The sequence below is a fragment of the Camellia sinensis genome, chromosome 6 (assembly GCF_055761805.1).
Source record: "Camellia sinensis isolate YWXY chromosome 6, ASM5576180v1, whole genome shotgun sequence".
In the NCBI taxonomy this organism is placed as follows: Eukaryota; Viridiplantae; Streptophyta; class Magnoliopsida; order Ericales; family Theaceae; genus Camellia; species Camellia sinensis.
The window spans coordinates 201,290,500-201,362,588 of NC_138966.1; the positions used below are offsets into that span (position 1 = coordinate 201,290,500).

At 34.9% G+C, this 72,089-nt stretch overlaps 3 protein-coding genes and 2 pseudogenes across 6 annotated transcripts; 3 read left to right on the forward strand and 2 right to left on the reverse strand.

Moving 5' to 3' along the window:
- The first annotated feature begins 28,133 nt into the window (after nucleotides 1–28,133).
- Nucleotides 28,134–28,970, forward strand: LOC114279686 (calcium-binding protein CP1). The gene has a single exon (XM_028221976.2). The coding sequence runs from the start codon at nucleotides 28,330–28,332 to the stop codon at nucleotides 28,810–28,812; it is 483 nt and encodes a 160-aa protein (XP_028077777.2). The 5' UTR covers nucleotides 28,134–28,329; the 3' UTR covers nucleotides 28,813–28,970.
- A 7,085-nt stretch (nucleotides 28,971–36,055) lies between these two features.
- Nucleotides 36,056–36,932, forward strand: LOC114279688 (calcium-binding protein CP1). Its single transcript, XM_028221977.2, has one exon. It carries the CDS (start codon nucleotides 36,290–36,292, stop codon nucleotides 36,764–36,766), a length of 477 nt encoding a protein of 158 aa, XP_028077778.2. The 5' UTR covers nucleotides 36,056–36,289; the 3' UTR covers nucleotides 36,767–36,932.
- Nucleotides 36,933–37,945: 1,013 nt separating this feature from the next.
- Nucleotides 37,946–46,564, reverse strand: LOC114279687 (DNA replication complex GINS protein SLD5-like; annotated as a pseudogene). The gene is made up of 6 exons (XR_014331588.1): nucleotides 46,219–46,564; nucleotides 43,275–43,397; nucleotides 42,873–42,955; nucleotides 42,649–42,757; nucleotides 38,357–38,432; nucleotides 37,946–38,271 (listed from the first exon to the last, which is right to left on the reverse strand). The product of XR_014331588.1 is annotated as a DNA replication complex GINS protein SLD5-like (transcript).
- LOC145792553 (OBERON-like protein pseudogene) lies at nucleotides 40,902–41,836 on the forward strand (annotated as a pseudogene). The gene is made up of 2 exons (XR_014331921.1): nucleotides 40,902–40,918; nucleotides 41,010–41,836. The product of XR_014331921.1 is annotated as an OBERON-like protein pseudogene (transcript).
- Nucleotides 46,565–56,036: 9,472 nt separating the features above from the next.
- On the reverse strand, nucleotides 56,037–57,509 carry LOC114279678 (uncharacterized). 2 transcript variants are annotated; one of them, XR_014331589.1, is made up of 3 exons: nucleotides 57,467–57,509; nucleotides 57,177–57,335; nucleotides 56,037–56,519 (listed from the first exon to the last, which is right to left on the reverse strand). XR_014331589.1 is itself a non-coding variant. In XM_082872962.1 (3 exons), the coding sequence occupies exons 1-3, from the start codon at nucleotides 57,462–57,464 to the stop codon at nucleotides 56,356–56,358; spliced, it is 342 nt and encodes a 113-aa protein (XP_082729088.1). In that variant the 5' UTR covers nucleotides 57,465–57,506; the 3' UTR covers nucleotides 56,037–56,355. The 2 variants fall into 2 exon arrangements, 1 of the variants encoding a protein (XP_082729088.1); XM_082872962.1 differs by having other exon boundaries at nucleotides 57,446–57,506.
- Between the last annotated feature and the right edge of the window lie 14,580 nt (nucleotides 57,510–72,089).

Sequence of the window (72,089 nt, forward strand, 5' to 3'; positions counted from 1 at the left end):
ATGGGGGGCGCAATCATGCTTATATACTTTCTATGCTCATCTCTGTATCCATTCGCTTATTGACACGTGGAGCTGCTCTCCCATCCGTCAGCGCAAATCTAGCTAAGCACCACTTACTCAAACCGCCAGACAACATTAGCGGGAATGGGGCAGCCCGGCGACCTCACCTCGGCCTCCTACGACCGTGCTATGTAACGAGCCTGACAGCACCACTCACCGAGCTCCATCACAACCGAGCTCAATAGCATTCCGGTACGACTGAGCTCCAGACAGATTAGGCCGGTATTCAGAAGACTCTTCCCCGAGCTAAATGTGTGAACCACGTAACCCGGGTTGGCCGACAACCACTTCGGCCAAGTTAGCTCAGCCTAAACTTGGAAGCAGGGACTTGACCGAGCAAACCTAACCTAGACAGGCCCAAGTTAGCTCGGCCCAAACGTGGGACCTGGGCCTCGACCGAGCAAACCAACTCTGGAAAAGCCCATGCTAGCTCGACCTAAACATGCTCAGACCTCTCTCTACCCGGCTTCTACCACGGCCCAAAGCCAGTTTATAAATCTCCCTCACAACGGCCTTATCAGCATCCAATCATAAAATTGACTTGATTTTGTGTTACATGGAATTTTTAGGAATTTATGGTGGGTTTAATTGAAATTCGATTCGGAACGAATTAATTAGAATTAATAATACACGTTTGCTTAGCTTAAGCCAAGTATATAAGCCTTCATAATTGAGCCTATATAAGGCATATGAGACTTCAAGACTACACTTTATATTCTCATTTTTTTTTCTCTTTGAGCTTCCAACGCGATAGAGAGAGAGAGAGAGAGTGAGAGAGAGTTGAATTCAAGAAGGAAATGAAGGAATTGCTAGGGAACTGAAGGGTAATTGGAGAATTGAGTTAGAACTCACTAAGAATTCAAAGAATTGAGAACTTTAGGTAAGGTTTTCATTCCTTAAGCTTATGTTTGACTCCCCCATACAAGAATTCAAGAAAAGTTAGAGATGTAGAACAATGATTGAGCTAGAATTGATGCATTAAAGCCATACCATGCATGCATGCACTTTCATCACATTTTTGGGCTGCATTTCAAGTAATTCTCACATGCATGTACCAAGTCTATCTTAGTTTTGAGAATTCATCTTGTTTTCTATCTAATTGCCTCATTTGATCATGATTTGGAAGCTTTGAAGTCAAGAACTTCTATGCATGTCATGTTTTCAACATTTCAAGTTTGAGTTTGAGTTTGAGCAATTCACATGCTTTTGGGCCTTGATTTTACGAAATTGCTTTCATTTCAAGAAGTTTTATAAGTTATATATGTGTTTTCTTAACTTTAGGCTCAAAAAGATGTGTTTTGAAAGGTTAAAGTTGGGTTTTCAAGCTTGGAGGTGAATCTGGAAATTCCAAAATTTGACCTCACTGCTCGAGCTACAACTCCTGTGCTCAAGCGACCACCATTGTTTTTACACCTCCGCTCGAGCGACCTAAAGTTGGCTCGAGCATTAATTACATGCTCCTGGAAGTTTTCATGTTTTGCAAACCGCTCGAGCGACAAGAGTTACGCTCGAGCGAAGACTTCAGTCTCATGCTCGAGTGACCGTTAAGCGTGAGTCGAGAAGAAAAATCAAGCAACCAATACTTTTTCTAAGTTTACAGACCGCTTGAGCGACCGAAGTTGCGCTCGAGCGACCACTCACATTTTTGAGCCTCCGCTCAAGCGAAGGAAGTTGCGTGTAGTGACCCTGAATTTTTGTAAGTCATTATTTATTATTATTACTTTATTTTATTTGTGGATTTATTAATTACGTGACTACATGAGAATTTAATGTGATATTTAATTAAATATAATTAATTTGAATTTTTTTTTTATATTTATATATATATATTAATCTTATATTCATATCTATATATGTTTATCTTTATGTGTATATATATAATATTATATAAATGTCTATTAGGTTGCATTACAGAGAAAAAAAAGAAAAGAGATGAGTAGCTACCACGGCAAAGAGAGAGAGAGAGAGAGAGAGAGAGAAAGAGAGAGATTAATCAAAGAAAAGAGGGTCTATGTGTGAGAAACCAGTGAGAGAGAGAGAGAGAGAGAGAGAAAGAGAGAGATTAATCAAAATAGAGAGATGGTGCAAGAGAAGAAAGAAAAAAAAAAGAAGAAAGGAGGTTAGGGTTTTGTTTTGGTGGCTTTATTAATTCTTTAAATTTTTTTTTGGTCTTCAAAAAAATATAATGAGTACAAAATCCACTTCTCTTGATTTATGTTTAATTCGTTGTTTTTATTTATTTATTTTTATTTATTTGATGTTAGTTTGATTTTGTTTTTACATGAAGATGATAGATTGATTTTAATTATTTTGATTAGTTGTGTATATCAGGTTTAGGGTTTTTATATGTATTTATTTTATGGTTGTAATCACACTCAGGGTTATATAAAATTAAAATAAACTTAGAACCTATAGATAAATTCTTTATACTCCACCATGACTCCGTGGATTGTTGTTTCATTTGAGTGTTGGTGAGAAAGAGTGTATAAAAGAAAATTGAGGATTATGAGATTTATTTTAATGCCTTACGCTTGGCATTATTATATTTGTTCTCATGAGTAGATGAGAGATTGTGTATATATATATTGTTGTCTCGTTCTCATTAGTAGACGAGTGTTTTGATTTACGCTTGTACATATATGCTAACCATCCGAGGAGTGTGAGTCAAACTCGGGATGATATCCCCATGCAAGTTTGGCATTGGAGCGGTGTTAGGTTTACGGGAGGCACATAGGATATATGTGTAGGCCGGAAGTGAAGGGCCGAAGTGGTGGAGTTAAGGTACAAAGAATTTAATTATGAGTTTATTGGTATAATGTGAATTGTATTGATTTGTTCATGTTGAAAAATAGTAAACGACCTCGATAAATTATGAAATTTGAGTAGAGGCATGTATACGTGATTCTAGAGAACTTTTGTGTTTTAACTTTTTATTAAAAAGATCGATTAGAACTTATAATCGGATGATCTTGGTTATAATAGTTTTTATTCATTTTAGCAGTGCAGACTTTAGATGTTGTTTAATCCACGAAACAAGCTCATGTTTTATTGGTTTCGCGAAAAATGAAGTAAAACATTATTCTAAACACTTTTCATGTTTTGAACTTTTCTAAAAAAAATCATCTTAAGATAGTTTCTTTTCGTTTTTAGCTTCAGATTTTCCGATTGAATTCTGTCTAGATTCTTCTATCTAGTTTTTCTCTCAACCTGTTCAGTTTCTACTAAATTCGTTCACATTATGTTTTAGGAAATTTAATTCTATACAACTTTTATTCTTTGAGTTTTGGTCAATTCAAATTATTTAAGCATGAAACGGTGCATTTTTATATTTCTTCAGCAATTTACTTATGATTAAATGATACTAACTTCTTCTTTTTTTGTGTGTAGAATGGCGGGTCTTACTAATTTTTTATGCAGGGCTGACCCACCATTTTTTTATGTTTATTTTATTATTCTATACTCAATTTATATTTAGTTGTGTACGGGTAAGAAACTAAATGTCATCGTATCTCAAGAAACTACTCATTTATCTCGGTGCGGGTGGAACTACTTATCTTGTCCCGTAAAAAGAATTACATGTAATTTTGTTTGTGTCTGGTAGACACGTAGGTGTCAAATATTTGTACTCATACCAATATACTTGTATACTGACCCGTTTTGTCTCTTGGCATCTCGGGTACATTCTATTTGAGTGCAGTCGAGCTTTCTTTGCAGGATTAGTTGGGACTACGGTGGTGAAGAGAAATAACTATAGTTGTTGGACATGTCGTTTGGACTTCTTTTGTTTTCTTGAGCTTAGGGTTGATATTAGTTTATGTATTTATTATTTTTTTTATGACCATAGTATTTTGATAATTTGGCATGATTTGTAACTTTACATTATTTAAGTTATTTTGACTATTTATTGTTACTTTAATGTTTGATGTATTGGTTAGTTATGAAATTATGGTGGATGGTTTGGTTGTCGTTTTGTTAGTTTTTTTTTTTTTTTTTTTAATCCCTTGTAATCTTTTTAGCATAGAATTTATTTAAACCTTATGGAGATGAGAACGTTAAGGATTTGTGTAATAATCCGACTCTCTCATCTGCTTTGATTCCCTAATTATATGTGTGATTATGTGTTTGATGTGAAATTACATGTTTAAATGTGTGAATTCTATATTTTTGAACGTGTATCTGTCGATTATAAGAACATCTGTTGAAATTACAACATTTGGACTAAAAATTGAAAGCCTTAGAGGTGCGATAAACCGAAATTGACTTTACAATTATGATTAGCCTGATTTTTAGAACATAATATGAAGTTTTGTAAAAATTTGATTCATAATGAATTAATTAGCTCGATTTGGCTAAAACCCCTAGAGTTAACACTTTTACACTGAAATTAACGACTTTAATGAATTCAGAAACCGAAATTGAGCACATGAATATGCTAATGAGAATTTTTAGAGCCATTTGGGAAGTTTAATTGAAAATTTATTTAATCTGATTCGTTAAGGCTTGTTTGGCAAGCATTTTAGCTATATACATATATATGTGATATAAGCCCCTTTTGAGCTCATCTCCTCTCATTTTGGTGAGTGGAGAAATCTGGAGAGTCACCCAAGAGAGAGAAAGAAAAGAAGAGAATTCAAGTTAAGCTTGGAGATTTGAAGAGTGATTTAAAGATTGGCTCAAGGTAAGTGTTAATCAACCCAAATCCTTACAATATTTCTTCAATTGCTTGGAATCAAGTCTTAAAATGAAGTTTCTTACATGTATATGAGTTAGGGTTATGGGTTATGGTCTTAACTTAACCAATTTTATGAAATTGAAGCTTGAGTTTTATATCATGAAAAGATGAAGAAGAAGAAGGGATATGAAAATTAGAGTGTAATGTTAGTGTAATGTTTGTATATATATATCATGAAAAGATGAAGAAGATGAAGGAATATGAAAATTAGAGTTGTATATGCAAAACTAAAAGAAATTTTGATCTATTTAAGCTTGAGTTTTATGCTTGTTATGTTCATATGTCATGTTTTTGGAAGTAAATTGCTTGAATTAGAGCCTTGGCATACCTTTGGAAAGGTTAATTTTGTTGAAGTTTCGGACTGCTCAAACAGAGCCCAGGACCGCACGTGCAGGGCTCATGGCCACATGTGCAGGATGCATGGCCGCATGTGCGGGGCTCATAGCCGCACGAGTGAAAAGCAGGGGAGGCAGACTATGCAGTTTGAAATAAAAACATGTGCGGTGGGGGACTTCCTCACATGCGACCAGTGGAAAAAAATTCTGTCAACTTCTTTTGCTCTTTTTAACCCTCTGAAATTGTTAATGTGTCCATTTAATCCCTCTGAAATTGTTATCCCTGAGACCGTTGTGTATCATGTTGGGCTCGAGGCCGTTGTGCATTATGTTGGGCCTAAGGTTCTTCCATCTTATGTTGGGCCCTAGGTCGTTCCGTCTTACGTGGGCCCGAAGCCGTTTTGGAATATGATTATGGAGACATGCATACGTTAGATAAATATTCTCCAAGACATATGCCCATTCACCCGAACCTCCTTACATTATTATTATTCACTGAGCCTTGCTCACTCCGTTTTTATATATGTTTATATAGGTGATCAACTTGGAGGGCAGCCCTAGGTCGGCCTTAGGAAACTTTTGATGGACTGGTTTTGTTAAGCCTCCAAAGTGGAGCCCTTGCCTTTTAGAGTTGCCGTGTTGCCTAAACACTTGTGAATATGTAATTTTTGGATTGCTAACGTACATGATTTATACTTGTACATATGAACTGTGTATATGAACCATCTGAATATGATGTTTAATGATCTTGGCATTTAAGCACTGCTCAATGGACGTTTTTCTATTTATTTGTTTTCGCTTAAGGCCCCGTAATTGAATAAATAGTTTTGAATTTTGTCTTTGAGGCCTGAGTGCAGGCCGGTCATGACCTAAACTTTTAGGAGCGGGTTTGGGTCGTGACAATTTGGATGATGAAATATTGATTGGGGTTTAGTCCTAATTTAATATTTAATTGTTCAAATTTTGGGCCGTGACATTGTGCTAGAGCAAGGCCCCTATTTTCAGCAATTTGACTAAATGTTGAACAACATGTTTTGACATTCTCATTGCATCCTAGGTATTCCTAGGCCAAGATTAAGACATAATAATGAGGATCAAGACTAGAAACACACTAAGAACGAAATAAAATAAGTTATATATGATCCAAGCATGTGTTTCAGTATATGTACATGTTATGTTTGCGTAGGTCACGCACCGTGAGCTTGTGATCCATTGGTTTGCTATCAAGCTATCTATGAGTAATAACTTAATAAAGCTATGTTCGACATGAAATACTTTTTGAATATTATGATATGATATGAACTGTTTTTGAATGATACAAAAGGCTATTTTGTGATTACATGAATGATGATCCAATTTGTATTTGTGGTATTCTTAGTAGATGCCCTCGCCCAAGGGACATAATATTGTGACTTATGGTCACGAGGCCCTCGCCCGAGGGAGCCAATAATGTGGCATAGGCTCTCGCCCAGGGGAAACAATACCGCGGCACAAGGCCTTGCTCGGGGGAAACAATACAGTGGCCTACGTTTGTTATATGACTCCCGGTACCAGAGGTTCCAATATAGAACTTAATATACTTGACCAAAGAGATATGTTAAATGCGAACGGATACACCACGCATGATATGAATATGCTTATGACTCTATTTCTAATACCAATATTTCTGTTCAATAAGAGATTTGAAAGTTATATCTGTAATAGATACCATTCATTAAACCCCTTTACTCTGTTCCTATTCACTGAGCTCCAGCTCACTGTACTATATATGTATGTAGGTGACCAGGCTCAGAGTTAAGGACCTGGAGTCTCAATCGAGTCAGCCAGTTGTTGTGCCTCCCGAAGAGGTTCCCTTTTGTAGCTCACACATGTTTGAGACTTTGTTTTCTTTTGGAAGTTAAACAAGTTTTATGTTTATGTGTATATTTGTAACGAATGTGTATGGCGTCATGCTTATGTATATAAAGTTTTTGGAATTACTGTCTCATGTATGTGTACATAGCTCAATAGACTATACATTTTCTATATTTGCTTTTGTAGCCTCTTACATTTTATGATATTCAAGTCAGAGGCCTTTGGTAATCCAAGGATTACTGACTGGTTACGACGCTAAACCAATAGGGGTGGGTTGGGCCGTGACAGAGTGGTATTAGAACACGTGTCATACTGCACACACAAGTCCATATGAACTATAAGATGTCTTAGAAAAGAATTAGGGTTTCATTTGCATATGTGAGTGTGTGTGTTAATTTCTGTAACTATGAAAACTGAATCTAATCATGCACACATGAAATTGAAACGAATGAACTGGGAGTGAATGTCCCAAACATTGTGAAAAGAACTATTTGCCTATTTTATCAGTGCTTTGTTTACCTATAGCAATGGAAAATACAATAAGCAACGGAACAACTAAATCTTCAAAGGCTCGAATGAGCCGAATGGAACAGATGCTCGCAATCCTAACTAAAACAATGATACAACAGCAAAGCCAACAACCTTCGCCTCCACTGCCCCCTCCGATCCAAGTTGAACCGGATTACAATGACATCATAAACCTAACTCAGAAGTTCATGAAGATGAAACCGCCAACTTTCTTAGGTGGTGTTGAACCATTGAAGGAAGAGACATGGTTACTTGAGATGGAAAAACTATTTGAAGTATTTCCCTGCTCTGAGACTCAGAAGGTTCTCTTAGCCACCTACACCTTGAAAGATGAAGCCTGAAGATGGTGGTTACTCATCCGAAATAGTAATGGGACCATGACATAGCCACAATTCAACGAGATTTTCTACAATAAACACTTTCCTTAGTTCTTTTGGGACCGAAAGTTTCTGAATTCCAAGAACTTAAGCAAGGGAAGATGTCCGTAGTCAAGTACGAGGCGAAGTTTACAAAGTTAGCTAGATTTACTCCTCATATGGTCGACACAGATTACAAGAAAGCTCAAAAATTTGAAGGGAGATTAGACCTGGATGTGTATGACCGAGTAGGTGTACTGAAATTACCTGTATATGTAGAAGTACTTAATAGAGCATTGATAGCGGAAGCCATTTTGGCGACAAAGAAACAAGCTATAACTCCAACAACTGAATGGAGAGGTAAAAGATTCGAGTTTAATTTCAAGAAGGGTCGGTTATTTTTAAAGAAGCAAAACACGGGATCCTCTACTAGCTCTAGTCAGAGTAGTGGATCTATTCCAAACTGTTCTGATTGTGGAAGAAAGCATAGATGAGTATGTTACTATGCATCTGGTGCCTATTACCAGTATAGCAAAGTTGGCCATATGATGAAAGATTATCTACTTGGGTCTGAGAATGCCAATCGCCCTGCAGCAAGTTCGACTGGGTCTGCTTTGGTGGTAAGCTCAAATACAAGAACTAATGCCAGGGATAACGCTGGAAATGAAACGTTAACGCAAGGGAGAGTGTTCGCACTAGTGCCTGGAGATGTACAGAACACCAAATCTATGGTGTTAGGAATAATTTCCATTTGTGCCCAAAATGCATATGTCTTGATAGATTCTGGTTTTACACACTCATTTGTGTCGCATGTCTTTTCTCGAAAATTAACCAGACCTTTAGAATCCATGAATTATTTATTGTCTATATCTACGCCATCTTGGGGTTCTATGGTATGTGCATATGTATATCCAACATGTGATATTGTGATTGGTGATGTGATGTTGTATGTTGACTTATTGCCTTTGGGAATTGATCATTTTGACTGCATATTGGGTATGGACTGGTTAATGAAGTACTGTGTGACTATTAACTGTGTGAATAAATTTGTTGTATTTCGTCTACCTAGTTTACCTATGTTTGTGTTTACTTGGAATGAGGTAGTTCCTCCCCCATACTTGATTTCCGTGATGAAAGTTGTTAAATTGCTTAGGAAGGGATATAGGGTTTACATGTGTTATGTTTTGACTGAGAGTTCTGATAATTTGAATGTGGATATTATTCATGTTGCTTGTGAATTTCCCGATGTGTTTCCGAATGACTTGCTTGGAGACCTAGTTGATAGGGAAATTGAGTTTACCATTGAAGTAGCACCTGGAGCATTACCTATTTCTAAGACTCCTTATAAAATGTCGACTTCTGGACTAAAAGAATTGAAAACTCAAATTCAGGAACTGTTAGACAAGAAGTTTATTCACCCAAGCACTTCACCATGGGGTGCTCCAGTTTTGTTTGTCAAAAAGAAAGATGGATCTTTAAGGTTGTGTAGAGATTATCGGGAATTGAACAAAGTGACTATCAAGAACAAATACCCACTACCCTGAATAGATGATCTCTTTGACCAACTCTAGGGAGCAGAAGTGTTCTCAAAGATAGATCTTAGAACCGGGTATCACCAGTTAAAGATTAAAGCAGAAGATATAGAGAAAACTACATTCAGAACTAGATACGGGCACTGTAAATTTTTTGTAATACCATTTGGGGTAACCAATGTGCCTACGATACTTATGGATTTAATGAACAAGGTATTCAAACAATTTCTCGATGACTTTATAGTTGTGTTTATTGATGTCATCTTGATTTATTCTAAAAGCATGGAGGAATATGAAAGTCATTTGAGAACTGCTTTACAGATTCTGAGAGAGAAGAAATTGTATGCAAAGCTTTCTAAATGTGAGTTTTGGCTTGACAATGTAACATTTTTGGGACATGTAATCAACAAAGACGACATCTCAATGGATTCACAAAAAATTGAGGCCATTGTAGGCTGGCTAAGACCAACCAATGTGATAGAAATCAGAAGTTTTCTAGGGCTTGTTGGCTACTACCGTGGATTTGTGAGAGATTTCTCTAAGCTTACTATGCCATTGACACAGTTGACCTAGAAAAATGTATCATTTGATTGGAATAATCAAAGAGAGTCTGCCTTCCAAGAGCTAAAGACCAGGTTAGTAACAGCACCAATTTTGACTTTGCCTAATGATACTGATGGATTTCAAATTTATAGTGATGCTTCGTACAAAGGTTTGGGGTGTGTGTTAATTCAAAATGAAAAGGTGATTGCTTATGTTTCTCGGCAACTTTGCCCTCATGAAAGGAACTATCCAACACATGACCTTGAATTAGCAATTGTGGTGTTTGCCCTAAAAATTTGGCGACATTATCTGTACGGTGTAACTTGTGAGGTGTATATGGATCATAAAAGCCTAAAGTATTTCTTCACCCAAAAATAATTGAACATGAGACAAAGGAGATGGCTTGAATTGATCAAGGATTATGATTTGTAGATCTTGTACCATCCAGGGAAAGCCAATACTGTTACAGATGCCTTGAGCCAAAAGTCTATTAGAAATTTGTCATGTTTGCTTACTGGCCAAGAAAAATTATTATGTGACCTGGAGAGGAATGAAATTCAAATAGTTCTACGTGAACAAGGAGGAATTCTAGCCACTATTTTTGCCTAACCTGCAATAATTGAATATGTGAAAGAGAAACAGCTAGAAGATGAGTTTTTATGGAAGATTACTAATGAAATGGATTCAAGACTGAGGCCCGAGTTTGTATTTGAGAACAATGTGTTGAAGTTCCAGAATAGACTTTGTGTACCAAATTGTTTAGATTTGAGGAAACGTGTTATGACTAAAGCTCACAATTCTAAATTTGCTATGCATCTGGGGAATACGAAGATGTACTATGACTTGAAACAAAATTTTTGGTGGCTGGGAATGAAGAAGAGCATTGTTGATTTTGTGACTAGATGCTTGCATTGTCAACAAATTAAAAATGAACATCAATGACCCGCGGGATTACTACAACCGCTTCCAATACCGGAATGGAAATAGGAGCACATTACTATGGACTTCATTGTGAGATTGCCTCGCTCTTCTCGAGGTATGGATTCTATTTGGGTCATCATTGATTGTTTAACTAAATCTGCTCATTTCTTACCTGTGAAAGCTTTTTATAATGCAGATAAGCTAGCTAACCTATATATAAATGAGATTGTGAGATTACACGGTGTGCCAGTGTCTATTGTATCTGACAGAGATCCTAAGTTCACTTCAAGATTCTGGCAGAGTTTGCAACAGGCTTTAGGGACAGAACTGAGATTAAGTAGTGCTTATCACCCACAGGCAAACGGCCAATAAGAAAGAACAATACAAACTTTGGAGGATATGCTTAGAATGTGTGCCCTAGATTTCCAAGGCAATTAGGAGACCTACTTACCATTGGCCGAATTTATGTATAACAATAGCTATGACTCAAGTGTTAGGATGGCTCCTTATGAAGTTCTATATGGAAGGAAATGTCGTTCTCCGATTCGTTGGACCAAGGTAGGTGATAGACCTTTGTTGGGACCAGAACTTGTGCAAAAAATGACAGAAAATGTGAAATTGATTCAACAAAGATTAAAAACTGCACAAAATCGCCAAAAGAGTTATGAGGATATCTGAAGAAGAGATCGGGAATATGAAATTAGGGATCATGTCTTTATCAAAGTAACTCCTATGAAAAGCCAAACGTGATTTGGTGTAAAGGGCAAGTTAACACCGAGATATGTTGGGCCATATGAAATCCTTGAAAAGATCAACCCAGTGACGTATCAGGTAGCCTTGCCGCCGGTCATGGAACATATGCATAATGTCTTTTATGTCTCAATGCTTCGGGAATATTTACGAGATCCATTCCACGTGATTGAGCCAACTCATGTGCTTCTGAAAGATGACTATACATATGAAGAGAGATCAATTCAGATTATACATCGCAGAATTAAGAGATTGAGGAATAAAGAAATACCATTAGTAAAAGTTGATTGGCAGAACCACAGAGGGACCTATGCAACTTGGGAGACTGAAGAAGATATAATGAAAAGATGCCCTGACTTGTTCCCGTTGGACCCGGTATTCTTTTAGAATGAAGGTAATTCGAGTTTGGAGGACCAAACTCTTTAAGGGGGGAAGACTGTAACAACCCCGACCTATGATTAATTATTAAACCATGATGAAGGATGCCTAATAAGTGATTAAGAGAAAATTCTACATTAATTGCATGTGTGAAATTCTATTTGTTTAACGTAGAAATATTTGTTCGTGTTTCCGTTTGGTTTTGTGAATTGACAGCCTTATCGGCATCTGATCATGAAATTGACTTGATTTTTGTGTTATATGGAATTTTTAGGAATTTATGGTGGGTTTAATTGAAATTTGATTCGGAACGAATAAATTAGAATTAATAATACCCATTTGCTTAGTTTAAGCCAAGTGTATAAGCCTTCATAATTAAGCCTATATAAGGCATATGAGACTTCAAGACCACACTTTACATTTTTTCTTCCTCTTTGAGCTTCTAACATGAGAGAGAGAGAGAGAGAGAGAGGGAGAGAGAAAGAGAAAGAGTTAAATTCAAGAAAGAAATAAGGAATTGTTAGGAAATTGAAGGGTAATTGAAGAATTAAGTTAGAACTCACTAAGAATTCAAGGAATTAAGAACTTTAGGTAAGATTTTCATTCCTTAAGCTTATGTTTGACCCCTTTATACAAGAATTCAAGAAAGTTAGAGATGTAGAACAATGATTAAGCTAAAATTAATGAAGCCATACCGTGTATGCATGCACTTTCATCACATTTTTTGGTTAAATTTCAAGTAATTCTCGAATGCATGTACCAAGCCTATCTTAGTTTTAAGAATTCATCTTGTTTTCTATCAAATTGCCTCATTTGATCATGATTTGGAAGCTTTGAAGTCAAGAACTTCTATGCATGTCATGTTTTCAACATTTTAAGTTTGAGTTTGAGTTTGAGCAATTCACATGCTTTTGGGCCTTGATTTTACGAAATTGCTTTCATTTCAAGAAGTTTTATAAGTTATATATGTGTTTTCTTAACTTTAGGCTCAAAAAGATGTGTTTTGAAAGGTTAAAGTTGGGTTTTCAAGCTTGGAGATGAATCTGGAAATTCTAAAATTCGACCTCACCGCTCGAGCTACAGGTCCTGTGCTCGAGCAACCACCTTTGTTTTTACACCTTCGCTTCAGCGAACTAAAGTTGGCTCGAGTGTAAATTACATGCTCCTAAAAGTTTTCATGTATTGCAGACCGCTCAAGCGACAAGAGTTGCGCTCGAGCGAAGACTTCAGTCTCACGCTCGAGTGAACGTTGAGCGTGAGTCGAGCAGAAAAATCAAGCAACCAATACTTTTTCTAAGTTTGCAGACAGTTCGAGCGACCGAAGTTGCGCTCGAGTGACCTCTCACATTTTTTAGCCTCTGCTCGAGCGAGACCCCTGTTTTCAGTAATTTGACTAAGTGTTGAACAGCGTGTTTTGACATTCTCATTGCATCCTAGGCATTCCTAGGCCAAGATTAAGACATAATAACAAGGATTAAGGCTAGAAACACACTAAGAACGAAATGAAATAAGTTATGGATGATCTAAGCGTGTGTTTCAATATATATATATCTATTATGTTTGCGTAGGTCACGCACCGCAAGCTGTTGATCCATTGGTTTGCTATCAAGCTATCTGTGAAGCTATCTGTGAGTAATAACTTAGTAAAACTATGTTCAATATGAAATACTTTTTGAATATTATGATATGATATGAGCTATTTTTGAATGATAGAAACGGATATTTTGTGATTTCATGAATAATGATCCAATTCGTATTTGTAGTATCCTTAGTAAAGGCCCTCGCCCAAAGGACATAATATTGTGGCTTATGGTCATGAGTCCCTTGCCCGAGGGAGACAATATTGTGGCCTACGTATGTTATACGACACCCGGTACCAGAGGTTCCAAAATGGAACTTAATATGCTTAACAAAAGAGATATGTTAAATGCTAATGGATACATCACGCATGATATGAATATGCTTATGACTCTGTTTCTGGTACAAATATTTCTGTTCAATAAGAGATTTGAAAGTTATATCTGTGATAGACATCATTTATTAAACCCTTTTACTTTGTTCTTATTCACTGAGCTCCAACTCACTGTATTATATATGTGTGTAGGTGACCAGGTGCGTGACCAGACTAAGAGTTGAGGACCTGGGGTCTCAGTCGAGTCAGTCAGCTGTTGTGCCTCCCGAGGAGGTTCCCTTTTGTAGCTCACACGTGTTTGAGACTTTGTTTTCTTTTGGAAGTTAAACAAGTTTCATTTTTATGTGTATATCTGTAATGAATGTGTATGGCGTCACACGTATGTATATAAATTTTTTGGAATTACTATCTCATGTATGTCTACACAGCTCAATGGACTATATATTTTCTATATTTGCTTCCTCAGCCTCTTACATTTTATGATATTCAAGTCAGAAGCCTTTGGTAATCTAAGGATTGCTAGCCGGTTACGACGCTAAACTTATAGGAGCGAGTTTGGGTCGTGACAGTGGCGTTGTCAAGAAAAACTAGAACGCACCTCTTGGTAGCCAACATGACTTATAGAGATGATCCGCCGGATGTTAGGTCATCGAGGTGGTCATTGCCAATGGCACCAGAATTCTCCTATTCGACAACATGACTCATTTAGTCAGCAAAATATTGCGCACGATCATTGTCGAACAACTTTCACTCTAGAGAGAGTAAAGAACTAAGTCAACCTAAGCATTATTGCATGTTGTTTCGGAGCGTAAATTTCCTGGTTTTGGGCTCGACTCTAAGCTGTGAGATAGGATAATCCTTGCATGGGTTGCTTTGATCGGCACGAGTCATCGACTTAGGATTCGTTGTCGAGAGGTACAACGTTGAGGCGATATAACCCTTTGTCATACTTAGTTTGCAATTGCTTGTGTATGTCGGCATAATTGTGATGAGTGCTTATCCATGTATTTATTTTGCCGAGAAGAGGACGGTATGGCAAAGCAACTCTTGCTCCAAAGGTTGCTTAATCTTGATACAAGTGCTAGGTAACATAAACAACCATTTATGGGTGTGCCAAACATCGATCAAAGGCAAATTTGATGTTTTCATTATTGCCAAGGTGTGCGGACATATTTTATGAATGACAGCATGTGGCCATGGTGACATTGGAGTGTCAGCTGAGGTGCCACGTGGCTTGGTCCTCTCGCCGAGGTGATCTCGGCTAGGCTAAGGTTGTCTACGGAGATGTCAGAATCCGAGATGAGCAGATAAGGGACAAGAGTCCTAGAAGATGGGAGGATCTCAGTCTAGATAAAGATAAAGCTCTTAGGGAGTTTATCCCTATCTAGTTGAGAGTCCAAGATGAGCATTGGGCCTGAGTCCATTGAGGTTAGGTCTCTACAAGGATCAGGTCAGTGCTAGTAATAAAAGCAGGGCACCCTCGTAAGTCTAAGGTATGTTTTATTTGTGATATACTGTGAGCAGTAAGTTCTTTCTTGTGAGTTAAGCACAATTTGTTATCTTTGAGAGATATTTGATTACTGACTTGAACGTCGGAGTGCCCCCGGGTGGACGAACCACCGCCTGATTCTTATCTTTTTGTGACAGGTTGTTCGGGCTTAATTTATTCTATCGGTGCTCTCCAGTTGAGTTTCCCCTTTGGTTGTGTGGTCAAAAATCAACACTCACAATTTTGGCACCATCTGTGGAAACGTAAGGAGAATAGATGGCCAACGATGAACAAAAAGAAACGATCGGGGACGATGTCCCTAGTAAGAATGGTAAGCATGCTGATCCAAACATGGAGGAAGAAAACTATAACGAAGGAGCACGGGAACAGAATCCCAGGGAGAAAGATGTCGGCCAAGAGGGAGACGCACCGAAGAAAGCAGGCCGAGACGAGTATTACAACAAAAGCGACCTCCAGGTATGGAAGGACAGATGCCTGAAGAGATACGACAAGATGAAAGGGATGGCAAACAAGTTGACAGACCTGTAATCGGTTGTCAACTTTATGATGCAGAACAACGTCATGCAGCCACCATTTCTATTGAAGGACACGCTGATTCCAACGGCCAAGAACGACACTCAGAAAGGGGGCAAAAAGAAATTCCAGCAGTCCCTCAGCATGATAGAGTGAAGGAATGCTCACATTGGCCTTCACGGGATGTCGGGTGAGCAGAGTCAATGAGAGAAGAGTCTCAAAGGACGCCTCATACCAAGGGAACTTATATTAAGGAACATCGGCATGTTCAGGAGAAGGAACTTTGTTTTGACACGGTGAATGAAGAGAATTCCAAGAGGACACATAACGACACTGGGAGCAGCGCACCAAAAAGGCTAAAATCTGTTGACAGCCGAGCTCCTAGTCGAATTAAGGAGGATTTGAGGGACTACCTGTAGAGAAAGCAGCAGAATGTCGAGGTCACATCCCCCAGTCAAACTGAGAACGCCATTCTCAATGGAGTTGATCGGTTTGAGGCCCCAAAAAGGTTCCATATGCCGAGGTTCCAAATATATGACGATAAGTCTGATCTGAATTTTCACGTCAGCTTATATTTAAATTCAATGGCTTTGCATACAGGGAAAAAACCATTGTTGTGCAAGGTGTTCCCCTCATCCTTTAGGGAAATTGCATCGAATTGGTTTCACAAGTTGCTGAAAGGAACTGTGAAAAGTTGGGAAGGCCTGGCCAAAATGTTTGTGGCCAGGTTCATTACAAACAAATTGCAGCCATTGAGGGTAGACTCCATAATGGCTCTGAAAATTGGCGAAGGTGAAAGCCTCAGGGCTTATGCCAAAAGGTATTATGAGGTGTTCAACCGAATACCAAGATGTAACCAAGAGTTGGCGGTTATATCTTTTAAGAACTGCCTGGAGGATAATTGCATGCTTCAAAAGTCACTGGCGAAGACTCTACCAAAAAGTATGGAGGAGCTCATAATAAAGATCGAGAAATATACCAAAGTAGAAGAAGACACACCAGGAACGAAGGCACTGAAACAGGAGAAGACAAACAGCTCGCCGAAGCGAAGCCGAGGCAATATTGGATTTAACAGGCAAGAAACAGGGTTGAGAGTTGTATAGGCAGTCACTATTGTGTTCCGGATCCCGGTTTATCGAGCGCCAGAAAGGATTCTTGGCGAATTTATGAGGAGAAGTCTTGGGAAGCACTATGCTTACCACAATGAGAATGGACACCTAACTCAGGGGTGCAAAGCCCTGAAGACGCATTTGGAAAACCTAGTCAGACAGGGTCACTTGAGAAACCTGGTAGATGAGGCTAGGACGAGGGAGGGAAGAGCAGACAAGATTGCCCCAAGCAGCGGCAGCACCACCTCCACCATAACCACAGCAAGTAGAACCTCAATACCAGGTAAAGCGCATTCTAATTGACCATGATAGCTCTTGTGACATCATGAATGTCAGGTGTTACAAGGAGCTTGGCCTTCATCATGATGAATTTGAGCAATCCAACAGTCCAATGGTCAAGTTCAATGGAACGCCGACATGGCCTCAATGAGCGATAAATTTGGAGATACAGGCGGGCACCAGAAAAGTAAGCACAGAGTTTACAGTAATTGACACCCGCTCCCCTTACAACGTTATCTTAGGAAGGCTATGGTTGCACACAATGAGGGTTGTACCCTCAATACTACACCAGCTGTTGCAGTTTCCAACGTAGTGTGGAATTGAAGAGGTCAGAGAAGATCAGGTGCAGGAAAAAAATTACTTCACGACAGCAATGAAATCCACCTGTAACGTGTGAGAAACAGAAACAGCAGAAATTGAGGAGGAAGACATGGAAGTCCTAGATGATGTTCCTAGCCCGAGATCTAGACCTACTGGAGAAGAAAATAGAGAGAGAGCAGCAATTCGGCTGGGGGGCATACCAGTAAAAACTTGCCAAAGCTTACAACAAGAAGGTCAACCCAAGCGAGTTTAAGGTTGGGGACCTCATCCTAAGAAAGGTCGTCGGCAACAAGAAGGATCCTAGGGAGGGAAAACTTGGCCCAAACTGGGAGGGGCCTTATAAAATCATCTCGGTTGCCAGTAATGGGGCATATCGGCTTGAAGACACTGAAGGCAAAGAGTTGTTAAGACCCTGGAACACTTGCAATTTGAAGTTTTTTTATCATTAGTTTTCTGTTCTCGATGTTTATGTCATAATTTTATTAGCCGAAGTAATAAAAGCATACTAGTTTGATTTTTATGATTTTTAAATTTGTGCGATAGGACTGACCAGTCCTATGACAACTTGAAGAAAGATTGGGTAGCGTGGAAGAAGCTGGAGAATGCCAGCCACTACTTGACAAGGTTTGCGTACGACCATAAGACGGGTTTGTTCACTGCACCTGACCATTATTGGGCCAAAATGCAAGCGGTATGTATTGCAACCATTTATTTTTCCCATTATTGTTGTACTAGTATTTGTGATTTGTGGTGCCATATGTTCTTCACGTTACTACTTTTACAAATCAAAGCACTTCTTTAATATACTACTGATATCCAACGAGCTAATTGTGGCACGGTGAGTTTTATTATTTGTAACGTTTTCATTAGTTGTTGCGACAATTTTTATTTATCATATGTTGGGCAACCCACAACTTGCCATGTGTACACTTAATTCTATACTTACATTTATTGTTTTATAATTATAACATGTAATCCCTTCAAGTGTTCAGCCTCTTTTACTGTCATTGGTGCTACATTTTCAGGGCAGCAAATACATTTCCAGCTTACTTACATTTGTGTTTTCTCTTGTCTTAGATGAACAACCGATGTGCTAAGTTCAAGACTAAGCCTCTAGAGCACTTGAACCTCATAGAGCGGGTGTACTCTAGCGTAGTAGCGACTGGGAAACATGTATAGACTCCAACTGAAGTGCGCGATGATGCTATTGTCGCAACCAATGCCAACGAGGATAACAGGATGGGACCTCTCAATACAGGCACACCACCACAACCGAGCCATGACACTGTCAGGGAGAATGTAACGGATAGTTCCCTCTTCGACGATGCCCCCCCAGTCAGTCGCAGACGGATCAGCCAGCACAAAACGTCGCAAACGGCCAGCGCCTGGTACTATCGCTAGTAACATAGACAACCTCGTGGAAGCAGTCAACAAACAAGGCCGGGAGCTGAAAATTACGCAATATGTTGTCACTGGTAAAGGTGACAACACTGTAGGGGATTGTCTTGCAAGGCTTATGAGTACGCCTGGATTGGAGCCTGGCGATAAGTTGTTCTCATTTGCATGCGGCATAATGGATTCACCAGATAATCGGGACATTATCATGGCCCTCCCCGTGAATTACATTGTGAACTGGTTGACAGAGAAGTGTGCCTGCTAGCTGGCCAATGTTGGCAGGGATCGTGAAGGGGAGACACAACTGTTCGGGAGTGATGGTGTTGTTGACTTGGACTAGGCCTCTGTGGTTGGATTGTAGTTTTAGTATTTACTTCATGGGACTGTAGTTTATTTTCAATTGTTGTTTTCGTCGACTGTTTTGTGTATATATATATATATATTTTTTTTTTGCTGTGGTGGACATGCGAAACTATTCGTATTTTTTTTTTTTTAAGGTTTGGACATTTATTTATGATTGTTGGGTACCCATTGTTCAGGACTTGGGTACTGTCTGGGAGTGTACAAGCCACAAGATCGCACTATTGTGTCACATGGTTGTTATGTTATGCAAAATTGTCATGGCCAGGGAATCTATGCATGGTGCATCACCATGTACGTTTTGTTTGTTGTCTAGGGAATCTATGTTTGGTGTAAAACATATAGGTTCAACTTTGTTCTTGTTTGCAGGCACTTTTTTGTTTTTTGTATAATTATTTATTTTTGGTGCTTCATAAAAGGTCTATTTATTTAAATTTCCGTATGAATTTATTTATTGACTAGATTGGTCTTCTATTTATGTCGTTTATGGATCTCCGTATTCATTTATTTGTGTTGTAATTTTGTGGTCATTTTTTGTGGGGAAAAAATCAGTGGGCGCAGCGTATGGTGATTTGAGGTGAAAAAACTCAAATTGCTCTAGAATAAATGTGTAGCAAAAATTAGTGGGGCAGGCAGATGGTGATTTGAGGTGAAAAACTCAAATTGCTCTAGGTTTCAAATTGTTGGATTGAATTTTTAAAATCTGTTTTATTATTGAGAAAAAAAATAACTTGACAAAAATAAACACTAACTTTTAAAAAAAATGAAGAAAAAGAAAATTCCCAAGGAAGGAAAAAAAAGAAAAAGAAAATGATGAGTTTTTTTTTCCCAGATTAATATTGACATCATTAAGAATATCAACTGTGTGACAAAATTTGTCCAGACATTAAATTTTGTGAAACTAATCCATATTGTAGAACATTATTCTTAAAAATGTTTGATTTCAATTCAATTATATTTTTGCCATACATTTATTAGTGGTTATTACTTCCAAAAGTGTGTTCCATTAATTTATTTATTTAGATATGTTTACTTACTTTATTTTAACTAAAATGTCTGATGCAATATTTAGCTCATTTGATGTGTCTAACGTAAATCAGAAGCAAATGAAACTTGGTTGCTTATATGCTTATATGGAAGCATGCAGACTAGAAATTGTACAAACTTGGGGAATGTACTACCATTCACATGGTAGTGTCATGTTGTTCATCTTTGGGTAATCACATGGCCATAGTATGAAATGTGGTAGTTGAAGATGTCTAACAAGTGCTATATATGATGGAGTTGATCAACCCATTTTATGAATGTGAACTACAACTTGCAATTTTCCTTTTATATAATTTGGAACGTCTATGTATCCGCAAGAGGGTACTAGCTCGGGACTTATACGCAATGGCCAAATAAATGCTTGGATATAAGAGACGATCGGAGAAATAGAATTGACGACATCAATGATTTGGGTGGAAATTGCTCGCGTTGCCAATGAGTACGCATATGTTGACAGGACTCCGTTTCACACATCATCATTGACTGGTTGCATGTGGATGCAGGAGATGCTTCGAGGTCGGGATGAAGCATTTTAGCGAAATTTTTGGATGTCACAGGATGTGTTCTTAATGTTGTGCAAGACATTAGTTGAGGATTATGGCCTCTCAGTACCACAACGTCCCTATGGTGTAGACGTAGTTGAAAGTGTCGGCATGTTCATATTTGTGTTGCGAGGCTTCCTGAGTTGGGATATAAAAGATCATTTCCAACACACTTGGAAAACAGTATGACGTCATGTAATGTGAGTTCTTAAGGCGATGAAGTTGTTCACGATTGCACACTGCCGACCGACAATGCCACAACACAGTAGACATCCGTACTTAGAGTCCCGACGAAAATATTTGCCATTCAGAGTGAGTATAATAATTTTTTGCACATTTAATTATGAATAGTAACCACATTCAGAAAATAAGGGAGAACTTTTTTCAGGTTAAAGCATTTCTCCTTTATATTTACGCAATTGCTTTGGGTGCTTGTGCAGGACTATATTGGCGCGCTTGACGGCACACATGTGGAGGCACATCTCCCGCCGCAGGAGGCAACGCCATATTTTTTCCCTAAAGGATGACACACTCAAAACATACTCGCAGTGTGTGACTTCAACTTGTGTTTTACTTTTATATCTTGCGGATGGAAAGGTAGTATGCATGACAATAGAGTTTTTAACGACGTAACATCGGACCCGACCAAACAATTCCCCATGCCAGAGGAAGGTTAGATGAATAAGGGCTGGTCAATTTTTTGTATTACTTGTGTGCATTTGATATTTGTAATGATGTTACTTACTAATGCAAAATTATCAAATTACAAGCAGGAAAATATTACCTTGTTGATGCGGGGTACAAAAACAAAAAAGGCTTTTTGGCGCCATTTAAGGAATACTGCTACCACCAGGAAGAGTTTCACGCAACTAGACAGCCAAAAAATGCAAATGAAGTTTTCAACATAGTGCACTCCTCCTTACGGAGTGTAATTGAACGCACGTTTGGAATATGAAAAGTGCGATGGGGATTCCTACATAACATGCCGCGATATGATTTTGGGAAAGTGCAGGTGCCATTGGTCGGGGCTTCAATGGCACTACATAATTTTATACGTCACAACTCCAACGACGATGAAGCGTTCAACAAGGTTGCGAATGCAGAGAATTTTACTTTCAACGACAAGCCAAATGTTGCGGGTGTTAGTGACGACGATGATAATGAACCAAAGGGCGATGATGACGTACATATAAACGACGTGAGGAAATCACTACGAAATGAATTAGTACGACATCGGTGTGAACTTGGGTTGTAATCTTGTTTGGTCTGTACGAGTTGATGGTAAATGAAATGAATGTATCAAATTGTTAAAAGTGTTAAAAAAAATATATGGTTGTGGTTGTAAACTGCAGGTTGTAAAGGGCGTTTAGCAGCTTCTAATGTGGAAATGAATTAATGTAAGCACGCAATTTCTTGGCAAAAAATAATAAACTTAATATGCCATTCAATAATTTAATATTTTTACTGTGATGTGTAGTGTAACATGGAATAATAATAAAAAAAATCATAATTAAATAATTTGCACTGCATGACATTGAAAAATTGTAATATTACATTAAAAAAAAGTGTTCAAATACACAAGGGCAAAATCGTAAATTTCATAAGTTGGCTAAGGGTATTTTGGTCATTTTAAAGTGATTTGACGCCATAAACAAATATTAAACCAAAAAGTAAAAAGTTAACTTTTTACCAACTTCTTAAATCACTTTCTAAAAAAGTCAAAAAGTTTGATAAAAAGTCAAAAGCCAACTTTTTACAAACTTCTCAAAACACCAAACAGTGGCATATTTGTTATCTACTTCGTTGAACTCTTCCAAATGATTCCCATAGGCAGCGCCTACTGTGAGACCTAGAAAATCTTCTCACTTGAATTATTGAAGAGAACCAGTAAAGAGATGAGCTTGGCTCTAGTAGATCTGCAGGGATGAACATAGTCGACGCCACCCAACCGGGGTTGCTGACCGAAGACACCCTGATGATAAAATGAGCCATTGGAATCAGAAAAGGAAGATGAAGAAAATCAAGAATGTTCGTGTGTCGTGTGGCAAAGAGATGATGCAGACCTATATTCATGGGGTATCCTTCTTTTATAGATGGGGGGTGTGATATTTGTTCCATAGGCTTCTTTATTTAGGCTGGATCCATTGTCATGCCTTATTTGGGTTAGCCCAATAAGAGCATCTCCAACGGTTTAGCAAAATTTTCACCAAATTTGAGTAAAAAAAAGTTGATTTTCTTGATCTGATACGTGTAGCTCCAATGGTTATGGTTACTATAGTGTGCATCAAAAGGAAATGGGACATCTGGTGGGTCGACCGGTTCAAAAAAAAAAAAATTGAACCATTTAAACCAGTAATTTGAACCATTTGAACCAGTTCGCAGGCTAATTTTTGCATGAGCCGGTCGACCGGTGGGTCAACCGGCCGGACGTCCAGCCGATTGGCCGGTGGGCCCACCTCCAACGTTACAGCACTGTGAAATGGTGAAATCTCACGTAGATCCTCAGTTTAATGAAACTTTTGCTCTATTCTTAGTTTGATACCACTCTGGTGAAACCATTGGAGAGAGAAAAAGTGATTTTTTTCATTAAATTTAAATTTAATGCTGAATCTGGTACAACGTTGGAGATGGTCTAAGTTAATATATATTTTTTTTTTGGCTTCCACACAAGCAAAATTAAAAAAATCTCTTTTATAATTTAAGAATATATATACATATAAATATTTATAATAAATTATTTGACATAGAATCTCAAAATAATTTGTTATAAGTGACTCATTGAAGTTGCAACAAACCGTACAAATTAATAATAGACAAATTTTGAAATAGACGGTTCAACAAGAAGAAAATGAACGATAATTGAAAAAAAGCATATACTTTTTGTACCATTTGTCAATGAGCAAATTTTCTCTCCGATCTAGTTTTGTGATTGGACTAGTTCAATCTAGTGTATGATAGTCTTGATGACGTTGCGAGCCCTAAAAAATAGACTGTACGAATTCACTCAAAAGCCAATTAAAAAAAAAAAAAAAAAAATGATCTAGACCTCTTCCAAAGGTGACTCCCATGACTCCTTTTGGCTTGTGATTGGTCAATTTTTATTTATTTATTTATTTTTTATTTTTTTCTCCTCCAATCACCAACTTCCACGTGAGAGTTGATTATTGAAAGGGTCTCAATCACTTCGATAAAAACAATATTCTTCTTTAATCAATTAACATCCTTCTTGTTTTCTTTTAAAATACTAATCTGAAAGTGTTAAAATTTACTATTTAAATCAGTAAGTATTCAATCGGAACGTTATAATTTCTCTAATAATTGAGGAGGTGTAGAGTCGTAACACCGTGGGGGTGTGTCATTCAGATCCCAAAAATTGCGTGGAGCAAAATGGCATAGAGGGGTGATGCTTGCTTCTCACCGATTAATATTCTGTTGGGAATATAGAAAAAAAAAATTAATTTATTGACTTATTTTGGTCTTATTAACTATCTATTTTTTTACATATTTTTTTTAAAAAATAAATCAAAAAAAACCAATAACCTAATTTCTCCAATTTTCCAAAACAAAAGAGTTTGGAATTTTGAAGAAAAAAGAGGGACCCCAACACTCTGTTAAAACAGATACGAAACACAAGATGCATACTTTTTTGTTTTGAAGCGTGAGATGATAAGTCTTTTGATTCTATTGTTTTTGTTTTATTTTTTATTAAAATTTTCGTAATTCTTACAATTAGAAAAGTATTCGTTTATTAGAACTTTTTATAAACAATCTATTCAAAAATAAAATGGAACCATCTTTGAGATTTAAAAAAAAAAAAAAATGCATTAAGTTCAACAAGTTTGATATGAAGAATGATATTTTAATTTTTTGTTATTCTTAAATGTATACTTTACCATTGTTTATTCCTATTTTTATATATTATTTGCATTAGTTTTGATCATTTAATTTTATTAAACAAAGATCAGTGTAATAGAATATTTGAAGCAATTTATATGAGCTGTTTATAATAGGTTTTCTTTTTATGAAACTTTAAAAAGTCTGTGCTAGATTATTTGATAGAATTTTATAGAAAATTACACTAGACAGACTCATTACTTGTAGAGCTTTACGTACCTATTTTTTAAACCTCCGTAATGGCCATTTATCCAAATACAATTTTACATTTATTGTTACTTTTTTCTGATTACATTTGTTGTTACTTTTTTGTGAGTTAAAAAGTTGTGAGTATAAGTTTCAGCTAAATAATTGTTCAGTAATTTTAGAGTAATCCTATAACATTGTTCACATGTGCTTGCTACTAATGGCATATAAATTTATTGGGTATGGCTTCTGTCCAGTCTGGGATCGGATTGGACCGTATTGTTGGGTCTGTGAGAGCTCGCCACGGGTCCCGTTTTAATAATCTGAACCGTCAATGTGTAGAACTCGTCAAGTATTATATGCCTGTAAAAAATTATATTGATCGGATATCGATAACTATGTGATCAAAACAGTTTTTTGTCAACCGTTAATTTGTTATTTCATAAATGGGACAATGTTGAGGCATAAGTAGTTGAACGTTAATAAATTACCCACTTAGACCTTTTTAGAGAACATGAAAAAAAATCAATTTATTAGTTTATTGATTTATTTGTGTTATATCATTTTTTTATTTTTTTTTTTTACAAATTTTTTTAAGAGAAGCCAATAAATTAACATTTTTCTACTTCTTAAAACAATATATATAATAATTTTTTATTTATCAAAAACACTACAAATATCAAATCATATTTCAACATTACCTAACAATTTTTTTAGTTTAAAAAAATGCATGTGAATTTTAACACTTTTGCTGAAATTGGTCTTCTTTCAGAGGCTGATGCTTTTGACTCTTGTATGTTAGTCTCTAAAGCCTTGTGGCCACTAGTGAATCACTTGGATCTTTTGGTATTTCAGTCGGTGACTCGGTGTCTCATCCCTGTGTGAACCTCACATGTCCGCTAAAGTTTAATCAGCCCAACAGAAACAAACAAAAAACAAACAAACAAAACCCAACGCTATACAAAGAATAGATCACGTGTGACGTTTGGGATGTGGGGCGTGTGCACCTAACAGCCTCATATATCATTCCACTCAATTTTTTATAATTGTAAAAATGTTGTTTTTAGTTGTGTGCAGCTATCAATTAGTACGTATTTTCTTTTCAAACTCAACATACGTCACCGCATGCGTCTTCGAATCAGCAAACTCTTCAAGAGAATCTATCGACTTCTTTGAGGCGTTAGGATCCTCTAGAGTAGAAACCCTACATTCATCTCCTAAAGTAGAAGATCCAATGGCTGAAAATAAAACTCACCAAAACGACGTCGTTTTGGTGAGTAAGTTGAAAAAAAAAAAAAAAAAACAAAAAACAAAAACAAAGAGAGAGAGACAAGAAGAGAGAGAGAGGATCACAAACTCTGCCATGGCTGGGTTTTCAAATTTCTGAGTTTTTCTTCCCTTACCCCTTCATCTTTCCTCTCCTCTTCACTGCCCCGCCGCCACCGGACACCGCCGATTCATATTGGCTACAACTCTTGCCTCTAATACTGTCAATATCTCATATGGGTCATAGCTACAATATACATGAGAGTTTTCCTTCCGGAGTCGATTACAGACGATGATGACTGCGTTTTTGCTAAGGAAGAAGCAAAACTTAGCCTTTTAGATAAAGATGAAGATTCCAAAAACAATTTCAAAATATTCAAGACAATGCCTTCCTTTGATGATTTTGTCTCCTTGTTAAGAAGCAAGTAATGGAGTCAAATAAATATCTATATGATCTTTGTGGCATTGCTCTGTATAATTAAGGTTTAGGCTCTGCTTGTTTGTTTCTTGGGAAATTTGAGATTAATCTTACATGTCTATGTTTTTTGTTCTTTATTGTTTTGATTTTGTAGCTTTGGTGTTTGTTATTTGTCCTCAGTGAAAATCATTCCCAGATCAAAGCAAAACACTCTCTCTATATATATAAATCAAAACAAATAAATATACAAACGATTTTATCAACAAAAAAAAAAAAAATTTAAAATCACAGAAGTGGGTTTAATGTGGGTGTAATCAGAGAGAAGAATTGCTTTGTAGGATTGCTTTGTAGTTTTTAGAGAAGAAGAAGGAGGGGATTTGAATCATCATCAAGTGCAGAAATTATAAAAAAAAATGTACTTTTCTCAAATCCTTATATGGCCACTCATCAAGTGCTCGCCGGTGAAGAACATAGGTGACGATCACCGAAGAGAGAATGAAGAAGAGGAGAGGGAAGATGAAGGAGTGAGGGAAGAAAAACTCAGAAATTTGAAAACCCAGCCATGGCAGAATTTGGGGATCTTCTTCTCTCCCTCTTCTTGTCTCTCTCTCTCTCCTTTTTTTTTTTTTTAACTCACCAAAACGACGTCGTTTTGATGAGTTTTATTGTCAACCGTTGGATCTTACACTCTAGGAGATCACTGTAGGCTTTCTACTCCAGAGGATCCTGACTCTTCTTTGAGAAGTTAATTATTTTAATTGATTTTTTTATTTTAAATTATTTTAATTTAATTAAAAAAATTATATTTAGAAATTTAGGGATTGTTTGGTAAACATGTTGGGCTAAATAATCACAAAATGACAAAAAAAAAAAGTCAAAAAATTATAGAAGGACAAAAATTACAAAAGAACAAAAAAAAACCCACTATTCAAAAACTAAAAAAATCAAAAAGTCAATCAATAATACCAAACGAACAAAAAAGTCTCAGACTAAAAAAGTTAAAGAAGTCAAAAAAACTAACTAAAAAAGTCATTGTCAAACGAAGGCTTAGTTGACTTTCTTTGCTAGATGGAGTTGTTTGGAAAGTATTAGATCAGTATACTTTTTGACTTTTTATAAAAAAATGTGAAATATAGGTTGGATTTAAAATAATGGGATAGAGAGTGATGTGATTCAAATAATATGATTGTGACCCAAATAGGATAATGTGTTAAAATAACATGTATTTTTTTTAACACATGCCAAACAAGCACTTAATTTAATGATTATTTGAAAAAAATAATAATAATAATTTAGATGTAATATTTTATCTTATTAATTATTTTATTTTTATTAATTATTTTAACTGCAAAAAAATAAATAAATAACAATTTGCCAAACACCCCTTACGAATGGTTTGACACCGTATTCCCCAAGTATCTCGTGCGTGGACACATTCCAAAACAAAAACACCTCTCTCTATATATAGCACCCTTAAATTTTAGAAACCTTCAACTACAAAATACAAAACACCAATTAACACCGGTCCAATACAATCTTCATTGATTCTCTCATTTCATATTTTTGTGATACATACAATACAACCACAATGTGTCCTACCGGCACCAACCACCGCCTCGACACCGCCAGTGGTTCGAATATCCGGTCAGCGTTCGACGTTCTCGACGCCGATCGGGACGGCAAGATAAGCCCCTCCGACCTGAAAACATTCTACAAGGGGTTTTCCGGCGGCGGAGCTGAGGAGGAGGATGTGATTCGGTCGATGATGTCGGTGGCGGACTCCAACAAAGACGGGTTCGTGGAGTACGATGAATTCGAGACGGTGTTGAACGAGAGGAACGGCGGCGGCGGCGGCGGAGGAGGAAGTAGGTGGGGGGCGATGGAGGAGGCGTTTCGGTTTATGGATAGAGATGGTGACGGTGTGGTTGGGGAGGAGGACCTCCGTGGGTACTTCAATTTGGCTGGTTTTGATGCTACTGATGAGGATATCAAGGCTATGATCACATTGGGCGGTGGTGATCAAAATCAAGGGGTTTCTTATGATGGTTTTCTCAAGATTTTAGCCGTTTGATTTTATTATCATTACAATAACCACGATGACGACGACGACAAATTATAGTATTGTTCGGTGCCTTTTATGAGGATTATTTTATGTTTTTTTGTTTTAAATTTTGAGAATTTGCATGATAGCAAGCTGGAGTTAAATAAATTGAAACAATTTATCAGTAATGTTACGAATTTAAATTTAACTCGTAGGAATTATTATTTTGTAATTTAATTTTTTTTCATATTATATAAATTTAATTTTTACCACACAATTACTAAGTGATTTTGTCAAAATTCTCAAACTTTTTCATTAATTTATTTGTAAGAAGTTGAGCAGGTAGTCACGTTTCTAGCTTATTATTTTTTTTATTATAAAAATGTTATACCAAACGTGTCCTATGTTTTAGGATGATTTTGATTAATGATTTATTTACTGAATTTATTTAGTTCGAATTTATTTAAAGAGTTATTTCGGGTGTCTTAAATAAGTATATTTTTATATTTTTAGACTAAAAAATTGAGAAAAAAAATATGGACGTTTGGGTTAATTTTTTAACTTTTTATAAAAAAAAATGTGTATTAAAAAATTATATAAATAAGTGTGTAGGAGAAGATAGTATAGTAGTGCAGTTTGGGTGAGTAGAAGGGAAAAGATTGCCTCCTTTTAAGACTTTGATTGGACAGTGTTGTTTGGTCCGTTGGGGCCCACCACGGATACCGTTTTTCTAATCGGAACCGTTCAATGTGTAGAACTCGTCAAGTACTATATGTTTGTAATAAATCACATTGATTGAATATCGATAACTATCTGATCGTGTTAGTTTTTTTGTCAACTGTTAACTATAACACCATCCTTTTTTTATACAAAACTGATTTGATCATATAGTTAGCGATATCCGATAAACGTGATTTTTTACAAGTATATAGTACTAGATGAGTTCTACATATTAACGATTCGGATTATCAAAACGGAAATCATAATAGGCCCCACGGACCCAACTTTACCATCAAACTTAATGAATATACACATGTAATTTTTCTTCCCCTTTAGCAGCAGTTGCTTTGACGTCAGTACGTTGATGAGCCAAAAAGTTAATTTGTATATTAATTTTTTATATTTTTTTTTGGTGAATGGTGATAATTTTTTAATTTTTTTATAACTTTTTGACTTTTTGATTTTTTTAAAAATTGTCAAACTAGCCCTAAATGAGTCTTTTTTTGAAAAGAAGCCCATTCCGATAAATTTGGATTAAATATATTCTATAGGCGAATCATTAATCATTGGCCCCGTTTGGTGTAGCTGTTAAAACAGCTTATAGATTATAACTTAACAGATTATAAATTATGACTTTAATCAGAAGTTGTTAATCTGTTTGGTGTAACTGTTGGATTATAGATTTAAATTGCTGAGTAGTGTTTGTTAAATAAGCTGTGAAATAGCTTTTTCAATTAATTTTTATTTTTTGTTTGTTTACATTTCTCATAAAAAATAATAATAATAAACTATAGTCCATTTGAGTCTTTTTCTATTTTTTAAAAAAATAAGAAATAAAAAAATTTAAGAGTATAACCATAAATTAACATGTTCACAGCAGAAGATGATAATCAGAAGTAAAGGGTGAGCAGCTTCTCAGAATCAGCTTTTTTGAGTTAAAATAAGCTGTTAGAATCAGAAGCTGTTTGAAATAAGTTTAACCAAACAGTCCAAAATAACTTTTTCAAAGCTAAAAGTCATAAGTTGACTCTGAAAAGCTAAAACAAACACCCCCATTATAAATAGCATGTAATGAGTTTTTATTTTTTTCATTTTTAGAAAAGGAAGGGAGGGGGGTGTTTGGTGTTTCATAGAAACACGACTAGTATTGATATAATGTATTAAACAAACATGAACAATTGATAATGCATCACTATTATCACAATGTCTTTATTATTATTTATTTTTTCAATCAACATAAAGAAAATTAATTTTAAAATTAGTTAGAGCAACTCCAACGGTGTATTAATTTTTTTGTTAAATTTGAGTAAAAATTTCTTTTAATATCAAGTGTTCAAATGAAAGATTTTGAAGTTTTATTAAAGTACCAGTGTAAATTTTTTTTTTTTTGCCTTGAGATAGTCGATCGGGAGGTCGACTGACTAGTGCAATTGTTTCACAAATTTTTGCTTTGAAGTGATCATCCGGGAGAACATTCGAGAGACATTCGGCAATGATAATAAACTATAATTTGATGAAAGACACATTTGTCTTCAGTTTAATGAAAGAAAAGTGAAATTCTCAATTTGATATCTATTTAATGCAACCGTTGAAGCAGAAAAGAAAACTCATTTTTTTTATCAAATTTAAATTTGATAAAAGGTTTGAGTAACCATTGGAGATGGTCTCATAGTAACTACTTTTGCCTTGCTGGATTTCCTTTTTTTTTTTTTTTTTACAAAGATAACTTATTCATTAATTATTCAATAATTTATTGTTTAATGATATATTTAACCTCATTATTTTGACTTCAATTAGAGTATATAATTTAATTAATATGTTTTAAAAAATAGTAGTATAATTTATTTATTTTTTTAAAAAAACTAATTTTTTAAGGCTATGTTTGGCATAAACTTTTTGGGCTAAAATAGTTATAAAAAGATAAAATAAACTAAAAAATCAATATGAAAAAATGCCACATTTAAGTTATAATCATTTCATTTTTTTCTTACAAAAGCTAAAAAGTTCATCCCAAATAAGACTTTTTGGCCCCAGGCAACAAGCTTTTTTAATAACTTTTTGACTAAAATATAATGTAAAAAAAATTGTATGTTTGGAATAATTTTTGACTTTTTACTAAAAGATTTGTAAAAAATAAAGAGAAAAGAAAATGTTTGACTTTTTTGTATAGATTGTTGATTTTTTGATTTATTTAACAACCTTTTGATTTTTATGTTAAAAAATAATGTTGCCAAACGAGATTTAAAATAATTAAAAAGTTAAAAAATAAAAATCAACCCATATTTCAAACGAGGGCTAAATTATAACTTGACTGCAGATCTAGTTGAGAAATTGCAAGAAGGGCATGATTTTTTCTTCCTGTAGTCATCTCCACTTAAAAGTGTGCTTGAGTTTAGTATGTTTATTTTGAAATTGAATTTAATAATTCGAATCGTTCATTTTTTATAACTCGTTGAGTAGAATATTTATGTAAAAAATAAAAATAATTAGATATCGATAGTTGTATGTTTGAATAATATTTTTATTTAAAAAAATAAACAATGAATATATAATTTCAAGAATAACTAGTATTTATTTTTTATAATATAAATTTAATTCAAATATAAAGCTATCAATATTCAATCATCTTAATTTTAATACCAATTTTCTGAGAATTTGTCTGGGACTTTAATAAAAATGGCAGAAAAAGTTAAAAATAAAATTGTTGGTCCTAGAAAATATGCTTGAATTTTATAACAATTTTCTGGGAATTTGTCTACTTGGGGCGTTACTTTTTTAATTTTGTAAGCTAGTCCCTGAAACCTTTTGGCCACTTGCAATAATTGATGAGAAGCGTTGTGAATCACTAGAGTTTGTGTCATTTCCTGTGAATCAGCGACCTTTTTGGTTGTGCTTTTGTCATTTGTCATTTGTCATTGTTTTTTTAACTTTTTTGTTTTGTTTAAAAAGACAAAAATAATGAATTTTTTTTAAAACAATCATTTTAATAACACTATTCAATTTATTATTTTTATGCAAAAATATTTTTTGAAAATATGAAAATAACTTTTTGATGGATGATTCTTACAAGGTGTGGATTTTTTTATTTTTTATTTTTTAAATGAGAAAAAACTTCTACCCATGCACAAGGATAAGCAAAATCACTTTCAAAGCATTTATAAGTTTTGAGTGTTTTTAACCCAGTTGACTATGAGTGAGCAGCGGATATACTGATCTGTCAAAATCAATCAAATCGAACCGATCCACCGTATTTTGGATGGATGCGTGATGACGAGCGGACGGTTGCGGATTGATTTTCTCCAATCTACCAATTTGGTAGACGGATGGCGGATTTGAAATTCCTTTAACCGCAACCGAACCGCGAAACCGCGAACACCCCTAGTAATTTATAAGACTTTGTGTTTTCAGTTTGTTTAAATATTATGTTTGTATTTTCAATTAAAAAGGAGTTTAAATATTCTGATGAAAAAAAGTTTTCAATTTGAATATCTTTTTTGAATTGAAAAAAATAAACGTATTATTTATCTATATTTTTTGGTTTTTAAATTTATCTCTAAAAATAATAAATACAAAATATGATATATGCTGGTTGGTTTTTGTTTTCAAAAATAGATATAAATGTAACAATACAGATATACAATCTCTACTGCTACTTTGTTCATAATTTTGGTGATTTGAATTGTTTTTATATTTTAACAACCACAAATTGTAATACTTTATGTAGATGAGGCATGCTGTGATTGTAGTATATGGATGAACCATGCAGTGATTGTGATATTCTAAACTTTTAAACTTTCTTGCTTTGGATGAGGCATGCAGTGATTGTAATATTTTTTTAAGTCATTAACTGTAATATTTTCTTCTTTTTTTTTTTTTTTTGAGGAAGTGCACAAATTGAATTATGTTGAAAATTTATAAAATTTTAAACCGTTAAACTGATTCGCATCCATCCGCCAAACCACCAATCTGCTCAATCCACATCCACCGGATTAGCAGACGGATGCGGATTGATTTTCTCCAATCCGCCAATCTGGCGAACGGATGACAGATTGAAAGTTCAGTGGCCGCAACCGACCTGCGCCCACCTCTACTATGGAGGTTAAATACAAGGCTTTTGAAAATATAATGAAACTTTTATATGTTCGACTCTTTAGCTATGGTTTAACTATCATTTTGGGGTTAAAAAAAAAGTATAAAATGACAAAATAGACTAAATAAGTTAATAAGATAAAATATCACATTAAATCTATAATCATTACACTTTTTCTCTCACAAAATCAAAAAAATCAAAAAAATCCCAAATGAGGTTAAAAAAGTCAGGCTAAAAAAGTTTCAATACAAAAAAAGTTAACTATATTAGCCAATGTCAAACGAAGCTTTAATTAGTAGGCTACTCGTGTGGGTTAAAATGGATAAAAATTGAGTTGTTATCAAAACAATAATTTTTGAGAATAAGTTTAGCTATCATTTTGGGGCTAAAAAAGCACAAAATAACAAAATAAATTAAATAAGTTAATAAGATAAAAATATTACATTCAATTCATAATTATTATATTTTTTCTCTCACAAAAATTAAAAAAATCAAAAAAATCAAACTAAAGGAGACTAAAAAAACTAAGCGAAAAAAGTTTTAATACAAAAAAGTTGATTATATTAACCAATGAAAACAAAGTTTAAAAATCCAAACAAAATTGTGCTTTGTACAAAAGCAAAAACAAAATACAATACTCAACAAAAACAAAAAAACAAAACAAAATAAAACAAAACACAAGAATCTCAATGCAACCTTGTGTGGTGGGAGTCTTTAAAAGACCCAAACCGACGCGCATACACCCCTATCTAATAGCTTTATGCATTAGAAAACATCGCGGGTGTGTTTGTTTTGTATTTTGAAATAAATTTAAAACAAAAAAAAAAAAAAATTAAGAGAGTTTAGAATTTTTTTTGATTTGTTTAGTTATATATTTTGAAAATAATTTTGGAGTTTAGAAGTTTGTGATGATTTGATATTTTGTTATAATTGAATAGGTATATGTGAGAGAAAAAATGATTGAGATTGAGAGAGAAGAGAGAAAAAATGATTGATTGACGTGTAATAGAGAAAAAAATAATTTTGAATTTTTTTTAAAAAATTTGCAACCAAATATGTTTTTGAAAATTTTCTTTCAAAAACATATTTCAAAACACAAACCAAACACACCCAACATGTCCGGAATATCACATAAGTGTCCGTCCAAATAATGATACTTGTGGTTTGTCTATAATTTTTCATTTAAAAAAAAAAAATCATTGAAGTATATAATTTTCTAGGAAAACATTATAATGCACATGCATTTTATAACTAAAAAGAAAAATGACATAATTTCATATTTTTTAAGTCATAACTAAAAAAAAAATGTCATAACTAAACAAAATATGAGACACAACTAAAGAACTCATGAGTCATAATTAAAATAATACCATAATTAAAAAATAAAATTAATAATAACTAAAAAAAATGACATAATTAGGAATATATATAATACACTCTTTTCAAATGAGTGTATATTGGGAAATTATTTAATACTCCCGGACCATCACGTGTCCATACTTCAAACCAATCACCAATTAGTTAGTCTCATATTGTTCTCTCATCTCCAACATAAATCGTGGGCCCTTATGTCTCTCTACCAATCAAAATCTTATGAAGCACCACGTGTCAATACTCTGGAAATACTGAATAATCACCCGTGTATATTAGAATTTTTCAGTTTTCTATTATTGAACAAATGCATTGTGTTGTTCTTAGGTTTAATTAAGTTTTCAATTGCTTTTTATTTAAAAAAAAAAATAGAAATGACAAAAATAAATACAAAAAATTATTTGAAAAATTTTAAAAAATATTTCAATCACATAAAAGGGAAAATTATACTATGGCCTCATTTGCTAACTTGGCTATTAGTTGTCCAATTTTTTTAAAATTAATTAGTTAATTAATTTTTTTATTTTTTTATTTTTTTTTTCCAAAACAGATGAGTCAACCCCGAAATAATCGTCACCCCACACGTACACCAACTAGCAACTCACTGTGTTCCGACCCAACCAAAAAAAAAAAAAAAAAAAAAAAAAAATGCAGGGACTTTTATCAATATTTTTACTAACGCTGCGCAGAGTTACGGAATTTGAAAGATTTGAAAAGAAATTTAAAAAAAAAAAAATAGAGAATATGAATAAAATATATTTATATGTTATCTAATCTTATACATATTTTTTTTTTTCATTTCTAAATTTCTTCCTAATCTCTCAATCAAATACAACGTAAATGTCTTACATGTATATGGTCTCATACCCATATAAAACATTTATGATGTAAAATATTTATGTTGTATTTAGTTAGGAGATTTGAAGACAAATTTAAAAATAAAAAAAAAATAAATATAAAATATGAATATATTTTATTCTCATTTCACTTATTTTTTTATTTTTCTGAACCTCTTTTTAAATTTCTAACTAAGAAAAAAAATATTAATAAAATATTTAAATCCCTAAAAAGACCCACCCAAAACCTGTGTTCCGAAACTTCCAAGAGATTTGACACCGTATTCCCCAAGTCTCTCGTTTGAAATATCAACCTTGGCGGACCCAAAAGTCTTCGGATTTCAAACCCTCTACATATAGTATCACATTCACATATACAAGACCTAAACACGTTGGGCTTTCATTTCATATAACGCACCTCCTAAAAGTCCTCTCTCAAAATTCTCTCATTTTCATATTTTTGTAATACATACATACAAACCGCAAGAGAATGTGTCCCACCGGGACCACCGCTCACCACCCCGACACCCCCACCGGTTCAGATTTCCGGTCAGCATTCGACGTTCTCGACGCCGACCGAGACGGCAAGATAAGCCCCTCCGATCTTAAAACGTTCTACAAGAGGTTTTCCGGCGGCGGAGCTGAGGAGGATGATGTCATCGGGTCGATGATGTCGGCCGCGGACTCCAATAAGGATGGGTTCGTGGAGTACGATGAATTCGAGACGGTGTTGAATGAGAGGAACAGCGGCGGCGGAAGTGGGCGGGGGGTGATGGAGGAGGCGTTTAGGGTTATGGACAGAGATGGGGACGGCTTGCTTGGGGAGGAGGATCTCAGGGGGTACTTCCATTTGGCTGGTTTTGATGCAAGTGATGAGGAGATCAAGGCCATGATCAGATTGGGCGGTGGTGATCAAAACCGGGGGGTTTCATATGATGCTTTTCTGAAGATTTTAGCCGTTTCATGATTCATTAGGAGACAACGAGGACGATGATGATGATGACGACGACAATTATTTCTTGGGTTCTGCCTTTTGTTTTGTTTTTAATCTTTTGCTTTTCTTTCTAGTTGGTTGTTATACGTGATGGATTATTAAATAAAAATTTTGATGTGATGAGTTCAGAAATCATAAATTATTTGCAGTGGGCATTTCAGAAATGAACAAAAAAACAAAATTCAAAGAATGAAACAGGAATTGAGTTGTATAAGAGCATCTCTGTCACTTATTCAAAATTTTTTAATTAAAAATTTGATTTGATATGATGTGTTTCAATTGTTTTATCAAATTTGGCCGGTCGTCCGGCCTAGAATAAATTTTTATCAAAATTTTCCTAATCTGATCGTCCACCCAATTGTTTATCCAGTTGACCGGCAAGTCATCCACAAACGGTCACCAGCAAAATTTGATGAAAGATTAAACACTCTCCTCATTTGATGAAACTTTTGATTTTGCTTTCATTTGATATGCCTTTGATAAACAATTGGAACCTAAAAAGTAGACATTTTTTATCAAATTTAAATTTGATAAAATATGTGAGAAATGATTGGAGATGGTCGAAGAGGTACCCGGTTACTTTACTTATATCGCAATGCCCTTTATTCTTGCATTTGGATGCTACTTCTCTGAAAGGAATGAGATTCTTGGTGATTTGAGCTGCATGTCTTGTAGAGTACATCAAGCAAATACTTCATAAATAATTTGAAATAAGATCAGGAGAATCACTTAATAAAATTAAATGATAGAGAAAATTGGTTCATTTGATCCATCATAATATTTGATGACAGCTAATTATGTAGGATGGGAGCATTGTTTGTTTGGTTTGTATGACAATCCTTCATCTTTCTACTTTTCCGGAAAGGAATCAGATTCTCTCGTCACTGAGTAATTACCATTTATTTTTTGAAAATATCATATTAATAGAAGTTAAATACTTCTATGGTCTATAAAAAAGAAAAGAAAAATAACCATAATAGATAAATCACAAAATACCATCAAACGAATACACAATCACTTAATGTTTCGGACCTATGTGATAACTTTTTGTTTCAGTTAGCTTTATTAAACCGTGTTATTGGATTTTGATAAGCTTAACATGAACTTATTTCGATGATGCAAATCATTCATAATGTGAAATCTTCTAAACAGTTCATATAAGGACAAAAATCTTATTGATAGAACAAAAGCATAAACATATGATCAAAAAATGTCTTCAAAATAAAACTGAAATGCAGGTCAGAAAGATGAGGCACTAACTGGCTAGAGGTTCCTGAAAAACACACAATTGAACAAAATCAAGGTTAGATAAGAGGTTTGGCTTGGTGGTTTCCACGATCCAAATACAGCTGACACGAATATAGGTAGGCCCGAGTCAAACTAAATCAATTTGGCCGCTATGTACAAGTGGCTTTATTGAATTGTACTGTACAGCATAGACATCATTAGGATCCAGGTCAATGGGGTCCTCTTCTCCACTGCAAGATGAGAGATTCCAACTAGTTTAGCAAACAAATATTTTTGAGGGACACGGTAAGAACATGGAAGAAAACAATAGATTGCCTGTTATCGAGCTGGAGAGCTCCTAAGGATTGCCTTGTTCTACAGATAACATAACTGTCCAGCTGTGGTTCTGGGACTGTCAAGTCACACAGAAAAGAGAAAGAAATGTGTCAAAGTATACCAATCACGAATACTAATATACCCAACAAGAAGAAAACAGCTTTCGCCATGCAAATTACCTTCTTTTTTCCCCTTCTTTGTTTGCTTTAATGTGTAAGAATTTATGTATTATTGATTGATTGATATATTACAATTGATTGTTATCTATCTGTATATTGATTACAACTCCTATATATAGAAGAGAAGGTAGCAGATTGTGGTGGTGCTGGTAGGGGGTGAAGTGGAGGTGGTAGGTAGAGTTGAGTGTGTTAGGTGAAGTGGAGGTGGTAGGTGGAGTACAATTTACATTTACAATTTACATTAACAGCCCCCCTCAAACTCAAGGAGGATAGGCACTAGCCAACTTGAGTTTGGAGAGAGTCACAAAACAGAAAAATAAACTGATAAATAAAACAGGATAGGAGACACGGTATGGTCGTGTCAGACCGATGTAGCAGACAGTTTATGGGGTCATGTCGGACCGTTGTGGCAGACAGTTTACGGGGTCATGTCGGACCGTTGTAGCAGACACTGTGTGGTCGTGTCAGACCGATGTAGAAGACAGTTTATGGGGTCATGTCGGACCGATGTAGCAGGACAGTTTACGGGGTCATGTCGGACCGGTGTAGAAGACAGTTTACGGGGTCATGTCGGACCGTTGTAGCAGACAGTTTACGGGGTCATGTCGGACCGATGTAGCAGGACAGTTTACGGGGTCATGTCGGACCGTTGTAGAAGACAGTTTACGGGGTCATGTCGGACCGATGTAGCAGACACTGTGTGGTCGTGTCAGACCGTTGTAGAAGACAGTTTATGGGGTCATGTCGGACCGTTGTAGAAGCTGACCGGAATCAATGTCGGGACAGTTTATGGGGTCATGTCGGACCGTTGTAGAATGTTGTGGTGGTGTACCAAGGGGGCGACTTAGGGAGTGCGCCATGAGCGACTTATACATGATACTGGTATAACCCCCCCTCAAACTCAAATAGGTGTGAAGATAGAAACCTATTTGAGGTTGAAACAAAGGGATTGATAAAGCTGACCGGTGTAGAAGACACTGTATGAGTGTGTATATAGGCTGCCCAAAAAATATACATGGATGTAGATATCGAGCCTCAAAAGTCGTGCCCTCAAAAGGTGTGTCATCAAAAGGCGTGTCATCAAAAGACGTGCCCGAGTCATGAAAAGGTGTGCCATGAAAAGGCGTGCCAGGTTGTCGGTGTCAAAAGGCGCGCGATGCGCGTGGCTGTCTCTGGGTCATGGTCGTTATAAACCGAAGCGGAGGAGGCAGAAACTGAGACAGAAAAATTGAGAGAAACCTCTGAAAAATTCTTCATTTTGCTGAGAAAGAGAGGTCGTTTTGCTGAGAGAGATAGTCTGTAACACTCTGTTTGTGAGAGATATTCTGTAACACTCTGTTGCCCAGAAAATGGCCTCGTCTTCCCGTGGGCTGCTTACCCTCTTTCCCGACCTCAACGAGTCCACAGGAGAGAGAACTGGTGCGGTGGCCAGTGAACCTCAACCAAACACCGCTGGGTTTGCTCCGCTGAACTTTCCCATGCGGTCTGTGGAGCAAAAAATGGCGGTGCAGACGGATGTGGAGGCCAATCAGTATACTTTGAAGGCATGTGTGGAGTCCATGACGGCGGTCACAAACTTGTCGCACCGGCTGCAGAGTAGGACAAATGAGGTGCAGCAATTAAACTCCCAGCTGGCTCTGCTCCAACGCATGTATAAGGATGCGCGAGCAGAGATAAGCGTGCTAAGGGCAGAAAACAAGGAGCTGAAGCGGAAGGCCACCGTGATGTTCCGATTTGGAGGGCCGCCATATGCTGCAGTGGAGGAGCAGGGAGTAGTGATCATGCCCAGTGGAGTGGGAAATACGGAGGCAATACCGGCAAGGGCCACCCAGGACGGAGGCAAGAAGAAAAGACCGGCGGCAGAGTAGAGAAGAAAATCCTGCCTGTGGATGTGGTTGATTTGTTGCTTTTTTTTTTTTTTTTTTTTTTTTTTTTTTTTTCTTTTTTTTTGTTTTTTTTTTTGTGGTGGTGTAAAAGTGTGATCGGGTTGAGCCCCTGACATGAATAAAATGATAAGGTGGTGGAATGTTGTGGGTGTGATTTTGTGAATGATGTTTTGTGTAATAAGAAAAATAAAATAAAATAAAACAATGGATAAAGAAAATAGAGAAAAATATTTGTGGATGGGGGATAAGAAAAACAAGGGTGTATGTTTTTTTTTTTTTTTTTTTTTTTTTTTTTTTTTTAATAATAAAATATATATATATATATATATATATATATATATATATTAAAAGAAAAGAAAATGGTGAAATCGTGGGTGGAAGAAAGTAAGGGAAAGGAGGGAAATTAAAGTGGGTTTGAAAAAGTGGGAAAATGTGATGATAGTGGTGAGTGGAGGATTGATTTAAAAAATGAAAAGGGAGATGGGTGTGTGCAAAAGGTGGGGAACAAGAGTAAGTGGTGTGGTGTATGGCTCTGGTCGTTGGTCTCTTGCTCTCTTTCTCTCTCTTGATTTCTTTCATCTATTGAAGAATTTCTGAATTAACATTCACAGTGTTTGATGGGAACGTCATCTGGGTCTCATTTCCATCAGCAACCTTCACCAAAAATGCTGCCTCCTCGTCAACAGCCACGAGGACTGCAGACATCGCGATCAAGACTGGGATTCAGGCGGTTTTGCATCCAAGTGTCAGTCTCTCTCAAGCTTCTCTCATTGAGGTTTTCCTCTACAAAAGGTGTAGAAACATTGCCTGTGGGAGTCCCCTTCCAGCAGAGGACTGTAACTGTGAAGCTTGCTCTATGAGGAATGGTTTCTGCAACCTTTGCATGTGTGTGAGCTGTAACAAGTTTGATTTTGAAGTGAACACATGCCGATGGATTGGTTGTGATTCATGTTCTCATTGGACGCACACAGATTGTGCTATCCGTAATGGACTGATTGGACCGGGCCCTGGTGTTAAGACGGGTTCAGTTCCAGCAGATATGCTTTTCGGGTGCCGAGCTTGCAATAGGACATCCGAGTTATTGGGTTGGGTCAAAGATGTGTTCCAACAATGTGCACCAAGCTGGGATCGGGAAGCACTGATAAGAGAACTTGATTATGTGAGTAGAATTTTCCGTGGGAGTGAGGATCCACGAGGGAGAAAACTGGTCTGGAAGTGTGACGAACTCATAGACAAACTGAAAAGGGGGATGGCAGAGAGAGAGTAAAGGCATGTGTAGAGGTCCGGCGGGCGGCCAAGGCGAGGCTGCCGCCCGCCGGTGAAGCAGAATTATTAGCTTCTTAACCTTGCTCTGATACCATGTAAGAATTTATGTATTATTGATTGATTGATATATTACAATTGATTGTTATCTATCTGTATATTGATTACAACTCCTATATATAGAAGAGAAGGTAGCAGATTGTGGTGGTGCTGGTAGGGGGTGAAGTGGAGGTGGTAGGTAGAGTTGAGTGTGTTAGGTGAAGTGGAGGTGGTAGGTGGAGTACAATTTACATTTACAATTTACATTAACATAATGAATGCCATATTCTTGCCTTTGTTTCCAGTTATTTTCAACATTTTAGCTTAAAATTTGAACAAAAAGATTAACACCTGAGAATTACAACTCAACCTTCCTCAATTCTCATTCAGACAGGCTCATTCAGAAATAAGGAAGCTAAAACTGAGACATCCAAATGCACATAACTGATTTTAATAGAATGTCAAAACAGCTGGGAAAGTAATATCAATTATGTTTATAAAAGTATAGCTGATTCCTTCTCAAATACTTCTCTTGACTAATTTAAGTATAGGAATCTAATATTTAACTCTTCCGGAACTAAAATATGAACTGTCATAAATTAGGGGACTACTAAGAAATCTAGAATGCCCTCAAGTAAATTATGCTGTGACAAATTTTAGTGAGATAATTTTGAAAATGGATGTAAATAAGCTTGAGATAATATCAACTATCAGTTTTGATTAACAATTCGAGCCCCTGACCTAAACTCATCATATGGCTATAAAAACTTAAAACTTACAAACTAGTTTCTAAGAAGGAATTCAAGTATAAACACAAAAAAACACAATTTTCCGCATATTTTTATTAATATTTAAAACACACACAGCGACTTAAAAAGGACAAGAAAGAAATGAACATCAACTTGGACAACAATGAGTGGATTACCCATGTTATCCTCCTCACTTATAAGAGATTGCTTTAAACTCGACTTGTATCAATCGGGCAATTTTGACAGAACAGATTTTCAAAATGATCTTCCAGATCTTCAATGCACCTGTAATGATGAAGGCACACAAAAAATAAGAGATTAAAAACATTCCATTCATATTTCCACTTGAAAAAAGTAAAAGAGCAGAAGAAAAATAGAAAAGAGATTAAACAGTTTTCACCTTTTGGCAAACTTCTGTTCTTGCTTAGAAAGCCGATTCCACAGTTCAGTAGTTTTATGGATGTGAACCATGTATTTCTCAATCTGAGATCAAAATCACAACCCAGAAAACATGGATTCATGATGCCAAGAGTCTACTGTATTTGGATAACTTTTGAATGATTTTATAGTTTCCTTTAATGCATGTTTGTTTATGTATGAGCGATGCAGGATTCACTAAAGTAACTTTCTTTCTGGATCGTTTCAACGATTTTGTGATTAGCCACCATTCTTGTATTAGTTCCATTTGAGAGGATGGAGTAATGGCTTCCAATGCTGTGGAAAGAAAGTTAGACTTGTACATTTCCATTAAAATTCCAGGCACACCTTAAAAGCAAATAAGAAAGAGTAAATCATTGTTCACCTTCTGCAGATGAATACGAAGATACGATCTCAAAAGAAATAGTGTCCTGTCCAATTCCATTTGGTAAAGTGAAACAGTGAGCAGATCAATACCACTTGCCATGGATTCATCCACAGTTTCTTCCTAAATATAAGCCCCAAAATTGCCATTAGGAAAATTATTAACACCATGATCGCACATCATGCTAGTTACATGCAAGGATCCCAAGTCCATGTAATATCCTAGTTGTGATGCTCATTGCTCAATATCGAAACTTTTGTATCCACTATCTTATAAACTCGTTGGATTTGAGTAAGGTATCAAGATTTATAAATCCAAAACTTGATTATCTTAATCAAATCCAAAATATTGCAGTATCTCATTGAGTATGTCAACCATACATACAACAATATGTATATATAATAATAGTGTTATATACAATTATATAAGAAGTATCCGTTGAAAAGTGTCCAACACATATTCCATACCCTTATCCGAGTGTCGGGTGTCTGACACGGGTATTTAATTTATTTTGAACAATCTGTATAACATAGGTTATAAATGGATCAAACACACTACCCTTACAATGATGTGTTGTGTCAGATATGTCAAGCCCAAGTGAGTTAATGACATCCGTAGTGTTAAGGTTCACCATATCAACGTACGATACCCATCTATACTTCTAATATGTAAAAAACCAAAAAAAAAAAAAAAAACTACTGTAGTATCTATTGAATGTGATGTGTTGTCAAGCCCAAGTGAGTTGATGACATCCTATTAGTGTTGTAGTTCACCATATCAACAGATGTGGACATATCTATTCTTCTAATATGTTAAAAACTAATAAATATTGGATGCTGAGTTGGAGCATACATGACCAGGTTTGAAACAAATTTGGGACAAAATAATAACCGTGTTGCTATACCTATGTAAAGGCCAGCTGGAATTGAGCATTTCTTTCAATAAAACCATCAAGACTGCATTGCCACCACCAGCACCATACTTGCAATTAATGCCAGCACAACCACTACACAGCGCCATTACTAATATGTTACAGTGGCTATTAATGCTATGCCAATACAATCTCCACCACCACAATCACACTACCTCATGGCACTTGGGCACAATCATCTCCACCACGACTATTGGCTTCAAATCAACTCGCTTCATCAATTAAACCTTTATGACAATCACCACCTCCATTCTAATTTGGCTAATAAATAACAGATTTAATTCATATCTAACCATCACAATGTCAACAGTCAAAAGGTCACAATAACAACGATAAGCTTAATTTGGCATAGCCTTAGAGATGAGGATTACGAACACAACAATTCCTGTTAGTTGAGCAGCGTCTTAATCCAATCAAACAAGAAAAACAAGACCTTGGACTATTCATCTTAGCAAGGCTCAATCATATACGATTTGATAGAAACATTTTATTAAGTAATGATCTCTAGAGTTTTATATCTTCTCTCATATATCAAATTAATGCAATCCATACCCAATTTCAGAGCCATCCACTTCTCTTTCTTGGTGTTTATTATTCATAGAAGATATTGTTTGCATATAGAGGCAAGGCGATAAAAAGTGTCTATAAGCACAATATATGCAGATCAAAGTTGGTATAACATGATATCCGCGTCATATGGAGAGTGAAAACGAGAACTCCTCCCACTGTAAAAATTAAAATCTAATACAAAAACATTTAATTAAAGCTTTAACATTCATTCGAAACAAAATTAAGACTTTAACCAAAAGTTCTACATGCACAAAAACAAATTACAGCATGGATCACAATGGTGTGGGTCCCATAGTGGGCAGGCCCACTATGTACAGATAGGTATCTTTTCCAGCCTTAACACTTTAAACACAGAAGAACGCTGGTGCAGTTTATTAAACAGTAAAGCATTTCTGCCCAACAACAATGAAGGACGCATATTAACTCACTTCAATTGCAACCTGGGTTTGCCTAGTGGGCAAAACTTGGGACCTAGGATGTGCTCTTTTACGTTTTAAGTTCAATACCCACTAGTCCCTAATAAATTCTTTGGGGCCATGTCCATACCGGTTTTAAATGGGTCTCGCAAGTGGGCAGTGGGATTATTGCTCGAATTAGGAGTTGTTTGGGGTGTCTTAAATAAGTGCATTTTTTGTCTTTTTTTAACTAAAAAATTGAGGAAGAAAATATAGATGTTTGGGTTAACTTTTTGAGTTTTTATGAAAAAATGTGTAATAAAAAATTATAAAAATTAATTTGTAAGAGAAAATTAGAATTAGGAGTTGTGCAGCCGTAATTGTTGACTTTTGGTGAATAGTGTTAACTTTTTAACTTTTTGAGTAGCTTTTTGGCTTTTTGGCTTATTCTGAACTTGCCAAACTTGGCCTTAGTCTCGGACACCCGGTTATCCAAAAAAAAAAACAAAAAACACTCACTTCAATTGCTTGAATTTTTGTTTTTAATAGACAATTGATCTCGTACTCATTGAATCAACTACATGTACCACCAAATTAAAAAGCAGTAATCAGATTTTTCCCCAGTGAAATTTCTATTGCAGATAAACTCTGTTCTAAACATGGATTCGGTTCAATCAGAAAACCCCTAAAAAATATAAAAAAATTAAAAAATTAAAAAAAAAAGAGCTTAATCTCGTGCAGACCAAAATTTTCAAGGAGCACATTGCAAAAGGAAAAAGTCGGACCCTCAGTGGGGTGAACCCCACCACCCTACCGTTTTTTTGATTGGTTCAAATTTTTTTTCTTTAATCTTGGTCTCACAGCCCCACGCGGAGGTGGAGGTGGAGGTGCTGGGGCTGCATTGTTCCAAAAATTACAAAAATCAAACCTATACGGCACTTTACATCTTACATATATGCGTTTGTATATATATATACGTACAGACAAAAAGAAAATTAAAATTAGATACATATAAAAACATACAAACAAAATCGGAGAGAGAGATTACGAGCAAGTGGATCTGTTCTCTGTCCGCCATGCTCGCTTCAAGAGCTCCTCGGCATCGGTAGTCGAAATCAACGCCTCGTAGTCCTCCATCCCTGTTCCCGAATCCATCTGATCACAGCCACATAACCAAAAAAACCTTTTCTAAAATAAAAAGGCCAAAAAAGAAAAAAAAGAAAAGAAAAAGAAAAACAGGGGAAGAAAGATGGGGTGTGGTGGGGTGTGGTGCAGAGAAGACTGATCACGAGTTTGTGCGTGAATCTAACACCGTCAGATTGGCCGGTTTTTGGGTTTGCCTCGAGATATGAACTCTGGGAAAGGCAGAGAGGACAGCTGGGATGATGGGGTTGGACTCGCGCACAAACTAGAGATATGTCTCGTCTCGTATCTCTTCGAGCAACATGAAGAAAGGTAAGATAAAGATTTGATATTTTGATGGGGTTAAGGGGTTCCCTTGCCTTATTTAGAATGAGAATTGGATAGAGAGAGAGAGAGAGAGAGAGAGAGAGGATCCAAACACCACCGCCTTAAAAAAATTGACCTTTTGCGGTTAGGCTACGTTTGAATGGTTGAACATTAGCCCATGTTTGGATGTAGGGTTTTTTTAACAGTCCCAAAACTTCATCTCCAAGTCTTAAAAACATAATAATTTAATGAATAATAAAATCTTTGGTGTGTTTTTTGATTATATGTAAAAATCCTTTTAATTTAATAACTAATAAAGATAATTAATGATATCAAACCACCACCAATATCACCCCCCCAAAAAAAACAGATGAAAATATTGACTATCATGTATTTATTGTTTAATGATTTTAAACAACTGAAACTTAAGTTTAAAAAAGAAAAAGAAAAATGCTCAATCGTATAATAAAAATGACAGTATAATTTAAACAATGATTAATAAAAAAGTAACGGAGCTGATTCTACATTAATGCTAACAAACTAATTTAATTTTCATTTATTTGATCCATTATTTGACGTCTTAATTGAATGGTTTCAAATTAGAGATTGGATAATTGACAACTCGAACCAACTCCTTATATGGTGTTTGATCAATAAGCCTTATTTGTTGATTGGCCTAATTGAATCTGTTTTCTTCAAAATCAAGTTAAATTCTAAATCGGCTTCGAATTAAATTCGGATAAAGGCGTATCAGTTATCAGCGTTTATAAACAAAGAAAGTTTACAAAATTAATGACCGGTATAACAGAAATGAAAGTACATACAGCTTTTTAGAATCTGTACTTTTCAATGTTTTCAAATAATGATTAATGAAAAGAAAATGTAAAAACTCTCCAGAATTAATTTTTTTTTTCATTTATTCTCAATCTCCACTTACTTCTTATTACTAATTTCATAATTAATCATAAATTTAAAGTATGAACAACCTGTAGTAGCTCAATTGCTTCATTTGGTCAAAATGTTTCTCATGTGTTTTGCATGTGCTTCAGTTGAATTTTTTTGTTGACTGTTTATATATTAAAGTTACAGTTGTTCACTTGATTGAAAATTCAAACCCTTTAAAATTTGAACATTTCAACTTTATGGCCATAATTTTCATATAGCAATTCCGGTTTTTGACTCGTTATCTATTTTATTCCAGACTCGGGTTGGTATGGTTTAGAATGGTTATTCGTATCTTGTTTCCCTTGTCTCCCCTTTATTTTGGTTATCGAATTGTAATTATGTATTTGAAACAGGTTGGTTGCTTGTATTTTCAAACTTGTGATACCCAGATTTTGACTCTTTTGCTCGAGCAGGCATTCTTGCACTTGAGCGGGTTTCACAAATTTTGTTCCTCTGATCAAGCATTCATTCTTGTGCTCGAGCTGCGCTCAAGTGGGATTTGTCAACTTTCAGTATTTTTGCAGTTTTGCAAATACTAAGAAAATGCATTGGCCGCTCGAGCGTCCAGTCTCACGCTCGAGCGAGGCCCTTCGTCTGTAGAACTTCTGGAAATGCGTATCCCATGCTCGAGCGTCGCTTTTTACGCTCTAGCGGAACTTTGTGTCTGACGCTCGAGCGTCGTTTTCCACGCTCGAGCGGACTACGTGTATAATAGTCCGTGAAGATGATGTTTTGAATCATTTTTTTATCCTTCTCTCTCTCTCTAAAACTTCCCAAAAATCAAGTTCTTGAGTTTCTCTCTCTAAAACTGATATTTTTTCTTAGATTTCATTTAGATCCGTCGATCTCCCCACCCTTGTGCCTTTGAGAAAAAGATAAAGCATCTCAAGATCTACATTTTAATCCGAATAGAAGTGGGTTTCGGTGTTCTTGGAGTTCCTCTCTTGTTTGGGCTCATCTTCTTTCTTTGAGATAGGGATCTTTTCTACACCTTCATATGATATTTAGCTTAGTTATTTGTATCTTGTGTAACAATGATGTGATTTGGGGTATTGTAAGCAAACCTAGGGTTTGGGCATGTTATGGAAAGAGGCATTGTTATTGAACACGAAATAGACGAATGTGGGTTAAGAAAATGAAATTATGGTGGGTCAAAATGGTAGAAAGTGATATTTGGGTTGATATTTGAAAAGGGAAAGTTTTGCCCTAAAATGACTATCATGATTATTTTGTATAGACAATTGAAATTGTCATTGAAAACGTAAAATTGAGAGGGTATTGATATAAATGGTGAAATTAGTTATGTATTAACCCATTCTTTGGAAGTTTGAATAAATTATCTGTCATGAGATTGAATATCCGTTTAGAAATAACTATATTGGACTATCAATGGAGAATGGCTATGATTGTTGTAGAAATTGCATGAGAATTAGGTGAATTGAAACAAATCTGTTGTTATTTGTCATTGAATATGATTATGTTTATATATATTGTACATGTATGATTATGTGGGAGTGGAAAGGAGATGTGCTCTATTGTTTGACTTTGTGTTTAAATACATTGCATATGTATGAATGATTGTTTGAGAGGAGAAAATGGATGGACTTCATTATAATTAAGTTGGCTGGAGTGTCCTCGGTAAAAATCCCAAAATTATACATGGGTGCCTAGCCCGCAGACGAAATATCCGTAAAATGGCAATTGTAGTGCTTGTACAGTCTACGTTTACATGGATCCCGTTTGAAGGCTGCCTGAGGATGAAATATCCATGAAAGAAAAGTTTGAAGTGCTTATATGTTGATGATGTGATTAGAGAACTAATGAGTTGTAGTCTTATTTGGGTGGTTGAGAAACGATGAAATCGGCTCATGTAATGAAATGAAAAAAGGGGAATGACTTAATAATTGTGTTTGGTATCTTATGACTATATAATATGTAAATGTTTTTATCACTGACGTTGTATATGCATAGTGTACTTATACCTTTGCTAAATTTCATATACTGTGTTTGATGATTTCTACTGGATTGTGGCTCACCCTATTTGGAAATAACATTTTCAGGTAATGATGGCATACCTCCACCAAGGCAATAGCATTGAAGGGATCTTTGGGAAGAACTTATTTTGTTTTATTTTTGTATAGCTTAGGGCTAAATTTGTATTGAACGAAGCTCATTTTGTTATAACCAAGTCAAGGCTTGGAAATGTGTAAGTCAATAGGGCATTTACCAGGGCAACGGAATCCACTCCTACTCCACAAACCACACTCTTATGATAATTAATTTTCAACCCTGATACTAGTTCAAAACAACGAAGGATCCTTTTAATATTGACTATTTCCCCTTCATCAGCCTCACAGAATAGGATAGAATCATCTGCAAATTGCAAATGAGACACCAGAACATCATTAACCCCAACCCTAACACCCTTGATTAAATTCAAATCTAGAGCTCTGGACAAGAGGACATTCAAGCATTCTGCCACAATAATGAATAGAAAAGGTGAGAGGGGGTCACCCTGCCTTAGCCCTTTTTGGGGAGAGAATTCTTCAGTTGGAGAACCATTCACAAGGACCGAAAGCCTAGCAGTGGACACACATTCCTTAATCCAAGCAATCCACCTTTCACCAAACCCGAATCTGGACAACAAAGAGAAGAGGAATTCCCAATTGACAGAATCAAAGGCCTTTTCAAAGTCGAGTTTCAAAATCACACCCTTCTTTTTTACTTTTTTCCACCCATCAACAACCTCATTTGCTATAAGGACTCCATCCAGAATATTCCTGCCACGAAGGAAGGCGGATTGAGCTTCGCTAATTATTTCGGGCAAAACCTTACTAAGTCGACATGTTAGCACCTTTGATAAAATTTTGTACAGAGACCCTACAAGACTTATGGGCCTAAAATCTTCCAACCCCCCTGCATTCTCTTTTTTAGGCACTAAGGTTGAAAGTTGATGAAGGGGGAAGTGATCCAATTTATGAAGGAATTTCATACTCATGCTAAACTGGTTAGAGGCATCAATAGTTCCTTTATAACCTTAGTGCCTAAAAAAGAGAATGCAGGGGGGTTGGAAGATTTTAGGCCCATAAGTCTTGTAGGGTCTCTGTACAAAATTTTATCAAAGGTGCTAACATGTCGACTTAGTAAGGTTTTGCCCGAAATAATTAGCGAAGCTCAATCCGCCTTCCTTCGTGGCAGGAATATTCTGGATGGAGTCCTTATAGCAAATGAGGTTGTTGATGGGTGGAAAAAAGTAAAAAGGAAGGGTGTGATTTTGAAACTCGACTTTGAAAAGGCCTTTGATTCTGTCAATTGGGAATTCCTCTTCTCTTTGTTGTCCAGATTCGGGTTTGGTGAAAGGTGGATTGCTTGGATTAAGGAATGTGTGTCCACTGCTAGGCTTTCGGTCCTTGTGAATGGTTCTCCAACTGAAGAATTCTCTCCCCAAAAAGGGCTAAGGCAGGGTGACCCCCTCTCACCTTTTCTATTCATTATTGTGGCAGAATGCTTGAATGTCCTCTTGTCCAGAGCTCTAGATTTGAATTTAATCAAGGGTGTTAGGGTTGGGGTTATTGATGTTCTGGTGTCTCAATTGCAATTTGCAGATGATTCTATCCTATTCTGTGAGGCTGATGAAGGGGAAATAGTCAATGTTAAAAGGATCCTTCGTTGTTTTGAACTAGTATCAGGGTTGAAAATTAATTATCATAAGAGTGTGGTTTGTGGAGTAGGAGTGGATTCCGTTGCCCTGGTTGATTTTGCTGCCAAGCTGAATTGCAAGACTGGCTCATTACCTTTGACTTATCTTGGGCTCCCTCTGGGGGTTAGTCCTAGCAAAAGGAAGTCCTGGACTCCAGTTCTTGAGAAAGTTAAGGCTAGGCTGGCAGGTTGGAAGAGGAGAATGTTGTCCTTTGCGGGTAGGTTGGTGTTGATTAAGTCTGCTCTCTCTTGCTTACCAGTCTACTATTTATCTCTATTTAGAATGCCGGAGGGTGTGGCTAAGGATTTTGAAAGAATCCAAGCAGCTTTTTTATGGGGTGGCTCGGATCTCAAAAGGAAGGTTCACCTAGTCAAATGGGAGGAGGTTACCAATAGTATTGAAAATGGAGGGTTGGGTGTTAGGAAGGTTAGAGTTGCTAATTCCTGCTTGCTACTGAAGTGGTGGTGGAGGTTTGCTTGTGAGTCAAAAGCTCTGTGGAGAAAAGTAATTTGCAGTAAGTACAACATTGATGAGTGCTGCTGGTTGCCGACTTCTGGTGATAGCTGGAAGCAGTCAAAATTATGGCGAGATATTACATCACTGGCCTCTCTTTACCCCTCAATGTTGGAGTGTTTTCTTAATAATTTCAACGTGCAGGTGGGAGATGGCTGTAGAATAAGATTTTGGGAGGATTTGTGGTGTGATGGCCACTGTTTGAGAGTTGAATTTCCTAGGCTGTTCAGCTTGTCCAAAGAAAAGAAAGGTACTCTTAGACTTTTTGTTGATCTAAAAGCATCCTCAGGGGAGTGGAACTTATTATTCAGAAGAGAGTTGTTTGAATGGGAAAGAGCTGATTTGCTGAGACTAGTTTCTATTATCTCTCCTGGTCCCTTAATTAGGTTGGAGAGAGTTGATTACCCTAAGTGGTCAGCCACATCATCAGGTCTCTTTTCAGTAGCTTCTCTGTATAAGCATTGTTCCAGTGGAGTTGGAAATCAACTGGGAGCTCCTAGAATGCTGTGGAATAAGGTTTTACCCCTAAAGTCCAGTTTTTCGGCTGGCTCGCTTGGAAACATAAGATTAAGACCACTGTGTTCCTCCAGAAAATAGCGGTCCTCCCTGGAGGAACTTCTACCCTGTGTTGCTTCTGTAAGCATGATGAGGAGTCGGTGTTACATGTGCTCCTTCATTGCCATTTTGTGTGGTTGGTATGGTCGTCCTTGCTTGATTGGTGGGGTCTATCTTGGGCAATGCCTGGCACAGTTGATTGTTTGTTTCAGTGGTGGGAGGGTGGTAAGTTTCAGAAGAGAGAGAAGGTGATTTGGAGATGTATCCCTCTTGTAACCCTTTGGTCTCTTTGGAAGCAAAGAAATGACTGTGTTTTCAATAACGCAGTAGCTGATGTTGAGATTCTCTCTGATCTAGTTAAGTATAGAGTGGCTCTTTGGCTAAGTACAGCTTCTAAGCAGTGGCAGTATCCTATTCATGATTTTGTCTTCAATCTCCCTCAGATTAGAAGGTGTATCAGTAGAGGTTAATCTGTTCTGTTGTGATGCTACTGTTGTTGTGTTGAGGATATCAGAAGGGGTTATCAGTCGAGGTCACGGTTGTTGTAGGGTTGTTTCTGCTTGTTATTGCTTAGTCTGCTGGGTTGGTCTGCTGGTTTCTTAGGTTTTATTTTTTTTTGCTTTGGGTTCCCTCTTTTGGGTGCCCTTGGTTGGCTCCTCACCAATCCCGGGTCCAGTGCTAGCATATGATTGCGCTTTCTTTGCGGTGCCAACCTAGTTGGGATTGTTAAGTTTAGCTATGATGCTCTCTGCACTCCCCTGCTTTGTTGATGTAATTTTGCATGTTCTATGCCTCTTTCATCAATAAAGTTCTTTTTTGCTGATCAAAAAAAATAGGGCATTTATTTACGTTAAACTCTTTGTACTCCTTAACTTTATGTAATGACAGAACCATTTACTTTGAATTATGCAATTGTTATTTATGCTTTGGGCTATAATTATTGTGTTATTTGAGGGAGTTACATTTCAAATTTAATTTTGTGTTTTCATACTCAACTATATATCTTATATGAATCCAAAGTACTAAAAAATACCCTTTCTTTTACTATTTTTAAAATGTTAGGTCTTTGCAATATTTTATTAACGTTGTGAATAGTAAATTATCTCAATATTAGAAGAAAAATAAAGTACTGGCCTCGTTTGGCAAGAGGCTATTTTAGCCAATTAGCCAAAAAGTTACTAAATTAGCCAAAAAGCCAACAACTCATACCAAAAAGTCAAAGATTCTCTTTTCTCTCTACTTTTTGCACATCTTTTCGTAATTAGCCAAAAAGTCATCCCAAACATACAAGTTTTTTTTACCTACCTTTTTAGCCAAATAGCCAAAAAGTTACTAAATTAGCTTGTTCCCAAACGAGGCCTGAATATATATCACAAGTTATTTGAGTAACTAGATGTGATCTGTAGACGTTTAAAATATTATAATAAAAAAAATTTCAAAAGATATGTTATTAATTATCTAGAATAGCTGAGTTTTAAGTTACGATACCAATAATTTAATTAATGAAAGTTGTATTATATATATAAATATTTACTAACATGCATTGGGATTGATAATATCTTATTTTCATGCAAATATTTATTTTTAATTGGGTTGGAGGACCAACTCTTGGTACTAGACTTGCAATGTAGACTCAAATGCTTGGCTTTTACCACGGGATTAATTAAAGTACCTAAGTAAATTAAGCAAAAGAGCAACAAAACTTCATATAAACTAACATATATATGTAAAGAAATTCACCCCAAACAAGAAATAATCAAACTAGTTTTGAATATTTGCTAAGAAAAGGTCATAAACAACACACATATATATGTAAAGAAATTTGTAGTTTGGTTTTCTTGTTGTGTCCTATTAAGTTGGAATATTTTGAAACGTTTACAAGGCTTCCATGGACAGTTGTATATTTATGCAATAATTTTGGTTGACAACTTCATCACTCTATTGTAGGCTTGAGAATTATAGTTGAGGCCTGTTGAGATTGGCTTTATATATAAACATTTGTGAGGAAAAAGAAAAGATTTTTTTTTTTTTTTTTTGAAAGGATCAACAGCATAAACCAGTTACAATTTGCCTGGTGGCTTTACCACATACATGATCTTGAGAACGTCCCCAAAATCCCTTCCCGTCTCTAGTGCATTCCTCCGAACAACATGTTCGTGCCTTGAACTATTTTGTCATTCCTTAGATAATTTTAGCAAAAATTTCGATACTCTGTTTGTTTTCACTTATTTATAATTTGTTTGATTTAAAATTTTTGAATTGCATGCGTAAGTAGTTGTACTTGAAAGGAAAATGACTGACCTGCAGCATCACTATTTGAGGATGATTCTGTGGGTTGGATTAGTGACCAATGAGACAGCTACAACACCAAGTCGGTTTTGGACCAATAGTTGGCTCAAACAACAGTTCTCTACTTGAAAAACATTAAAAAAAAAAAATGTAGGGTGTTCAGTTTCACTTTTCATATATATATATTTTTCTTAGGTCAAGTGTTAGAAACTAGGCCCTTATGTTTTACATAGTAAAGAGGCCGAAGCGATGAAATTAGAAAAAAATTGCTAAGAATATAAAATAACATTTTATTTGATACATAAGAGGCTTTTGAGAAGCTAGCTTTTAATCCATTTTAGATCATATCATCTTTCAAATTTTTTACACACAAATAGACAAAAAAAAATTAAAAAGTCAACTTTTAAACTTCTTAAATCACCTCATAATGAGAAAGATCTAGTGCATTTGTATTTGGAAAGACTATTTAGTCGGAGTAACATCTGGTGCACTTTGTAAGGGTTGGGGAGTGATCTTTGTTGTATTTTTTAGGGGACATCACATCTCATGTAAGTTGGAGATTTATGGAGAAAAAATAGAAAATACTCATAGATCTTTGTAGGGCAATGGCCCCTCAGTCCTCCTATGTCACAGGAGTCTTTACCCTCTAGAGAGCCAGACAAGAGGCGCTTAGTGTAAATTTGTGAAAAAATAATGTTTTAGAGCACTAAATTGAGAGCTCTAGAGCATCACTAATGATGTGGCACAGTGGCCCCCACCAAAGTGATGTGATATTTTGGCTTGAGTTTATTTTTTTATTTTTTTTTTAAACTCATTAGAGCTATTAGTGGTCTAAAAATTAGTGGGATGAATCACCACTCATTTGTGAAAAATCTACAGCCATTGTTTTTAGACTGGTTAAACAATGAATAACTTAACTCCAATCTCACTAAGAAGATATAGATAAGAGCCAATGATTTGAGTCTTGTGCATTATTTTAAATAACAGTATAAGTATATATATATCTGTACCAGTGATATATGATTATATATAGACTAATATCAAATAATATTGGTCGATATATTTTTTTTGATCAGCAAAGAAAAATTTCATTAATCAACATGAAATTAAAGGTATAATAATATCAAAAGTCTAAAATCTTAATATGTAGCAGTTGGTTTTTAAGACACCGACTCTTGTACTACCGACAAGCACCAAAAAAAACTCCAACCATGGGGTGTTTTGGCTAGTCGGATTTTGACATTTTTTTTGTTAAAATCGACAAAAAGACAAAATACACTAAAATAGCTAATAAGATAACATGTCACATTAAATCCACATCTAACTATAAAAAAATCCAACACAAAAATTTTAATCTACTAAAATAATAACTTCCCAAACACTCACATAGAGTATAAAATATATAACATGTAATAAGCACAAACCCTTGCTAGCCATGGCTTTATTATTTTAAGGTAGTTATACACAACATACTTGGGCCTAGCTAGCTATATGGTGGCTTACATGTATCCATCACACACAACACTAAAACAAACCACATAAAACCGATATTTTCAGGTTTATGAAGCTTTAAAACATTGAATATATAGCTAGTCACACACACACACACACAAGCATAAACTTATGTTGCTACTTGGTACACAACACAAGTAGTATAACCTTATTTCAAGCACACCCTTTTTATACTTGTTGATCCCATCCCATTCACCGTAGATAGAGCTAGATAGCTAGCTCTTACTCATGATCGGGTCGTTGGACAGATGTGAAATAGTGATGAGTGTCAACGGTTGATCCTCCAGCTCCTTGGCCAAGCTTCCCATAACTGTGGTTCACCTCGTCGTCGCTATCGTCATCCTCCGCATTCGTGCTAGCTTTACTTTCAGCTATGGCTTCCACATCTATTGAAATTTAAATAATAAAATTATTATTCATTTTCCTATCAAAGTTAAATCTTAATATCTGTTATTCAATGGGTTGAGCCTCATAGGGTTTAATTCAACCCACTAAATTTTTTTAAACAGTTGTATGATTATGTGAAATTTTTGGGATTTTCATAATTGAACCTAATAAAATAATTAGAAAAATTAAAATTGATATATATATATCTATTTAGTTTGTGTTTGATCTTGAATTTAGAGATGAATTTTTGAAAATAAAATAAAATAAAATAGTAATATAAGTGAAATATGAACTTTTTTTTTTTCTTTACATATTTCTCTTCGTTTCACAAATCTCTCTCCCAAATTTAAGATTCAAATACTGTTTATCAAAAAAAAAAACACTTGGTTAATTCTTGAAACTTAGAGATCATATCTCTCTATCATCAGTATGTGAGTGATTATGTATAAGATAAACTTTTATTAATATGTTTTTGGCAATATATAAATGATATTAAAGTGTATCATGAGAATGAATTTTCTAAAACTAAAAAATTGACATAATAAATTATCCATTAACCCTACTAAATCAAATTGCTGATTAAAAATTCACTAAAGAAGAATTAAGAATATAAATAAGGGATAAAAGTTAACAATATTCAACAAGATTAGTACTACCTTTGTTTCCATTAATAGCAACCTTATCATTTGCACCAACGTTAACCTTTCGACCAAGATTTTTATCGCTTGGCTTCTCTGCCAGAGTCCCCAAGATCAACATGAAGGTTAGCAAGATTGGTAGCAAGATCTTCATGATTTGAACTCTTCTATATAACCCTGAAATTAGAAGGTATCTTTGTTGTTAGTTAACAAAGAAATGCTTTGAGAGGAAACTATGGAAAAAAACAAGGACACAAGTACACTACAACTAGGGCAACAGGACATACCACTAGGGCAACAGGACATACCACTCTTCTTGCTTCAAGAAAGAATATGTAAATGGCTGATGAAATAATGACTTCCAAGTGTGACAATATATAGGCAATTTTTTTATTTTTATTTTATTTTTACTGTATTTACAACTTTGAATGTTTAAAAAGATTAGACACCACATTTTTTACAAATTTTATAATAATGTTAGAATTATTATTTTTTTAAATTTCATTTTATTTATCATTTAACAGTACACATCCACAATCATTGAATATTAACGAGGACTATGTGAGATTCCGTTGTATTATATTTGTAGATAATATTGGCCCCGTTTGGTAGAACTGTGGAAAAGCGATTATAAATTATAGTTTAACAGATTATGGCTTATAGCCGTGAACCTAAGCTATTACCCTGTTTGGTGCAACTATGAGATTATGAATTTAAGCAGTAGAGTAGTGTTTGGTTAATAAGCTGTAAAATACATTTTGCTTTTATATGATATAAAAATGATTATTTTGTCATTTTTTCAATTTTAATTTTAAAAAAATTATTTCATTAATAAAAGTTAATGTAATTAGTATTACAAAAGTTAATATAATTAGCATCAATTAATTCTAAAATTATTAATAGTATCAATTAATACTAAAGTTAATATAATTTTTTTTTCATTTTTTCATTATAAATGAATTAGGTGTCAATTAATGGCTTAATTACCATCAATTAATACTAAAATTATTAATATTATCAATTAGTATAATTTTTTTCATTTTTTCATTATGAATGAAGTAGGTGTCAATTAATGGCTTAATTACCATCAATTAATACTAAAATTATTAATATTATCAATTAGTATAATTTTTTTCATTTTTTCATTATGAATGAATTAGGTGTCAATTAATGGCTTAATTACCATCCATTAATACTAAAGTTATTAATATTATCAATTAGTATAATTTTCTTCATTTTTTCATTACAAATGAATTAGGTGTCAATTTTTTTCATTTCTTCATTACAAATGAATTAGGTATCAATTAATGGCTTAATTACCATCAATTAATACTAAAATTATTAATATTATCAATTAGTATAATTTTTTTCATTTTATCATTATGAATGAATTAGGTGTCAATTAATGGCTTAATTACCATCAATTAAAAATAAAATTATTAATATTATCAATTAGTATAATTTTTTTTTCATTTTTTCATTATGTATGAATTAGGTGTCAATTAATGGCTTAATTACCATCCATTAATACTAAAATTATTAATATTATCAATTAGTATAATTTTTTTTCTTTTTTTCATTACAAATGAATTAGGTATCAATTAATATTTTTGTTACAAATTATTAATTAATATTATCAATTATTAATTATTAATCATTACAAATTATTAATTATTATTATTATTATTTATTAAAAAACACTGAAAACCTTTAAAAAAAAGAAAAAAGAAAAAATTTGAACACTGAAACCCTAGCTCCGACGCGATGGGGGACGACGCCTAGGGTTTCAGATCGCCTCGCACGGTTGATCCCGATGGGGGACGACAACGGAGGCCAAGATCTTCATCTTTATCTTCTAGGGCAGATCTTCATCTTCTTGTCTTCTCCGACGTTGATCGAGGTTGTCGAAAGTTAGGTTTGATCGCGATTGATGCTGTCACAACGAAGGCCAGATCTTTAGTAGGCCGTTGCCCTTCGCCACCGCGAGCCTCTCTAGGGCGATGATTGTCACTCTCAATCGATTGTCTTCCTTCAGATTTGAATCCAAACACACACATAGAGAGAGACAGAGAGACAGAGATAGAGCAAGGGTTCGCCGAAAATCACCTCCCTCGCCGAAAATCGCCTCTCTAGTTCGGGCGAGGGAGAGAAATGAGTGAGTTTGGTTTATATACGTGGCACACTGGTAATAACTTGAAATGGCGAGGGGTATTTAAGTCATTTTGGCCCTCAAACCCCCAGCTGTGCGCTTAAGCTGAATCAAAAAGCATATCCTCCCCAACTCAAAGAATAATTAATTTTTTGACTTAATTTAAGTTAAAAGTTGATCACTTGAGCTACACCAAACACACAAAAATCACTTAATTTAAGCTAAAAGCTAAAATAAGCTGGATTTAAGCTCTACCATACACCCACATTATATGATATAACAAACAAAATGTGATATAAAAAGATAATAAGTATATCATTATTACCACATAACTGGCAGGTCGTACTATATGTATATTCACATATGAAGCGAGCTCCATTGAGTGTGTTGAAAATTATTAGTTTCTCAGAAAAATTATGTAAATAGTCCATGTAATTTGCATGATATGTCAATTTGGTTAATGTAGTTTCAATTTGCTCTATTTTGACCCATAATTTAACGAATTGTGTCATCTTAATTCAATAAATAACGGTTATTAAGTTAATTTAATAGAAAGTCAAACAATGTGTCAATTTGGTCTCTGTATTTTTCACAATGTGTCAATTTAGTCCCTATCAAAATCGAGAAAATTGAAATTACAGGGACTAAATTGACACATCGTGTAAAGTACATGGACCAAGTTGACACATTATTTGATCTTCCGTTAAATTAACTTAATAAACGTTATTTGTTGAACTAAAATGACACAATCCGTTAAATTAAAGGGTAAAATCAAACAAATTAAAACTATAGAGATCAAATTGACACATCGTGTAAATTATATGGACTATTTACATAATTTACCCTAGTTTCTCTTAAAGTATTGCTCTACACTGATACCGATTGATACACCTTTTTATGTTTGTCAAAATATCAACGAAAACCAATCAAAAACCGATCATAATATCATGTAAATACTCAATAATTTTTCTAAATAATTTTTCATTGTTGCTGGAGTACCAGTTCAACAAAAATATCAAATGTACATGTCACAATAATACTCTAAAGAGTTGAACATTTTCCCTCACTTCAGTTTGGGGGTTCGTAAATTTATTGCCCTCACCCACAGCTAGGAGTGTATGCGCTGCGTTTCGGACGGTTTGAGAATAAAATTACAAATTGAATGGCGGGTTAGCGGATTAACGGATTGATAAATTGCGATTTGGGCGATTTTTTACAGATTGACGGATTGAAGAATATTCTAACTAATTATCATATATTTGCATAATATATAACTCTAATTTGTATAGTATTTTTTAGATATATAACACAAAGTAATTTTACATTATATGTTTCATATATATAACCACTAATTTGTAATAAATTTCATATCTTAAATCTCTCTCACACTCATTTTTATATTGATATTTCATTGGAAGTTAAAAATATATATGTATTAACTATAGCGAACAGAGCAGTTCGGTTGGTGGACTGTAAATTTTAAAGTTTAAACCGTGGTTAACGGTTAGAGTGCTACGAATTGATACGATTTTAACAGATTGGACAGTATTTTGCACAGTCCTACCTACCGCATGGGCTGTCAAAAAATAAAATAAGTAAAATAGTGCATATAGCATTGTTGTTGAATTTAAGAGGTGGAGTGGAGATAAAATTGGAAGCACTAAGAAGACTAGACAAGTGCGTGCACATGGGGAAGGAAGGACTGATGATGTATTAGCACCCCCATTTGGAGATAGTTAATTGTATCCACCAAAAGAGTAATTATGATTAGGATTGATAATTATTCAATTTTTTTAGCTCTGACTTTCAATTATTTAATGAATAAATATGCATTTATGTTTCCATGTTAGGGTTCAACAATGGGTGCATTATACATACATATTTCTCTCACTTTATTTCCCTTCTTGAAATAATTATCAACCGAACACAGTTAGTGATGAGCTGACTTATTAGTATTATAATGAAAAAGACTTTGTAGTAGTAATATGCATGAAACAATTACCTATAGTGATAGTTATTCCTTATGATGTACTTAACAGTAATTATAATCAATTCATGATACGGAGAAAGTATTTTGTGTAATGATTACCTTTTTCTCTGGCATGTTTGAACGCTCGACTTTTATAGGTCCTTTAAATATCTATCTTTCTAATGCCAATACATTGTGAAGGAATATGTAATTGTGGCATGGGATCTTTACCTTGCTCTAACAATTATGCTAGAAAGAGGTGTGAGATAAGACTTATCATTTGTCTTACATTTGTGATTGTTTTAATATTTATGGAGTTTTTCTTATCTTAAAATGTTCACATTATTGAATATGTCTCAAAATTTTTGTAACTCAAAAATCATTAGTAAAATGTAGCATTTGTAGTTGAGGGGCTAAAGTGATAAATAGAAATAATTGAAGGGATAAAATATAATTAATCAAATTAAGACTTGGTTTGGGGAGCACCCAAATAAATTACGTATTAGTTTATTTTCGTCACATCACTTCTTTTTATTTTTGTTTGTCTTTTCGTAATAAATAAATTAATTAATTAAAAAATAAGTTTTACCCAAACTCAGCCTAATAATCCCGAGGCCCAATATACCCTTGTTTGTTATTATTGGATCAATAATGGAAACTCTGTTTGGGCAATTTATGCGGTCTTCAGGATTTGAGCATGGGCCTAAGGTGGGGGCATTCTATATGAATCCAAAAAATATCTTAATATGTCCAATTTAAATTTATAAATTTTAATTCTTATTATATTCTAATATGAATTTACTAATAAAGATAATCTATATTAAATCTTAAAATATTTTTTTTTTCATGGTACATCACAATCCATTATTCCTATTCAAATCTCTACATCTTCTTTCCGAAGAGATCTAAGTTAGTTTGTCTTCTTCTTCTTCTTTCTCACTCCAAAACTCCAATCTACTTTACCAAAACTCACCATTATCATTAACATCATTGTTTTTTATTATTTTGAAACCCTAAACCCTAGAAGAAAGTTTGAACAATAAAATAATGGAGGAAAGTGATAATCAAAATATTTTTAACCTTAACCATTGAAATCCAAAAGGTTGACAGCATATAGAAAGGTGTCACAACATATAGGTCTCAGAAAAAAAAAGAGTAACATGACCAAAAAATAAAACAAATTAAAACAAAAAATTATTGAAAGGTGCTGCAACAAATAGATGTAAGATTATAGGATCTATATACTAGAAATCAAAATACTATAAATTTAAGTAACTACTAAAATATAAACTTAGATACATATCATTTGATTCCGTTATTGTCTTGAGTTTTACTTCCTTGAAAGAATATGGCATTCACAATTGGAAAACCTTAGCACCAGCTCTTCCCCTCCTTCTCCTAATCTTTTTGTTGTCTTTTCAATGGGGCTGACAATCCTTTGATCTACATATATATAGATATATGTAAACCCTAATAAGGATAGGAGAGGGGACTGGGCCTAAATAAAACAATTACTAGAACCTCCCATTAAGGAACCCAAATAACTTAAAACAGGCCTTACACCTCCATATCATATATCCACATATAAAATAATATATAAACTAAGATGACCATGGCCCAAACTTTATGGATCACAATAATAATTTTGGGCTCATACCAGTCAATCTATCTGAATCACGTTCAACCCGTTTTTCACAAACCAAACAAAATATAGTCAATGACAGCCTAATTAAGAATAAATTCTTACATTCTCCCACTTAGGCAGCATTGACTACTACTTTAAGAAAATATTTTATTTAAGAAAAAATGACTCTCGGGTTAAACAACTTTAGTGGCCACATAAACATGATTCAAAATAGAAACATCTCAGCACAGAATCTCGTTCAATGAGAAATATTAATATCGAACTGTAGCGGTAATTATGCTATTGAACAACATAACACCTTCCACAATTACAAACACTAATATCTCACCAACATGGATTCCTATATGTGATAAAGTGTAGTGTGGAATTTCAGCATAATTGATCCAAAAATTATATAACATGCTAATTCCACATTCAGTCCTCTGTATGGTCTTGACAAGACCGTGCAAGGAATTTTATTCCATTTTACGCTTCCAAAAGAAGCCTTTATTCCACTAAACTGAGGTCTTTCATGCTTTAAACCAAGCATCATACTTTATAGATCCATATATACTTCTAAACCAAAGTGTTAATCTTTATATCTCAAAATTAAAATATAACTATAAGAGCTCATATAAGAGGTATACATATATGACAATTACCATTTATGTGTACACACACATAACTATAAACAAAATGTGAATTGAAAAATCTAGAAATCCCCTAGATGTTGATTTGTGATTATGTATCAATTTTAAGCAGAATATAACAATCCCAATCAAACAATCAAGACAAAGAGACACAACGATTTTACGTGGAAAAAATCACAATTGGACACCTCCAACTGTGATAAAAAAACCACGGGCAACAGCCACAAGAACAATCCATTAAGAAGATTTAAAGGAATTACACAGGTATACTCTCAATTACCTAGCGAATCCACAACGCCTAATTGAACCAACCTCTATGTGCCTCTTCCAACCCCACCTTCACCACGGAATTGTCTTTCTGATGAGCCACTCCGGATTCCACCAAAACTTCAGGCTCGAATTCTTCAGAATCCACAACTGAAGAATAACTCTCTCTTTTGTGTATAACAAACAAACCTTTGATGTACTCTCTTTAGATCATGAGTTGAATACTCAATAAAAACATCAAAGAAAACTAGCAAAATCTCTCCAGATATAAACCTTAAGATCCAAAAATAAGATCTGGAGAAGTCCCATCAATCCCTTAGTTTTGGGAGAAAACCAACTATTTATAGAAAACCAAAGCAATCCTAATTTCAGAAGAAAACCAACTCTTTAATCAAATCTGGAAATCTGGATCGCGCGGTCCGCTCGAGCTCAACACAGCCCGCTCGAGCGGACTGACCAAAAGCTGTGTGCGAACAAACTGAGATGCGCTCGAGCGTAGGAGAATCCGTTCGAGCGTAAAATCACACCCACCAGTATTTTTTGCTTGCCCTGACAAAATACTAAGACCTGCTAATCTACGCTCGAGCTCACAAGGCTCCGCTCGAGCGGACAGAACAAAAACACAAAAAATTACAATTGAATCAACACAATGTTTTGTCTCCGGATTTGACAACATAGGTAGTACCTTCTCTGAAAAGCACAATTCGGGTTGGATTCGCATCTAAACACTCATAGCCTCACTGAAATAAAAGTGCGAAAAAAAAAACAACTGAAAGGAGTTTTGTCAAACGGTGGTTGCCAAGAATAAAACCTAACAATCTCCCCCTTTGGCAATGCCGTGACAAAACACACCTAACAAATAAAATCCTAAACACCCCAACCCATTATAGCCAACAAAAGCCAACATCGTTTTCAAGGTCTTGATCTGCAAAATAGTTATTAGTGCCACAATCTCCAAAACACCTATTAGTCCCACAAGAGTATATGAAAAAGCAATAGACATATGGCATGATTTTCTTGAAACATGAGATGGAAAACATGAATAGAGGAAAACTAAGACTCATGAAAAAACAACTCTCAAACAACAAAAACAAGATTATAAACCACACAAGCAATGTTATGACGATGTAAAGACCATGAACATACAAAAAGGGCAAATAGTGCATAACAACATGCAAAACAAACAGCCAATCTCAAAAGCCAACATATCAAAGTGTTCATGCTAAACAACTCTTGCAATGAGAAACCAAACTTCCTTACCAAGCCAAAACAAGATGAACCAAACTCCCCCTCACTAAAAGCAACCACAAACACTGAAAACAGTGAACAAGAAGAAAACGATAAAAATAATATGGTGGAGCAAGTAAGGAATTTCAGATTAGTACCTTAAAACACATAAGATTATCCAAGAAGCACCATTACTAGTAAACACAATGGGCACAGTCTGTAGAAAATTCCTCATGAAAGAAAGTGATGCATTATGTGAAAAGCATAGATCCCATGATAAAAAGTGTGTGTGTGACTCTTGGAGTTCGACAAACACTAGATTCAATCCTAGTAGTGATATGAAAGCTGGACCTCCGACAAGAGAATCTTAAGCATGACAAAGGAAAGTCAAACCGCTAGGAATCAAGGGGTATTTGGTGAGTAAAGGCGGAGGCTCCCCCTCAATCAATGAATTTTTTTTTTCTTTCTTTCTTTTGCATATTTTGTCTTCTTCTCTTTCTTTTTCTTTTGCTTTTTCTTTTTCTTTTGCACAATCATTGGTGGCTGGCACGCTCAAGAGTATGGAAACCGAACCAGAGAAGCATGGATATAATAAGGATGGCCTGGTTGGTGACTCTGAGGTAGCCTTTTCCTCATGGCTAGACTGCAAAGAATTAAGGGGAAAGCCATGGAGATGCAAAAGGATGGTAGGTGGTTAAGAGACTCAACATCACCCATGATATGCTAGTATAGGTCAATTCCTCTAGAAAAGCAAAAGATACAATGACAGAAGTCCATAGAGAAAAAATAATCACTAAGGCGGAAGACTCCAAAATTTGCTAATCCAAGAGTGTGTACAGAATAAGACATACTAATCAAAGAACACACACTCCAAAATGAGTAATGACCACAGAAAGCACACACATATTAACATGTAATAGGTTTTCTCATCAATTCCAATATGTACCAAGGACCACTCAAAAATTTCAAGCTTGCAAAACCATACTAAGAAAATCTTTTTGGAATTTTTTTTTTTTTTTTTTTCAAGAATAAAGCAAGAAAAAAAAAATGAATAAGCACACATGTTTAACACACAAAAATCCAAAAGCTAAAACAAATAAACAAATTAACACTAGTCAAGTTTTCTCACCCAAATCTTTTTGATCTTAACAAAATTAGGTCTAGCGGTCTTGGTAAATGTCACGGTGTTGTGAACACCCTCATGAATCTTGGTATTCCGCTTAGACATGTAAGGCTGTCTCCTAACCCAAAACGTATTCGAATTTCTACCCTTTTGAGACACTTTCCCATGCAACTTATAACAATAAGGGCGAATATGACCATGCATACCACAATGATGACAAATAAAAACAGGGTGTACCTTCTTTTCTTTTACCTTACCAACTCTAGGGAGTTTGAGAAGTCTTTCCTCTTGTTGAATCTTTTGTCCTCCCTTTCCTTGAGTTCTTGTATCATAAGATGTGGAGGCACTCTGTTTTTGCTCTTTCTTATCTCTAAAGCCGATGCCACTCTTGTCTAAACAGATTTGTTGAGACCCAATGATATCCTCCAAAGTCTTTGATCCTTTGTTCCAAAGACCAATGGTAGCCATAGCACACTTGAGCTCTTCCTCTTTCTTGATCATTAGTTCTTCCAAAGCAACTTGTGACATCTCGAGAGATTCAATCTTTTCTTCATACATGACATGGGTTTGCAGTAGCTCATTCCTCTCTGTCTCACAAGTTAACAGTTTTGCACAAAGAACTTGTTGATCATCAGCTATCTTGATGGCATTGATCCTAGCCTCGGAAATCTCCTCCTTAAGTTTGACATTCTCACATTCACATGCTTTGAGTTTTTTTATGAGTTTGTCATTCAATTTGAATAACTTAAGAGACTCCTTATACAACTTTTCATAAGCTTGCTCAAGCTCTTCATTATCACTCTCCGAGGATTCATCATTAACCGATCTCTTTGAATCCATTATCACAAATCAAACAAGATCTCGTTCTAAAGGAATTTTTAAAAAAAAAAAAATAGAACGACCTGCTCTGATACCAATTGAAAAATCTAGAAATCCCCTAGATGTTGATTTGTGATTATGTATCAATTTTAAGCAGAATATAACAATCCCAATCAAACAATCAAGACAAAGAGACACAACGATTTTACATGGAAAAAACCACAATTGGACACCTCCAACTATGATCAAAAAACCACGGGCAACAGCCACAAGAACAATCCACTAAGAAGATTTAAAGGAATTACACAGGTATACTCTCAATTACCTAGCGAATCCACAACGCCTAATTGAACCAACCTCTATGTGCCTCTTCCAACCCCATCTTCACCACGGAATTGTCTTTCTGATGAGCCACTCCGGATTCCACCAAAGCTTCAGGCTCGAATTCTTCAGAATCCACAACTGAAGAATAACTCTCTCTTTTGTGTATAACAAACAAACCTTTGATGTACTCTCTTTAGATCATGAGTTGAATACTCAATAAAAACATCAAAGAAAACTAGCAAAATCTCTCCAGATATAAACCTTAAGATCCAAAAATAAGATCTGGAGAAGTCCCATCAATCCCTTAGTTTTGGGAGAAAACCAACTATTTATAGAAAACCAAAGAAATCCTAATTTCAGAAGAAAACCAACTCTTTAATCAAATCTGGAAATCTGGATCGCGCGGTCCGCTCGAGCTCAACACAGCCCGCTCGAGCGGACTGACCAAAAGTTGCGTGCGAACAAACTGAGATGCACTCGAGCGTAGGAGAATCCGCTCGAGCGTAAAATCACACCCACCAGTATTTTTTGCTTGCCCTGACAAAATACTGAGACCTGCTAATCTACGCTCGAGCTCACAAGGCTCCGCTCGAGCGGACAGAACAAAAACACAAAAAATTACAAATTGAATCAACACAATGTTTTGTCTCCGGATTTGACAACATAGGTAGTACCTTCTCTGAAAAGCACAATTCGGGTTGGATTCGCATCTAAACACTCATAGCCTCACTGAAATAAAAGTGCGAAAAAAAAAACAACTGAAAGGAGTTTTGTCAAACGGTGGTTGCCAAGAATAAAACCTAACATGAATAAACACATTAAACTTTATTAACTGAAATATACCATAGATAATATTCATGGGTAAAAAATTTCTTTAACCAAGCACATAAAAAACTATAAAGTACCCATATGCTCAATATATTTAGCAAACTAAAATTTGGCCTAAGCCCTATATTTAGAGGATCAACTAGTATGTATTCTATAACATGTGCTCATAAAGAATATCATTTTTAACAACTCTCTAATTCTGAAGTACTTTAAAATTATGTATTTAACACCATCAGAGTTTTTGTTATTCTTCATAGAGAAAATTAAAACCATATATCATAATACATCTTTATAGGTTTGGAGATGAAATTAACAATTCCAAGCTCTAAAATAAAATTCTGTAATTACGTAACTCAAGTCGAACTCTAAAACATGTTTATATAGTGAAAAATTATAAGAGATTTTATGAAACTCTTTCATGAAACAAGATCTCATGCAAACATAAAAAATGTAACCAGTTACAAACACTATATATCATCTGAGCAACTTCCAAAGTCGACATTATACAACCAATAATATTAACATGATTAATTCTTCTATAGCCAATTGTATAATCTTTAATTCTCTATGAATATCATGACACTTTATGTCTTTCAACCCAATGGTCAAGGCTTAAATTAAAATAATAATTGTCTAACAAACTAATTGCATATGCACCAAGTTTAATTCAAACTTCATAATTCATTCAACTCTCACAACACTAGCATACAAGACATTCCTCATGAACTTTTTCTCAAAATCATTTAATGAAAACTGAATGTTACTTAATTAATCTTGATCATTAAAAAGAGCAATGTAAAACTATCAATTCTGCATATTAAATTCAATAAAAATGTGATCTAGGTATGCTCTTTGAGATGAGACAAATAATCCTCTAAGTTATTTTTCAAGTTTTTCAATGCCAAACACGTAAAATACTTTATCAAGATATTTTATATCAAAAATTTATTAACAATAATATCTTCACATCAAGTATTAATTTGAAATTATGACTAATAAGTAAAATTCTATCGGTATAAAGGATCAAGAAAAATAAATTGCTCCCACTAACCTTGAGATATATGCATAAATTAATAGTATTATCCATAAAGCCAAGTAATAATATTTGGTGAACCTTTAAATATCATTACTCAGAAATTCGTTTAAAACCATAAATAAATTTGTTTAACTTACAAATCAAATTTATTTTGTTTGGCGAAGCAAAAGATAAAAATGTCACAATACCACTATAATCATTATAAACCTATATTTATGACGTTGGTAAGAACAATACTATTTTCAAATCACAACCTCTTGCAATAGCATTGTATTTATTTATTTATCTTTAAAAAAATACTCATTAGATTTCAAACTTTTAAAAAGGTATAACATGATCTCATATTTAATTAATAATTTGTACCAATTCATTTACCATATTACAAATCGCCAATATCTTCATCATACGTAACAATCATCTCTTCAATCTCTTGATATTGCTCACTACTAAAATTTCAGCTTTTTGCGACGGCAAAATGCATACTCTTAATGCCGTTGCAAAAACGTAAAAAACTTTTTGCGACGGCAAAGGACTTTTTGCTACGGCAAGAGGGGGGTCGCAACTGGGGGCGTTGCAAAAAAAATTTTGCAACGGCTTTTTTGCCTTTTGCGACGGCACTATTTTACCGTCGCTAAAAATGTTATTTGAGACGGCAAAAAATGCCGTCACTAATAGTCTTTTTTTTTACAACGGCAAGAATACTATTTTTGCGACGGTGTAGTGCCATCGCAAAAAGTATTAAAAATATGAAAATTTCTATTTTTACGACAGTGTACTGTCGTCACAAAAAGTATGAAAATATAATAAAATTTCTATTTTTTGCGACAGTTTAGTGTCGTCGCAAAAAGTAAAACCTGTAACAAAATCAATAAAAATATTAAAATTTTCTGTTTTTTGCGACAGTGTAGTGCCGTCACAAAAAAGAAAAAAATATCTTGCGATAAAATTATTAAAAATATTAAAATTTTAATAATATAAAAATTATTAAAATTTTAATAATTGCATAATAATATAAAAATTCCTGTATAAAAATAATAATTTCTCCATAATAAAATATTCTTCCATTCATAATTACACATCAACAAAATTATCCCACTACATAATGTTCCATAATACATATATAATGTTTAAATACATGATTTTGTTCATAATTCAAAATAACATAAACCAAAATTAAATATTTTTCTCATCATTCTTCATAGATAACAAAAACAAAAGTTAGCCACATTCTCCACAGGCATGCATTCCACAAGAAACACACTCCTATATGGGAAATATCTGAAAAATAAAAATAAAAATAATTAATGACAATATAATTATGTGTTAATGTTAATTACAAAAAAATATAAAATTTAACTACTATAGCATCAAATACAACATTTTTTTTGTTAGTCATCAAATCCCACATGGATAATTAAACATCTCAATCAAATACAAAAATAAAAATTTAACTACTATAGCATCAAATACAAAAAAAAAAAAAAAAAACATAAAAATTATATCTGAAATTTGGCTCTAACTCCCAACAACATCAAATACAGCATTTTTTTTGTTAGTCATCAAATTCCACATGGATAAATAAACATCTCAATCAACAATGAGAACATATGCATTTCTAAGAAAATTAAGCAATGGAAATAAGTTATGACACCTTCATAGAAATGTCAGCCTTCTAGTATTTATACAAAAGTTTGTCATCCTTCAATTAATTGGCATATACGCATATATTATGTTTGTACACATAAAAGTGTAGATATATCCTAGACTAAGCTATCTGCTACACAACAAAATGTAAACCTCTAGACCTATATACAAGTATCTAGCATTTCACAAGTATCTATCTTTGCTTTCAATGTGAAAGATAAATTTGACTTTTCTAAGATAGAATGAGCAACAAAGAAAGAGAAAAATACAAACTACCTCTTTAAGGTGCCATTCCCATGTCTTTCCACTAATATCAAATTTGGTTCAACTTGTCCTCTACAAATAGAAATGATTATATGAGAATAATTAATTAAAATAAAAGGGGATAATAGGAAATACAAAATAAAATGTTGAGCTTTATGGAGTTTCCTTTGCTTTAATTAGAGTCATGTGAATATAAAAAATTGGAGTTCGTGCATGTAAATTATGGTTGCTTGTGTTAAAGAACCTTAGGGTTAATATTTGACTGAAATTACTGTGTAAAAAATTTATGACACTTGCTACACTACCAAACAGATACAGGCATTATTATTACCCATGAATCACCACATTGACGAGTTGCTTGAGGGAACAAATATTTGAGGAAAACAACTTTTTTCCCCCAAGGGTTTTGTCACTGTAGGTTAGGTATTCATAGAGTAATTGTTGGACAATACTAACCTTGCCACAGTGCAGTGGGTTAGCAATATATATATGAGTGGTGATTACGTGTATCATGTGTGCATCGATTCTAGTAAGAGACTAAAAGAAGCTTGATTGTAAAGATGTTTCACAATATTAAAAATAAAGAAACATAATGACACATGATGTGCAATATATATTTAAAGGAACATGTGAGATGAAGGGTTTGATCCTACAAATGATGTTTAAAAAAGAAAAAATCCCACAATGACACATAGCACGTTACCAAATGACAAAACCCATAGTGGAGAAAAAAAGCGGCAGAGTGATTCATTAAGAGCACTGACTCACAGTAAAAGTGTAACAACCCTCATACTGTTTACTGATTATTGACTGATTGATTACCGATAATCACCGATTACTGTTAAACGGAACTGATAATGACTGATAACTGACTGAGAATTGAACTGATTAAAGTACTGAACTGACTGACCGAAATTGAAACTGAATTGAGTGAATACATCTGTTTGAATTGCATTTTATCTGTTGACTGTTTGTTTGATCTGTTCATGTTTAGTGTTTAAACTGCT

What these genes read in the sequence shown, in the direction of transcription:
- LOC114279688 (XM_028221977.2), top strand. Translation starts at nt 36,290, where the DNA reads ATGTGTCCCACCGGGACCACCGCTCACCACCCCGACACCCCCACCGGT.
- LOC114279678 (XM_082872962.1), bottom strand. An exon ending in TGCTATTAATGGAAACAAAG is followed by an intron (nt 56,520 to 57,176) that starts GTAGTACTAATC and finishes AAATTTCAATAG; the next exon opens with ATGTGGAAGCCATAGCTGAA.
- LOC114279686 (XM_028221976.2), top strand. Translation starts at nt 28,330, where the DNA reads ATGTGTCCTACCGGCACCAACCACCGCCTCGACACCGCCAGTGGTTCG.